Source organism: Bos mutus, chromosome 13 (assembly GCF_027580195.1).
Source record: "Bos mutus isolate GX-2022 chromosome 13, NWIPB_WYAK_1.1, whole genome shotgun sequence".
NCBI lineage: Eukaryota > Metazoa > Chordata > Mammalia > Artiodactyla > Bovidae > Bos > Bos mutus.
Genome location: NC_091629.1, coordinates 58,173,494 through 58,245,582, shown reverse-complemented (window position 1 = coordinate 58,245,582; position 72,089 = coordinate 58,173,494). Strand labels below are relative to the sequence as shown.

General features: G+C 42.9%; 1 protein-coding gene across 1 annotated transcript; it reads right to left on the bottom strand.

Annotated features, from left to right (window-relative positions):
* Nucleotides 1–30,413: 30,413 nt before the first annotated feature.
* On the bottom strand, nt 30,414–55,730 carry LOC102265130 (trophoblast Kunitz domain protein 1-like). The gene is given in 22 exon segments (XM_070382033.1): nt 30,414–30,845; nt 31,290–31,491; nt 32,840–32,938; nt 34,151–34,222; nt 35,565–35,648; nt 36,153–36,251; nt 37,501–37,572; nt 38,657–38,740; nt 39,232–39,330; nt 40,536–40,574; nt 40,577–40,607; nt 41,692–41,721; nt 41,723–41,775; nt 44,536–44,634; nt 45,838–45,909; nt 47,128–47,211; nt 47,717–47,815; nt 49,002–49,073; nt 50,157–50,240; nt 50,742–50,840; nt 51,880–51,951; nt 55,637–55,730. Coding segments are annotated over 22 exon segments (1,740 nt in total). The 3' UTR covers nt 30,414–30,844.
* Between the last annotated feature and the right edge of the window lie 16,359 nt (nt 55,731–72,089).

Below are 72,089 nucleotides of genomic sequence, written 5' to 3'. Positions count from 1 at the left end.
TGCTAATAGGACAGGAATAAAAGATACATATTAAGAATATTCTCCATATGTTGATCATGAATGGAGCTGGACATTGGTCCATGAGTTTATAATACTAATATCTGTACATGTATGTAGCTGAAAGCTTCCAGTATAAAAAAAGAAAGTGTGAAGGCATTATGATTTAATGGAAGAAGACTTGGAAGAAAATCCCCCACTGTGCTCACATAATGGGCACTGGAATTAAGGGATATTGAAGGTATATTGATACTTTGACTTATATAAGAAGTATTAATTGGTCTTTTAACCATTCTTGGAAACGAGCTTTAAAACGATCGGCTTTCCTAAGAGATGACAGAACCAAGGGAGTCTTTCATGATGTGAGGGAGGTCACTAGCAAAACCTCAATCTAACATTAGAATGGAGGTTTGTTGCCAGGGTAACTAACACCTGATTTGGTGGTTGAGTACTTTGCTTTTTTAAATTTATATACTTTTTTATTTGTAGGAAATTACTTCACAGAATTTTGTTATTCTCTGTCAATCATCAACATGAGTCAGTGATAGATAAAGGCTTTAATTCCCACCTTCTGCTTTTCCCTGACCCCAAACCTCATGGAGAGTTGAGAGTTTCAAGGGTGAATACATCACAAATGCCTGAAGATTTAATGAATCCTGATTTGTGATGAAGCTGCCCCAGAAGTCTCAATAGAGAAAGTTATTCATGTTATTCTAATGAACTGAGACCAATCCAGGCAACAATATGAATACACACTTCATCATGGCTCCCCTGGAAAATACAGCAGCCTGCCCAGGGGCCTCTGTCCCTGCCCATTGGCCCCTAGAGGCCACTCTCCATACTACAGCCACCAGAATCCTGTTTCAAAGTGAACCCTATCCCCTGGCAGAGAAGGCAATGGCACCCCACTCCAGTACTCTTGCCTGGAGAATCCCATGGATGGAGGAGCCTGGTGGGCTGCAGTCCATGGGGACGCTGGAGTCAGACACGACTGAGCGACTTCACTTTCACTTTTCACTTTCACGCATTGGAGAAGGAAATGGCAACCCACTCCAGTGTTCTTGCCTGGAGAATCCCAGGGACGGGGGAGCCTGGTGGGCTGCCGTCTATGGGGTCGCACAGAGTTGGACACGACTGAAGTGACTTAGCAGCATCCCCTGGCTCCCATGACCATTCCCTCAGTAAACCCCTAGCTTTCTAAGAGTTAAATTCTGATTTTTAAAATTCTACAAGCCTCTTCATGAATTATCCCCAGGCCCTCTCTATCTCATCCCGTCCACTCCCTGCCCCTCAACCTTCTCAGCCTCAGCCACTCTGTTCCTGGTTGCTGCTCTAACACTCAGACACTTTTTTGCACAGTTCTGTCCAAAGCTTCCTTATCACAGAGTATTTCCCTGACCCTTGCCACCCTCCTAATCCCCAAAACTCCCTCTTCACGGCACCCATCGTAGCTGGCATAGGATATTCCCCAGTCTTCATTGTGTGTTTCCCTCCTTAATATGTATATTATTTACTGTATTTTGTTTAGAGCTGTTTCCTTACTTTAAAAAACTATGCTCTCAAATCAGAAAGATCCATTTTGATAAATAATCCTCAAGTAAATAACTCTTATATTTCATACTCATGCCAAATGCATCATCATTGTAGAGAGTCAATAGAGTAATGTTCCTATTAGTCTCTATGATGATGAGGCCTATCTATATAATTATGAATGCAACTGTCAACAATAGTATTATAGAAAAATAAAATATAGTCTGATATGTGAGCAAAGGGAAGGGCATTGAGTCTTTACTAAGATCATACCAGCCTGGGAAAAACAGTCTCAGCCCCAAGAGCAAACTCAACAAAGTACTTCATTTCTTGCTCTGCCTACAATTGCCTCTGAACTGATGACTCTCCACTGGCACGCAACTCTCTGATTAATTTCATCACAAAGAAATGATCATTTTGTGACACTTTTTTTTTTGCACATGTCATGGAGAAGTAAATGTAGGTAGGTTGACAAGTCTTTCAGTTGAAAATGCTTTGGGGGAAAATGGAAACCACTGGCCACAAATGTGTAAATTCTTTGTCCTCATGACTAGTAATCCTTTCAAAAATCTCTAGGAACATGGTGACCCTGCTCTCATGAAAAAGCTGTAGGTGGGAATATCCCCAGAGGCACAGCATGTAGGTGGTAGGATGAGGACAAGACACAGTCTGTCACAACCCATTTTATCAAGTCCCTGATTCTGCTAGGAATTCTGAAAATGCAGAAAACTACTGAGGCGTTCTGAGTGCTCTGTTCAACATAATATAGTCAACTGTCCCTGAGCCTCACCCCAGACAGAAACGGAGGAAAAGTGTAAGTCTGGGTGTTGTCCCTGACACCAAACATGTGAGGTCTTTGCCGACAGCAGCCCGTTCCTCCACACCGACTGGACATCCAGGAGTCTATTCGCTTCTGACACTAAATCTGCAGAGGTGATCCAGACCCTATAGGGTGAGGGCTCCATCTGTGAACACAGCCCACCCTTCAAGTTTTGATCACAGGTCCTGGGATCATTTACACGTGTGACCAACTGGCTGTCAATTCAGAGATTCCTTGACCAAATTCCCATGTTGAACAAATATTCAGAACCACTCACAGAACTGGGGACCCTTTACTTATGGTTCCCAGTTATTATAAACTATAAAACTCTGAGACAGCAGAAGAGAGGAAAAGCATAAGGCAAAGAGGGAGTAGGAATTGCCGAGCATCTACACCATCTCCAGACACTCCTCCCTTACAAACTCTTGATGTTATCAACCCTCTGAAGCTTTCTGAATCCAGTGTTCTTAGATTTTAATTGATGGTTTGATGTGTTCAGTTTGAGTAAATCTTTGGCCATTATTGATGGAATTCAGACTCTATTCTCTTCTCCCCAGGGAGACTGATAATTCTAACCCTCTAAACATCTGATGGCATTTCTGGAGTCCAGCTGTACACAGATACTATCTAAGTTCTTTTCCTTCAGAGATTTCAGTGCTTAAAGTAAGACAATAAATTCCAAGAGTTTCCAGTGTCCTGGGGCATAAACCAGGATAAGGATCAAACTGGATCTTTTTACTATTCCAAAGTGGAGTTTAGGGAAAAGGAAGAAACCAGGAATGGACAGTCTCAGAGATGAAATTCATGATTTTGTAAAATGAGGTGGGATATTTTTATTAAAAGCAGAACACATAATGATACTTCTGAGAGTCAAGAAATGTCCTTGGAGTTCAACTGCTCACTTCCCAGAAGAAATCCTCAGAGGGCTGGCAGCATCCACCACACTCCTCTTCCTGCCCCTTCCATGCACTCCCCTCCTTTCCTTCCAGTCTGTAGAGGACAGGTGAGCTGGGACATACCCCAGACCCGGTTGCTTTTTTCACCCCCCAGAATGCCGGCCAGAAGGGTCCCCAGGAGGACGAGAAGGGCTGCAGAAAGTCAGAGTGTGCTCATGTTTTTGGCCTTTAAGAATGGCATTTATGGAGAGAAGGGTGCTGACAGATATGTTTACACCCCAGCTGATGGGTAAGAATAAACGCGAAGAGGGAGTGTGGAAATGGAGGATTTGGGGTCAGCTATGTGCAATGTGGCAACCCACTCCAGTGTTCTTGCCTGGAGAATCCCATGGACGGAGAAGCCTGGTGGGCTGCAGTCCATGGGGTCGCACAGAGTCGGACACGACTGAAGCAACTTAGCAGCAGCAGCAGCATGTGCAATGTGAAATCTCATCACCTTATTGTCCTGCTTCTGCTTGTATGTGTGTGTCTGCTCAGTAACTCAGTCTCATCTGACTCTTTGAGACCCCAAGGACTGTAGACCGCCAGGTTCCTCTGTCCTGCTTCTGTCTGCTTTGGCGAGGATGCCCAGGAAGTATGATTCTAAACTTGACTCTGTCTGTGGTCTTGTGAGAAAACAGAATGCAATTCTCCATGTGGAATTTTGTCCAGTATGGTCACTCAAGGGGCATTGCAGCACCTAGAGCACTGCATGGCACGTGATGGATGGTCCATGAGTGGATGAGAGCTGATCAAAACTGCTAGGTGACCAGCAGTGTGTTAGCCCAGATCCTCCTTTACATCCTCATGAGACTTCATATATACCTGTCAATGCTCCCCCTCTCACATTAGCTCCACCTACTTCAGAAGACAGGTATGACACAGGTAAGCTTCCTGCGACCATTGTGGCAGCATCTCTACTGGAACACACAAGCTGTTTACCTGGCACTATTCCAAAGAGATGTTGAGCTGGGGAAGAGCAGCTCCATCTGGGGCACAAACTCTGATATTCTGGGTTGAAATAAAGTAAATGGAGTGTGCAGAAGGGAAATAGAGACATAAACACATCTCCAGAGCATGACCACCCACTGCCCCTCACCTGGTTTCAACAAGAGGAGAGCTACCTGCCAGAGTGGACCTCAGGGACTTTGCAAGATTACCTACCACCCATATACCCCCTCCTCAACTCTGGACTCTCCTCTAGTGGGTTTTGAAACAGAAGACTTCAGTTTGAGTCTCAGTTCTGCCATTTCTTAACTATGTGATCTGGAGCTGGAAATTACACTCTTCTTCACTTGTGACATGATATCGTGTTGCTCATATCCTGGGGTTGCTCTAAATCATTAAAGGCAACAGACATATATTCTTCTCCCTGCAAAGTCAAAATCCTTTGAAATAATTATGATCAGTAATTATTATAACTAACATTTAACTAAGTTATGGCTTTATGGCGGTCATAGCAAACACCCTCTTCCAACAACACGAGAGAAAACTCTACACATGGACATCACCAGATGGTCAATACTGAAATCAGATCGATTATATCATTTGCAGCCGAAGATTGAGAAACTATATACAATGAGCAAAAACAAGACTGGGAGCTGACTGTGGCTCAGATCATGAACTCCTCATTGCCAAATTCAGACTTAAATTGAAGAAAGTAGGCAAAAGCACTAGACCATTCAGGTATATTCTACATCAAAGTCCTTATGATTATACAGTGGAAGTGACGAATAGATTCAAGAGATTAAATCTGGTAGACAGAGTGCCTGAAGAACTATTGTACAGGAGGCAGTGATCAAGATCATCCCCAAGAAAAAGAAATGCAAAAAGGCCAAATGGTTGTCTGAGGAGGCCTTATAAATAGCTAGAAATAAGAGAAGTGAAAGGCAAAGGAGAAAAGGAAGGATATACCCATTTCAATGCAAAGTTCTAAAGAATAACAAGGAGAGATAAGAAAGCCTTCCTCAGTGATCAATGCAAAGAAATAGAGGAAAACAATAGAAAGGGAAAGCCTAGAGATCTCTTCAAGAAAATTAGAGATATCAAGGGAACATTTCATGCAAAGATGGGCACAGTAAAGAACAGAAATGGTATGGATCTAAGAGAAGCAGAAGATATTAAGAAAAGGTGTCAAGAATATGCAGAAGAACTGTACAAAATAGATCTTCATGACACAGATAACCACAATGGTGTGGTCACTCACCTAGAGCAGACATCCTGGAATGCTAAGTCAAGTGGGCCTTAGGAAGCATCACTATAAACAAAGCTAGTAGACAGGATGGGACTCAGTTGAGCTATTTCAAACTCTAAGAGATAATGCTGTGAAAGTGCTGTCCTCAATATGCCAAAAATTTGGAAAACTCAGCAGTGGCCACAGGACTGGAAAAGGTCAGTTTTCATTCCAATCCCAAAGAAAGGCAATGCCAAAGAATGTTCATACTACCACACAATTGCACTCATCTCACACAAGCAAAGTAAGGCTCAAAATTCTGCAAGTCAGGCTTCAACAGTATGTGAACCGTGAACTTGCAGATGTTCAAGCTGGAATTAGAAAAGTCAGAGGAACCAGAGATCAAATGGCCAACATCCACTGGATTATGAAAAAGCAAGAGAGTTCCAGAAAAACATCTACTTCTTCTTTACTACTTCTTTACTTCTTCTTCTTTTCTACTTTTTCTTTTCTTTTCTAATGCCAAAGCCTTTGACTGTGTGGATCACAACAAACTGGAAAATTCTTCAAGAGATGGGAGTACCAGAACAACTTACTTGCCTCCTGAGAAATCTGTATGCAGGTTAAGAAGCAAAAGTTAGAACTGGACGTGGAACAACAGACTGGTTCCAAATCGGGAAAGGAATACTTAAGGCTGTATATTGTCGCCCTGCTTATCTAACTTACATGCAAAATACATCATGGGAAATGCCAGGCTCTATGAAACACAAGCTGGAATCAAGATTGCCAGGAGAAATATCAATAACCTCAGATATGCATATGACACCACCCTTATGGCAGAAAGCGAAGAAGTCTAAAGGGTCCCTGGCACCAGTCCCATCACTTCATGGCAAATAGATGGGGAAGCAATGTAAATGGTGAGAGACTGTATTTTGGGGGCTCCAAAATCACTGCAAATGGTGACTGCAGCCATGAAATTAAAAGGCGCTTGCTCCTTGGAAGAAAAGCTATGACCAACCTAGATAGCATATTAAAAAGCACAGACATTGCTTTGCCAACAAAATTCTGTCTAGTGAAAGCTATGGTTTTTCCAGTAGTCATGTATGGATTTGAGAGTTGGACTATAAAGAAGTATGGCACCGAAGAATTGATGCTTTGAACTGTGGTGTTGTAGAAGAATCTTGAGAGTCCCTTGGACTGCAAGGAGATCAAACCACTCAGTCCTAAAGGAAATCAGTCCTGAATATTCATTGGAAGAACTGATGCTGAAGCTGAAACTCCAATACTTTGGACACCTGATGCAAAGAACTGATTCCTTGGATTATACTCTGATGCTAGTTAAGAAAGGTGGAGGAGAATGAGTCAACAGAGGATGAGATGGTTGGATGGCATCACCGACTCAATGTACATGAGTTTGAATAAGCTCTGGGAGTTGGGATGGACAGGGAGGCCTGGTGTGGTGCAGTCCATGGGGTCACAAAATGTCAGAAATGACTGAGCAACTGAACTGAACTGAACACTTAACAACATTGTCAAGAGAGTCAAATAAACACAAGGAGGAGTGGGGAAACTGCTGGACCAAGGTGAGATCAATCACTGAAGCCTGAGGGCTTTTGGCTACTTCTGAGGAAGGAGACCTATTAGAAATTGAGACTGTGACTCCAATCTGGCACTGGGGCAGTTTCCCGAGGGTATCTAGAAGATGACACTAATAAGGTCAATGTTATTTCTTCCTTTCTTTACTCCAGTTGACAGCTCATTTAAGAGCAGTCAGGAACAGAGGAAAATAAAACTCTCTGCTTCTAGACAATTTGCCTTAGTCTGTGGTGTTCAAAGCACTTTAGCACTGAAATCATCGTGGTTCTCGGAGTACCCAAATCTGGGCATTTTTAATGTAGATATCACCTTTCTCTTTTTGCTAAAAAAGAACCTGTATTTCAGGGAGATAAAATGACTTGCCCAAGATCACAAAACACAGTGAGTTACTGAAGCCAAACTCTTTTCATTAATATCAAGTCATTTTCATTACACTGTTATAAACTAATAATGATTCAAAATTAAATAACATATAGTATTACTCCTCTTCATGGATCACTGCCTTGTTGTGGCAAAGGGGCTTGTGTAACTCAATGAATCTATGAGCCATGCCATGTAGGGCCACCCAAGTTGGACGGTTCATAGTGGGGAGTTCTGACAAAATGTGATCTACTGGGACAGGGACTGGCATACCACCCCAGTATATTTGCCATGAGGACCTCATGAACTGTATTAAAGGACAAAAAGATATGACCCTGAAAGATGAGTCCCCCAGCTCAGAAGCTGTCCAATATGCTACTGGGGAAGAGCAGAGGAGAACTACTAACAGCCTCAGAAGAATGAAGCAGCTGGACCTGATTGGAAATGATGCTCAGTTGTTTATGTGTCTGCTGATGAAAGTTAAATAAGATGCTGCAAAGAACAGTATTGCATAGGAACCTAGAATTTTGTGTCCATAATTCGAGGTTAAATTGGACATGGTCAAGCAGGATTGGTAACAATAGACATCAAGATCTTAGGAATCAGTGAACTGAAATGGGCAGGAATGGCAAATTTAATTCAGATGACCATTTATCTACTACGGTGGGTAAGGAACGTAGAGAAAAAATGGAGTAACCCTCATAATCAACAAAACAGTATGAATTGCAGTACTTGGGTGCAACCTCAAAAACAACAGCATGTACTCAGCTCATCTCCAAGGCAAGCCAGTCAACATCACAGTAATTCAAGTTTATTTCCCTACTACTGATGCTGAAGAAGCTGATGTTGATCATTTCTCTGAAAACCTAGAAGACCTCCTATAACTAACACCAGAAAAAAAAAAAAAAAATGGTCTACTCATCATTGAGGATTGGAATGCCAAAGTAAGAAATCAAGAGATACCTGGAGTAACAGACAAGTTTGGCCTTGGAGAACAATACAAAGCAAGGCAAAGATACACTGAATCCTACCAAGAATGCACTTTTCATAGCAAATACCCTTTATCCACAATACAAGTTCACACATGGACCTCACCAAATGGTCAATACCAAAATTATTTTGGTTGAATTCTTTGTAGCCGGAGATAGAGAAGCTGTGTACAGTCAGCAAAAACAATACCAGGAGCTACTCTGGCTCAGATCATCAGATTCTCATAACAAATATAAGGCTTAAACTAAAGAAAGCAGGGAAACTATTAGGCAAATGAGATATGACTTAAATCAAATGCACTATAAATATGTAATAGAGGTAGCAAATAGATTTAAGGGATTAGGACTTGTAAACAGTGTGCCTGAAGACCTATGGATGGAGGCCAATAATATTGTACAGGAGGCAGCAAACAAAACTATTCCCAAGAAAAAGAAAAGCAAGAAAGCAAAGTAGAGTATTTAAGTGGTCTCTGGCTGGAAATATTAACAATTACAAGCCTTATCTTCATTTTATACTAAAGAAAGTGAAGCTCAGAGATATTGAGAATTTGCCCAAGATTAGAAAGATATGAAAAACAGCACCAACACCTTGTCTGTTCTCATTTATTCAAATTCGACTTCTTGTTGTGGTCTCCATGCCAAACTTTATGAATCTGTGGTTAAACAGATACTGCCCATTTCCAAAGTTGCCTCCATTCTAAATCTTCCCAGATGCAGAGCAGGAAAGCATCATCAAAGTCCCTCTGCTTGGGAGAGTGAGGACCTGCCATGTTAGGCAATGAATAAAGCAGCTATGAATAAAGACAATGAATAAAGCCATCTCTATGATTCCATTTCCTCCCTTGAAAGATTCTTAGCATGATTAATAGAAACATGTAGGCAAAATGCTAACACAGAGCCAGGGATACTAAACGAGAGCTGTACTTTTTTAACTGAAGTAAGAAGCTCCCTCCCCATGTGTGGGAATCAGATTTCTGATAAAAGTAGGCAATTGAGTTTCCTACCCATTCCTCTTCTGAGATTCGGGAGGAAACCTGCCCCCGTGTTTGAATGAAATTAGAAGGAAGGAAGAAAAGTTGTCACCTTGATATGTGCATCTCCCAGGATTCTGTGTAATTTGTGTTGCTATTGAGAAGGCATTGATGATATAATGGGTTTGCTTCCTATGCCTGGTAGGGCACAGTTTGTGGAAAGGGAAAGGGGAGGGACCCACTGTCTGAAGAACAGAGAAGGACCACCAATTCCCTGGACTCCATTGGTTAAGGTTTGTAACTACAAACAACAGACTCCACTCCAGTCAGTTTAATTTTGAATATATATTTATTGAAATATAACCTATAGTGTTTGAAGCTACAGAAATAAATATTGCAACATCATTGTGCAGTTAAGGATCTTTCTTAAACTATTCTCCCATGACTGATGCTGAGAACTGGATGCTGGAAATTCCACCTTGGACACCCACAGGAGAGTAGAGGTGTTGGGAAGGGTGATGAAGGTGAGGACGCTGTGAGGATGGGGTAAAACAAAACCCCTGTGCTACACCGCAGCCTTGCAGTTAATCTGGTCATGAGGAATGTGCTCCTACATTCCTTCCTTCCAGCCTCAAATAATTATGAACTGTCTCATTGTTTTCAGGAGCTGGATTTTTATTGAGGTTTCACTCAATAAATATATATATTGACTCATCAGCCAGTGGTGTCTGATCTCAGTCGCAGTGGCCTCTTCTCTCCCCATAGGTGCAGAATGTTCTAACCTTTCAGGACTTTATTTATGGTTTCAGCCAATCCTTGTGTTATACTGGATTCAAAGATTTCAAAATTTTCAGGAATGTTGAACAATGCACCAAGACAAGTTTCAAATATGGATAATAAAATAATAGTCAAAAGTGGACAAAGGAAAAAGCCTGAAGAATTTGCTAATAACATACCAACCTTAGTCCCACAAGCCAACCATATAAGGCCTGGGTTTCATGCTTTCCTGGCAGTTCCGCTTCTCAGTGGTCCAGGTCTGTGTGATTAATTTTTAAATAGAAGGATAATCATTATTTGACAGATAAATGTTCTTTCTGGCCCCAAGCAAATAGGTAGAGAAATCTTTCAAGAACATATTATGGTGGAAAATGATTATACTTGGCCATTAAATGTGAATAAGCTGTTTATAATTGACTGATAATGTGTTCAAAGAACTCATGTACCACTTATCTGCTGTTCAGATGAGGACTACAGATGACTTGCCAGAGAACTAATGGCATGGGGATGATAGGGTCTGAACGAGATACTTCCCTGTCATAACCCACTTGCTATACTATCCTATTCTGCCAGGAACTCTGAAAATACCGATAAACTGGTAAGAGTTCCTGGGTGCAGAGTCCCACTTTCATTACTCCCCTGTCCTGTGACTCACCTGAGCTCCCAAAGCACAGGGAGAGTGAGTCAGGTTTTCCCGACACCAAATATGTGGTGTCCCTAGCAACAATATCAATTCCTCCAAACAGCCAATGGTGTCCAACAGGGTGGTTTAACTCTGACAGGGAATCCAGGGAGTTAGTATAAATTGTGCAAGTGGAGGGCTCAGAATTGTCCTCAGCTCAGATGCCAGCCATGTCGGCCTGAGTCACTCCTGATTTGAAAAAGTGTCTAAAACTGGGAAGTTCCATTACTCCACTCAATAAATCTGATGACCAAACTCAGGAAGACCACTCACAGAGGGATCTCACATTGTTATGAAGGATGGAAGGAGGAAGACGTGCAGGGAAAACGGAAATGGAGGTGTGGGGAGCCTCCATGCCCTAGAGAACACAGGACCCTCACATAACCATCGTATGTTACCACCCCAAATGCTCCCTTAATGCCCATATTCATGGATTCTTATTGAGGTTTCACAAAACAGGAATTCTGATCGAATCATGGGCCAGTGGCGCCTGTTCTCAATCTCAGTGCCCTCTCCTCTCCCCACAGGTGCAGAAAATTCAAACCTGTAATAACACTGTCAATGATATTTTTAACCACATCTATTACTGAATGCTTCTCAGGTCCCAGTTGATGGCTTGTCTCCAAGCCTATGAAAGACAGTAAATTCCAACAGTTTCAGGAAGCCTGGGACGTGAACCAAGCTAAGGATCAAATATGCAAATAAAATAGTAGTCAGCAGTGGACAAGGGAGGGTATAAATATGGATAATAAATTATAGTCAAAAGGGGACATATGAAAGAGCCTGGAGACTTTCCTAATATTGTCTCAACTTTGGTCCCAGGAGTCACCCTACATGGGACTGTGGTTTTTCCTTTCCCTGCAGCACATTCATCCCAGGTCTTTCTGGTTGTTTTTTATGATAGGAATAAATGAGGAATGCTCATTATTTGACACGTAAATATTCTTTCTTGCCCAAAGTAAGTAGTTAGAGAAATTTTTTTAGATTAACACATCTTGGTGGAAAATGTACAAAATTCAACTTGAAATGTAATTCACCTCCTTATAAATACGACTGGCAATCTGTTCAAAAACCCATGTAATATGTATCCCCTGTTCTGACAAGAAAATTGCAGATGACTTGCCCCAGGACACGGCAGGTGGGTGGCAGGGCCAGGAGAAGATACTAGCATGTTACCACCCATTTGATACACTCCCCGATTCTCCTAGGAACTCTGAAAATACGATAACTGAGAACAGTTTCTGGTTTCAATGTGTGCTTTCATTACTCCCCCTTTTTTTGGAGCATCGCGTGAGCCCCAAATCACAGGGGAGAGTTATTCTGGATTTATCCCTGACACCAAATATGTGGTGTCTTGACCAAGAGCAACTGATTTCCCAAACACCCACTGGGTGTCCAACAAGTCCTTTTATTTTTGATGGGAATAAATGGAGTTACTGCAGATTCTGCACATTGAGGGCTCAAGACTGTCCTCAGTTCAGATGCCAGCCATGAGGTCCCGAGTCAATCATGCTTGTGACCAAATAATTAAAATGGGCTTACCACACTTTGGGGTCCATGACCCCATCTTCAAATTCAACAATTCACTAGAACCAGTGGCTGACCTTCAGAAAACCATTGCTTACTATTACCAGATTAATATGCAAAATATAACTTGAGGCAGAAAAACGGAAGAGATGTGCAGGGCAAAGGGGGAGGGAGGTGTGCCCGGCCTTTGTGCCCGAGTGGGCCCAGCACCCTCACATCAGCTTCCTGTATTCACCAACCAACAAGCTCCCTGAGCCCAGTTTTTACGTCTTTCTTTCTAAGTTTCACTAAGCAGGCATATTGGTTGGATTATCAGCCACTGGTGACTAATCTCACTCTCAGTTTCCTCCCTTCTCCTCAGAGGTGCTAGAGTGACAGCTGTTGAAAACTGTAAACATTAAATGGGTGCTTGTGGTTTCTGGGATTCCAACCACACCTTAAGGTTACCTTGAGTCACCTTTTGTGACTCATCTATCAACATCTATAGGCAGGAAACTCCAAGTGTTTTGGAGACCTGGGCCATTAACTAAGAGACGTTTCAAATTTGAAGCCTTTTATTACTACACAGGGCTTTCCTGGTGGCTCAGCTGGTAAAGAATCCGCCTGCAATGCAGGAGACCTGGATTCGATCCCTGGGTTGGGAAGATCCCCTGGAGAAGGGAAAGGCTACCCACTCCAATATTCTTACTTGGAGAATTCCATGGACTATACAGTTCATGGGGTTCCAAAGAGTTGGACAGGACTTAGAGACTTTCACTTTACTTACTTTTATTACTACACTACAGTGAGTTTCAGGGAAATGGGAGGGAACAGGAATAGAGAGTCTCAGAAATGGGGTCCTGGATCAGGTAGAGTTATGAGATATATATATATATATATATAATTTTAATAAATATCCTCATGAGAGTCATGATGTCAGTGGAGTTAAAAGTTTGCAACTTAAGACTTCCCTTGTAGTCCAATAGAAAAGAATCCACAGCTAATGCAGGGGACATGGGTTCTATCCCTGGTTGGGAAGATTCCACATGCCTTGCGGCAACTAAGAAGGTGAACTGCAACCACTGAGCCCGGATGCCTAGAGTTCCTGCTCTGCAGCAACAGAAGCCACCCCAACAAGATTCCACACACTGCAACCAGAGAGAAGACCCCAGAGCTAGAGAATACCCTTGCATAGGGAGGAAGACCAATACTGCCCAAACCAAAGAAACAAACAAAAAACCTGTGCGGTGTGACAGGAGAAATCCAGAGAGGGTTGGCAACACCCACTTCACACCTGTAACTCTCCCTTCCTTGGACTTCTATCATTTTCCCAGAAGCTGTAGAGGAGAGATGAAGCTGGACCTACCTTGATCCTGGGTATGGTGTGTATACACCGGGGTGCTGTCCACCAGGATAACCAGGAGGAAGAGAAGGGCTGCAGAGAGGCAGAGCCGGCTCATCTTTGTGGCCTTGCAGGAGGACTCCTGAGGATGCTGGGGATGGACTGAGCTTTTAATATCCTGGCTGAGGGGTGAGATCAGGCAATGAGGAGGGGAGTGGGGAAGGGGTGGAGCTGAGTCAGTCTTGTTTATTGTGTAATCTCCATTCCTAACCATGCCCCTTGCTTCTGTTTTCAGGGGTCAAATGTCCAGTAAGAGCACTTCTCAGACTTGATGATGCCTGTGGGTCTCATGTAAACACAGATTGTTTTCAGACAGATGGAGTTTGTCCAACATTGACACTCGGGGAGCATCCCTGCACCTAGAACAGTGCCTGGCACGTGATGGATTATAGTAAGTGGATGTGAGTAGATCAGAGGACAGGTAAGTAAATAGCAGCGTGTTAGCCAAGGTCCTCCATTTTAGCCTCCTGCAGGTGACATCTCAGCTGGACCTCGATGCCCTGGCCCACATCACGTACCTCAGAGGACATGTGTGACACAGGTCACCTTCCTATAACCATTGCCACACCTCTTCCCATGGATGGACACTTGTACTTTACCAGGCATTGGTCCAGGCAGGGACTTAGCTGATGAAGGTGATGTCGTCCTGGGATCTAACCCTCTTTAGGCATCAAAAAGGGAGTAAGGGGAGAGGGCTGAGCGGAAGCAGGGAGCTGAACCTGTATCCACAACATGACCCACAGTCATCCCTCATCTGGTTTCAGTAACAGGAGAGCTTTCTTCATGAGTGGACATCAGGGGACCTCGGAAGACCACTGTAGCCACCCCCTTCTTCCTGCTCTCTCCCTCACCGGCGATGGAGCCATAGTTCCTTGGTTTGGGTACCAGCTGTGCATTTTCCTAACTGTGGGCCAGAGAATTTAAAACCCTCAAACCACATGTCTTCAGGTGCCACATGAGATCTGTGCTGCCCACATCATGTGGTTGCCACAGAAGCAATGGATACAACAGGCATATATTCCTTCTCCCCAGAAGTCAAATTCTTTATAGTAGTATTAATAACAGTAATGAGTAATTATTCCAGGTAAAATTTAAATTCTTCATTGTAGCAGGCATTATCCTGGACACATGAAACATATAATTCATCTAATTCTAAAGAATCTTTAAAGAAAGGGGGAGAAACTGTTGCTATATCCCCATGTAACACAAGAGGTCCCTGAAATAATAAGAAATAAAGTAATTTGCTTAGGTCATAGCTTGTAGGGAGAGGATTTGGACCCAGCGATCTGACTTAGAGTCTGTGCACATGCACTCTGCTGCACTGCAAGCTGGAAATTATAGTGCACACATGTCACACCCACCATCCCTTCACTCACTCTTGTTTACTTACTTGTAGTTACAAACATGTAGCACCGTTGAACAGGGTTTGAGCTCACAGTACCAAGCTCTCTTAGGACAGAAGGGCATCGGGAGTGGGTGACTCACAAAAGAAGCCACTGTGCATGGAGGGTCCCTCTCTCCTGAGACATTCCACATGCATGATTTCATTTAGCCTCATGTCAGTTCTACAATCGGGGAAGGCAATGGCACCCCACTCCAGTACTCTTGTCTGGAGAATCCCATGGACAGAGGAACCTGGTGGGCTGCAGTCTGTGGGGTCCCCAGGAGCCAGACACGACTGGGCAACTTCACTTTCACTTTTCATTTTCATGCATTGGAGATGGAAATGGCAATCCACTCCAGTGTTCTTGCCTGGAGAATCCCAGGGATGGGGGAGTCTGGTGGGCTGAGTTGGACACGACTGAGGTGACTTAGCAGCAGCAGCAGCAGTTCTACAATATCTGGGATTCTCATACCACAGTGTCAAGCAGAAAGCAGAGGCTCAGAAGTAAAGCCACTTGCTCAGGACACACAACCTGCAGATGGTAAAACAAGAATTCTCATTCAGGAGGCACTCTGGCCCTGCCCCTCTTCCTGCCTCAACCTCTGCATCTGATACCATGGAGTAGCTGAGACTCTCCCTAACAGAAACTGCTCTTTTCTCCCCTCTCCTCACTCATCTTTCTCTCCCAGTGTCCTCCTCTCCTGATCCTCCTTGCTGCTGCTGCTGCTAAGTCGCTTCAGTCGTGTCTGACTCTGTGTGACCCCATAGACAGCAGCCCACCAGGCTCCCCCGTCCCTGGGATTCTCCCAGGGACACTGGGAGTGGGTTGCCATTTCCTTCTCCAATGCATGAAAATGAAAAGTGAAAGGGAAGTCGCTCGGTCGTGTCCGACTCTTAGCGACCCCATGGACTGCAGCCTACCAGGCTCTTCTGTCCATGGGATTTTCCAGGCAAGGGTACTGGAGTGGGGTGCCATCGCCTTCTCCCTATGATGATGAGGCCTAATTATATAATTATGAGGGTAACTGTCATGTGTATCATAGGAAAATAAAATATAGTCTGATAGGTGATAGCAAGGTGAAGGGCATTGAGTCTTGACTAAGATGATATCAGCCTGGAAAAAGGTGTCTAGGCCCCACAAGGAAATTCAACAAAGTACTGTATTTCTTGCTGCCTGCAGTTGCCTCTGAGGAGAAGACTCTCAGCTGTCACTCAACTCTGATTAATTTCATCCCAGAGAAATGATCATTTGACACTTTTTAAATATATTTCAAGAAGAAACATACGTAGGTTGACAAGTCTTTCACACTAAAATGCTTTGGTTGAAAATGGACACCTCTGACCACAAAGGTGTAAATTCTTCATATTCATGACTGGTAATCCTTTCAAAAATCTCTAGAAACATGGTGCCCCAGCTCCCATGAAAGAGCTGCAGATGGGACTATCCCAGGACACACAGCATGCAGGTGGTTGGATGAGGACAAGACACATTCTGTCACAATCCATTTAATCAAGTCCCTGATTCTGCTAGAAATTCTGAAAATGCAGAGAACTACTGAGGGCTTCTGAGTGCTCTGTCCAACGTATTATAGCCCCCTGTCCTTGAGCCTCACCCCAGACACAAATGGAGGAGAAGAGTGAGTCTGGATTTTGTCCCTGACACCAAACATGTGGGGTCTCTGCCAACAGCAACCAGTTCCCTCAGAACCACTGGACATCCAAGAGTCAATTCATCTCATACTAAATCCCCAAAGGTTACCCAGAAACCACAGGGTGAGGGCTCCATCCCTGAGGATGGTCCGCACTTCAAATGTTGATCACAAGCCCTGGGGTCACTTACATGTGTGACCAACTGACTGTCAATTCAGAGATTCCTTGACCCAATTTCCAAGTTGAACATGTTATCAGAACCACTCACAGAACTGGGGAACTTTTACTTATGGTCCCCAGTTAATTAGAGGTTGAAACACTGAGACAGTGGATGGGAGAAGAAGCATAAGGCAAAGACAGAATAGGAAATGTCCAGCATCCACCCCATCTAAGGACATTCCCCCTTTATAAACCCTTGATGTTACCAACCCTCTAAAGCTCACTGAATCCAGTGTGCATGGGATTTAATTGAGGGTTTGAAGTAGTCAATTTGACTGAATCTTTGGCCATTGTTGATGGAATTCAATATCAGTTCTCTCTTCTCCCCAGAGGGACTGGGGACTGATAATTCTAACCCTCTAATCACCTGATGGCATATTCTGGAGTCCAGGTACATACAGATTCTATCTAACACCTGCTCCATCACAGATTTCATTACTTATAGAAAGACAATAAATTCCAAGAGTTTCTGGAGTCAAGGGGCATGAAATAGGATGAAGATCAAATATGGATCTTTTTACTGTTCTAAGGGGGGGATTATGGACAAGAAAGATACCAGGAATAAACAGTCTCAGAGAAGAAGTTCATGATTTTGTAAGATGAGGTGGGATATATTTATTAAAAGCAGAACACATAGTGATATTTTTTGAGAGTGAAGTAATGTCCCTGGAGTTCAATTGCTCACTTCCAAGGAGAAATCCAGAGAGGGCTGGCAGCATCCTCCACATCCCTCTTCCCACCTCTTCCATGCATTCACCTCCTTTCTCTCCAGTCTGCAGAGGAGAGGTAAGCTGGGACTTACTCTGGACCCAGTTGCTGGTTTTACAACCCAGAATGCTGGCCACCAGGGTGCCCAGGAGGAGGAGCAGGACTGCAGAAAGGCAGAGTCTGCTCACATTTGTAACCTTGCAGAAGGGCGTCTATGGAAAGACAGGTGTTGACAGATCTGTTTACAACCCAGCAGATGTGTAAGAACAGGCCAGAAGGAGGGGAGTGAGGAAATGGAGGATTTGAGGTCAGTCACGTACGTGTAATCTTCCCACCTTCCATTGTCCTGCTTCTGTCTGTCCGTGTGTGTCTGCTCAGTAACTTATCTGGTCTGACGCTTTGAATCCCCATGGACTGTAGCCCGCCAGGCTCCTCTGTCCTACTTCTGTTTGTTTGAGTGAAATGCCCAGGAAGTACGATTCTCAAACTTGATTCTGTCTGTGGTCTCGTGACAACACAGAATGTGATTCTATGTGTGGAATTCTGTCCAGTATGGTCACTCAAGGGGCATTCTGGCACCCAGAGACATGCATGGCACATGATGGATGGTCTGTGAGTGGATGAGAGCAGACTAAAGAACTCTTAGGTGACCAGCAATGTGTTAGCCCAGGTCCTCCTTTACATGCTCATCAGGAGACTTTTATCTACCTGTCAATGCTCCCCCTCTCACATTAGCTCCACTTACATCAGAAGACAGGTATGACACAGGTAAGCTTCCTGCAGCCACTGTGGCAGCATCTCTACTGGAACACACAAGCTCTTTTCTGGCACTGGTTCAAAGAGATGTTGAGCTGGGGAAGAGCAGCACCATCTGCAGCACAAACCCTGATATTCTGGGTAGAAATAAAGTAAATGGAGTGGACAGAAGGGAAGTAGACACATAAACACATCTCCAGAGCACAACCACCCACTGCTCCTCACCTGGTTTCACCAACAGGAGATTCTATCTGCCACAGTGAACCTCAGGGACTAGAGTGGATCTCGGGGAACTTGCAAGATTATCTACCACCCATATACACCCACTGCTGCTAAGTCACTTCAGTCGTGTCCGACTCTGTGTGACCCCATAGATGGCAGCCCACCAGGCTCCCCCGTCCCTGGGATTCTCCAGGCAAGAACACTGGAGTGGGTTGCCATTTCCTTCTTCAATGCATGAAGTGAAAAGTGAAAGTGAAGTCGCTCAGTTGTGTCCGACTCTGAGTGGCCCCATGAACTGCAGCCTACCAAGCTCCTCCGTCCATGGGATTTTCCAGGCAAGAGTACTGGAGTGGGGTGCCATCGCCTTCTCCGATACACCCACTAGGGCTCAGTTTAAGTCTCAGTTCTTCCTTCTCCTAACAATGTGACCTGGGGCTGGAAATTACCCTCTTCTTCACTTGTAACGTGATATCATGTTGCTCATATCCTGGGGCTGTTCTGAATCATTAGAGGCCCTAGATATATATTATTCTCCCAGCAAAATCAAAGTCCTTTGAAATAATAATAATGAGTAATTATGATAATTGACACTTAAATAAATAAAGTCAAATAAAGACAAGAAAGAGTGGGGAAAGGGCTGGACGTGGGTGAGATCAATCAGTGAAAGAAGAGGGCTTTTGCTTACCTCTGAGGAAGAAGGAGACCTAATTGGAATTGGGACAATGACTCCACTCTATGACTGGGGCACTTTCCTGAGGGTGAAATTCTAGAAGATGACACTACTACAGTCAATTTTATTTCCTACTGTCTTTATTACAGTTGACAGCACGTTTAAAGAACAGTCAGGAACAGAGGAAAATAAAATTCTGTGCTTCTAGAAATTTTGTTTTAGTCTGAGGTGTTCTAATACATTAGCAACAAAGTCACCATGGCTCTCGAAGTACCCAAACCTGGGCATTTCTTAATGCAGATAACCATCTTCATCTTTTTACTAAAAAAGAATCCGTGTCTCAGGGAGATGAAATGACTTGCCTAAGATCAGAAAACACAGTGAGTTACTGAAGCCAAACTCTTTTCATTGATATCAAATCATTTTCATTACACAGTTACAGAATAATAATTATTAAAAATTAAATAACATATAGTATGGCTGCTATTCTTGGATCACTGCCTTGATGTTGCAAAGGGGCTTTTGTAACTCAAAGAATCTATGAGCCATGCCATATAGGGCCACCCAAGATGGACGGGTCATAGTGGAGAGTTCTGACAAAATGTGATCCACTGGAGAAGGAAATGGCATACCACCCCAGTATATTTGCCACGGAACCTCATGAACTATATAAAAGGAGAAAAGCACATGACACTGAACGATGAGTCCCCCAGGCCGGAAGGTACCCAATATACTACTGGGAGAGCTACTAATAGCCCCAGAAAGAATGAAGTCATTGGGCCAAAGCGGAAATGACACTCAGTTGTGGATGTGTCTGTTGATGAAAGTAAATTCTGATGCTGCAAAGAACAGTACTGCATAGGAACCTGGAATGTTAGGTCCATGAAGCAAGGTAAATTGGACATGGTCAAGCAGGAGATGATAAGAATAAACTTTGACATCTTAGGAATCAGTGAATGAAAATGGATGGGAATGGGCGTAATTAATTCAGAAGACCAATTTATCTACTAGTATAAGCAAGAATTCCATAGAAAAAAATGGAGTGGCCCTCATAATCAACAAAAGAGTCTGAAATGCAGTAATTGGGTGCAACCTCAAAAGTGACAGCATGCTCTCAGTTTGTTTCCAAGGAAAGCCATTTAATGTCACAGTAATTCCAGTCTATGCCCCTTCCATCTATGCTGAAGAAGCTGAAGTTGATCAGTTCTATGAAGACCTTGAAGACCACCTAGATCAGTTCAGTTGCTCAGTCATGTCTGTCTCTTTGCAACCCTATGGACTGCCCCGTGCCAGGCTTTCCTGTCCATCACCAACTCCCGGAGCTTGCCCAAACTCATGTCCATTGAGTTGGTGATACCATCTAACCATCTCATCTTCTGTCACCTCCCTCTCTTCCTGCCTTCAATCTTTCCAGCATAAGGGTCTTTTCTAAGGTTCATCACATCAAGTGACCGAATTTGGAGTTTCAGCTTCAGCATCAGTCCTTCCAATGAATATTAGGACTGATTTCCTTTAGGATTGACTGGTTTGATCCCCTTGCAGTCCAAGGGACTCTAAAGAGTCTCCTCCAACACCACAGTTCAAAGCATCAGTACTTCAGTGATCAGTTTTTTTTTTTTATAGTCCAACTATCACATCCATACATGACTACTGGAAAAACCATAGCTATCACTAGATGGACTGTTGTTGGCAAAGTAATGTCTCTACCTTTTAATATGCTGTCTACGTTGGTCATAGATTTTCTTGCAAGAAGCAACCGTCTTTTAATTTCATGGCTTTTAATTTCACCATCTGCAGTGATTTTGGAGCCCCCCAAAATAAAATCTGTCACTGCTTCTGTTGTTTCCCCATCTATTTGCCATGAATGGTGGGACTGGATGCCATGACCTTAGTTTTCTGAATGTTGAGTGTAAGCCAACTTTGTCACTCTCCTCTTTCATCAAGAGGCTCTTTAGTTCTTCACTTTCTGCCATAAAGGTGATGTCATCTGCATATCTGAAGTTACTGATAATTCTCCTGGCAATCTTGATTCCAGCCTGTGCTTCATCCATCCTAGCATTTCACATCATGTACTCTGCATATAAGTTAAATAAGCACGGCAACAATATACAGCCTTGACTTCTCCTTTCCCAATTTGGAACCAGTCTGGTGTTTCATGTCTGGTTCTAACTGTTGCTTTTTTACCTGAATACAGATTTCTCAGGATGCAGCTCAGGTGGTCTGGTATTCCCATTCTCTTTAAGAATTTTACACTGTTCGTTGTGATCCACACAGTCAAAGGCTTTGACATAGTCAATAAAGCAGAAGTAGATGTTTTTTTCTGGAACTCTCTTTCTTTTTCAATGATCCAATGGATGTTGGCAATTTGATATCTGGTACCTCTGCCTTTTCTAAATTCATCTTGAATATCTGGAGGTTCTTGGTTCATGTATTGTTGAATCCTGGCTTGGAGAATTTTGAGCATTACTAGCTTGTGAAATGAGTGCAATTGTGTGGTAGTTTGAACATTTTTAGCATTGCCCTTCTTTGGGATTGGAATAAAAAGTGACCTGTTCCAGTCCTGTGGCCACTGCTGAGTTTTCCAAATTTGCTGGCATATTGAGTGCAGCACTTTCACAGCATTATCTTTAAGGATCTTAAATAGCTCAACTGGAATTCCATCGCCTCCTCTAGCTTTGTTCATAGTGATGCTTCCTAAGGCCCACTTGACTTCACATTACAGGATGTCTGGCTCTAAGTGAGTGATCACAGCATCATGGTTATCTAGGTCGTTAAGAGAGTTTTCCTATAGTTCTTCTGTGTATTCTTGCCATCTCTTCTTAATATCTTCTACTTCTGTTCGGTCCATACCATTTCTTCCCTTTACTGTGCCTATCTTTCCATGAAATGTTCCCTTGGTAACTCTGATTTTCTTGAAGATATCTCAGGCCTTTCCCATTCTGTTGTTTTCCTCTATTTATTTGCATTGATCACTGAAGAAGACTTTCGTATATCTCCTTGCTATCTGGAATTCTGCATGGATATATCTTTCTTTTTCTCCTTCACCTTTAGATTCTCCTCTTTTCTCAGCTATTTGTAAAGCCTCCTCAGAAAACCACTGTGCCCCATTTGCACTTCTTTTTCTTGGGGGTGGTCTTGATCACTGCCTCCTGTACAATGTCACAAACTTCTGTCCATAGTTCTTGAAACACTCTATCATATCTAATCCCTTGAATATATTTTTTCACTTCCACTGTATAATCATAAGGGATTTGATTTAAGTCATAACTTAATGGTCTAGTAGATGGCACCCCACTCCAGTAATCTTGCCTAGAAAATGCCATGGACAGAGGAGCCTGGTGGGCTGCAGTCCATGGGGTCGCAAAGAGTCGGACACGACTGAGCGACTTCACTTTCATTTTCACTTTCATGCATTGGAGAAGGAAATGGCAACCCACTCCAGTGGTCTTGCCTGGAGAATCCCAGGGACGGGGGAGCCTGGTGGGCTGCCGTCTATGGGGTCGCACAGAGTCGGACACAACTGAAGCAACTTGGCAACAGCAGCAGCAGTTCTGCCTACTTTCTTCAATGTAAATCTGAATTTGGCAATAAGGAGTTCATGATCTGAGCCACAGTCAGCTCCCAGTGTTGTTTTTGCTGACTGTAAATAGCTTCTCCATCTTTGGTTGCAAGGAATACAATCAATCTGATTCTGGTATTGACATCTGGTGATGTCCATGTGTACAGTCTTCTCTTGTGTTGTTGGAAGAGGCTGTTTGCTATGACCAGTGCATTCTCTTGGCAAAACTCTGTTAGCCTTTTCCCTGCTTCATTTTGTACTCCAAGGCCAAACTTGCCTGTTACTCCAGGTATCTCTTGACTTTCTACTTTTGCATTCCAGTCCCCTGTGATGAAAAGGACATCTTTTTGGTGTTAGTTCTAGAAGGTTTTGAAGGTCTTCACATAACCATTCAACTTCAGCTACTTTGGCATCAGTGCTTGGGGCATAGACTTAGATTACTGTGATATTGAACGATCTGTCGTGGAAACAAACAGATCATTCTGTCATTTTTGAGATTGTACCCAAGTACTGAATATCACACTTTTTTGTTGGCTATGAGGGCTACTTCATTTCTTCTAGGGATTCTTGCCCACAGAAGTAGATATAATGGCCATGTGAATTAAATTCACCCTTTCCAATCCACTTTAGTTCACTGATTCCTAAAATGTCAATGTTCACTCTTGCCATATCCTGTTTGACCACTTCCAATTTACCATGTTTAGTTCACTGATTCCTAAAATATCGATGTTCACTCTTGACATCTCCTGTTTGACCACTTCCAGTTCACCTTGATTCATGGACCTGACATTTCAGGTTCCAAAGCAATACTGTTCTTTACGTCATCGGACATTACTTCCATCACCAGTCACATCCACAGCCGAGCATTGTTTTTGCTTTGGTTCTGTCTCTTCATTCTTTCTGGAAATATTTCTCCACTCTTCTCCAGTAGCATATTGGGCACCTAACAACCTGGGGAGTTCATCTTTCAGTGTCATATCTTTTTGCATTTTCCTACTGCTCGTGGGGTTTTCAAGGCAAGAATACTTAAGTGGTTTGCCATTCCCTTCTCCAGTGGACCATGTTTTGTCAGAACTCTCCACTATGACCTGTCTGTCTTGGGTGACCCTACACAGCATGACTCATAGTTTCATTGAGTTAGACAAGGCTGTGGTCCATGTGATCAGTTTGATTAGTTTTCCGTGATTGTGGTTTTCTGTGATTCAGGAGAATGTTGGATACCACCAAGAAAAGATACCCCAAATCCAAGAGCAAAGGAAAAGCCCCAGCAAGATGATAGGAGGGGCAAAATCACATTTATAATCAGATTTCATACCCACCAGAGATACTTGGAGGGTTCAAACAAAACCTTGTGCGCACCAGAACCCAGAGACTCCACAGAGAATGTGCCAGGCCTCTTTGAGTGTTTGAGTGTCTCCTGTGGTGGCACAGGTCAACAGTGGCCTGTTTCAGGGGCAAGGGCTCTGCGTGCAGCAGACCTGGGTCACACAGCTTGTGGCATAAGCCCTCCTGGAGGAGGTCACCATTAACCCCACCATACAGCTGCCGAACAGATGACCCACAAACTGCAAAACAATTATACCAAATAAATTCTTATACTATTAAGAAAGTTCTAGGACCCACAACAGAATTCCCAATCTGGGGATCTGACAAATGGACTGAGAAGCCCCAGGGAAGGGGGCTTTGGAGGCCAGTGGGATTTGATTATAGAACTTACACAGGACTGGGGAAAGAGACTCTTGGAGGGCACAGACAAAACCCTGCATGCACCAAGACCCAGGAGAAAGGAGCAGTGACCCCACAAGAGACTGACCCAGACTTGCCTGGGAGTGTCCAGGAGTCTAAGGTGGAGGTATGGGTTGACAGGGACCTGTTGCGGGGTCAGGGGCACTGAATGCAACAGTGTGTGCACAACCTTTTGAAGGAGGTCGCCATTATCTTTATCACCCCTATTACAGTTTAGTCTCAGGTTGAAAAGAGGGAGGGCACACAGCCCTTCCCATCAACAGAAAATTGAGTTAAAGATTTACTGAGAATGGCCCCGCCCATCAGAACAAGACCCAGTTTCCCCCACAGTCAGTCTCTCCCATCAGGAAGCTTCCAGAAGCCTCTTATCCTTATCCATCAGAGGGCAGACAGAATGAAAACCACAATCACAGACCTCCTAGAACTAACACACACACACACACACACACACACAAATGTTCTATTCATCTTTGGGTATAGGAATGCAAATATAGGAAGTCAAGAGATACCTGGAGTAACAGGCAAGTTTGGCCTTGGAGAACAAAATGAAGCAAGGCAAAGTCTAACTGAACTCTGCCAAGAGAATGCACTGGTCATAGCAAACATCCTCTTTTAACAGCACAAGAGACAACTTTACACATGAACATCATCAAATGGTCAGTACTGAAATCAAATCGGTTGCATTCTTTGTAGCTGAAGATGGAGAAGCTGTGTATAGTCAGCAAAAACAAGACCTGGAGCTGACTGTGGCTCAGATCATCAGGTTCTCATAGAAAAATTCAGGCTTAAACTAAAAAAAGCAGGGGAAACTACTAGGCCAACCAGGTCTGACTAAATCAAATCCATTATGAATATGTAGTAGAGGTAACAAATAGATTCAAGGGATTAGTACTTGTGAACAGTGTGCCTGAAGAACTGTGAACAGAGCTCCCTATTATTGTACAGGAAGAAGCAAACAAAACTATTCCAAAGAAAAAGAAAAACAAGAAGGCAAAGTGGTTATCTGAGGAGGCTTTACAAGTAGCTGAAGAAAGAAGAGAAGCAAAAAACAAGGGAGAAAGGGAAAGGTATATCCAGCTAAAGACACAGTTCCAAAAAACAGCACAGAGAGACAAGAAGCCCTTCTTCAACGAGCAGTGCATAAAACTAGAAGACAACAAAAGAAGGAGAAAGACCAGAGATCTCTGCAGTAAAAGTGGAAATATCAAGGGAACATTTCACCCAAAGATGGGCACAATAAAAGACGGAAAGGTGGAGACCTAGTAGATGCTGAAGAGATCAAGAAAAGATGGAAAGAATACATGGAAGAACTGTACAAAAAAGATCTTAATGAACCAGATTAATATGATGGTGTGGTGGTCGGACACCCAGAGCCAGACATTTTGGACTGCCAAGTCAAGTGGGCCTTAGGAAGCACTGCTGTTAATGAAGTTAGTGGATGCGATGGAATTCCAGGAGTTACGCAAAACCCTAAAGGATGATGCAATCAAGGTGTTGCATTCAATATGGCAGCAAATCTGGAACACTCAGCAGTGGTCACAGGATAGGAAAAGGTTGATCCTCATCCCAATTCCCAAAAAGGATAGTACTAAAGAATGTGCTAACTGTTGGACAGTTGCACCTACCTCCCATGCTGGTAAAGTCATGCTTGAAATCTTGCATGCTGGGTTTCAGTGTTATGTGAACCAATAACTTCCAGATGTCCAAGCTGGGTTTAAAAAAGGCAGAGGAACCAGAGGCCAAATTGCCAACATTCACTGAATAACAGAGAATGCAAGGGAATTTCATAAAAATATGTACCTCTGTTTCATCAACTATGTCGGTGTAACCCTGTTTGTTTAACCTATACGCTGAGCACATCATGAGAAATGCCAGGCTGGGTGAGTTACAAGCTGGAATCAAGATAGATGAGAGAAACATCAACAACCTCAGATATGTGAATGATACCAGCCTAATGGTAGAAAGCAAAGAGTAACTAAAGAGCTGCTTGATGAGGGTGAAGGAGAAGAGTGAAAGAGCTGGCTCAAACTAAATATTTAAAGAACTAAGATCATGGCATCTGGCCCCATTACTTCATGGCAAATAGAAGGGGAAAATGCAGAAGTAGTGACAGATTTCCTCTAATTTGTCTCTAAAACCACTATGGATGGTGACTGCAGCCATGTAATCAGAAGATGATTGCTTCTTATTAGGAAAACTATGACAAACCTAAACAGTGTGTTGAAAAGCAGAGACATTACTCTGCCAAAAAAGGTCCATATACTCAAGTCTAAGGTCTTCTCAGTGGTCATGTATGGTTCTGAGACCTGGACCAGAAAGAAGGAGGAGCCTGAAGAATTGATACTTACAAACTGTGATGCTGGAGAACACTCCTGCAGGTCCCTTGGACAGCAAAGAGATCAAACTAGTCAATCTTAAGGGAAATCATCCCTGAATACTCATTGGAAGGGTAAGGCTGAAGCTGAAGTTCCAGAATTTTGATTATCTGATGTGAACAGCCAACTCATTGGAAAAATCCCTGATACTAGGACAGACTGAGGGCAGAAAGAGAAGAGAGTGTCAGAGGATGAGATGGCTGGATGGCAAAACTGATGCAATTGACGTGAACTTGGGCAAACTTTGGGAGAGGGACAGGGAGGCCTGGCGTGCTGCAGTCCATGGGGTCGCAAAGAGTGGGACACACCTGGTGACTGAACAATAACAGCAACAGCATAGGACTACTATCACTATTATCGTGTCTGACATTCATCGGATGGTTACTCTGCTAACACTTGAACAAAGCATTTAACAAATACATCTCTTTCACTCTCGTCACAACCGTTTGAGATTGATAGAGAAAGAGAAAAGCAACCTCTGAGTTCCAAGACCTGAGCTGGTACCACAATGGCCCTTCTGTTCTCCTGCTCAGCATAAACATTTTACAATGCTTCCACGTCAATGAGACCATTCTGGGTTGGTGAAAGATCTACACAAAAATAGGACATTGGATAATCATGTTTGAGCACTGAGCAAAGGAAACATTATGCAAACCATCGATATGACCAAACACCTTCCTGTCTTGAGTGACTGTTAGTTTTTGGCCAAGTACAACTCTAACCCCTATCTAGTCTTTGCCTCTTAGAGTTAAGATTAAGATACTCAGAGAACTATCACACTTCCTAAATATCATCCATCCAGACAAAGCCAGCTATCTGAAATCTTCCCCAAATTCAACTCAGAAGCCCACATCTTATAAGTTCTTTTTAAAATTGTCTGAAGAGGACTGACTATTGTTTTCCAAGATAATACCACTTCCTTGGTGCAGTGAGTAATAAACCCAACAAGTTCAACTAGAAATGGGAGTATTTTCGTGTTCTCTGGTTAGAAACATTGACAAGTACAAGCCTTCTCGTTATTTTTATAAAGAAAGCAAAGCTCAGAGATGTTGACAATTTTCCCAGGACTGGGAAGATATGAAAAAGACCACCAACAGGCTCTACTACAAAGCCACAGTTATCAAGACAGTATGGTACTGGCACAAAGACAGAAATATAGATCAATGGAACAAAATAGAAAGCCCAGAGATAAATCCACGCACATATGGACACCTTATCTTTGACAAAGGAGGCAAGAATATACAGTGGATTAAAGACAACTCTTTAACAAGTGGTGCTGGAAATCTGGTCAACCACTTGTAAAAGAAATGAAACTAGAACACTTTCTAACACCATATACAAAAATAAACTCAAAATGGATTAAAGATCTCAACATAAGACCAGAAACTATAAAACTCTAGAGGAGAACATAGGCAAAACACTCTCTGACATACATCACAGCAGGATCCTCTATGACCCACCTCCCAGAATATTGGAAATAAAAGCAAAAATAAACAAATGGGACCTAATTAAACTTAAAAGCTTCTGCACATCAAAGGAAACTATTAGCAAGGTGAAAAGACAGCCTTCAGAATGGGAGAAAATAATAGCAAATGAAGCAACCGACAAACAACTAATCTCAAAAATATACAAGCAACTCCTGCAGCTCAACTCCAGAAAAATAAATGACCCAATCAAAAAATGGGCCAAAGATCTAAATAGACATTTCTCCAAAGAAGACATACAGATGGCTAACAAACACTTGAAAAGATGTTCAACATCACTCTTTATCAGAGAAATGCAAATCAAAACCACTATGAGGTACCATTTCACACCAGTCAGAATGGCTGCATCCAAAAGTCTACAAATAATAAATGCTGGAGAGGGTGTGGAGAAAAGGGAACCCTCTTACACTGTTGGTGGGAATGCAAATTAGTACAGCCACTATGGAGAACAGTGTGGAGATTCCTTAAAAACTGGAAATAGAACTGCCTTATGATCCAGCAATCCCACTGCTGGGCATACACACTGAGGAAACCAGAAGGGAAAGAGACACGTGTACCCCAATGTTCATCGCAGCACTGTTTATAATAGCCAGGACATGGAAGCAACCTAGATGTCCATCAGCAGATGAATGGATAAGAAAGCTGTGGTACACATACACAATGGAGTATTACTCAGCCATTAAAAAGAATACATTTGAATCAGTTCTAATGAGGTGGATGAAACTGGAGACTATTATACAGAGTGAAGTAAGCCAGAAGGAAAAACATAAATACAGTATACTAACGCATGTATATGGAATTTAGAAAGATGGTAACGATAACCCTGTATGCGAGACAGCAAAAGAGACACTGATGTATAGAACAGTCTTATGGACTCTGTGGGAGAGGGTGGGAAGATTTGGGAGAATGTCATTGAAACATGTGAAATGTCATGTATGAAACGAGATGCCAGTCCAGGTTCAGTGCACGATGCTGGATGCTTGGGGCTGGTGCGCTGGGAAGGCCCAGGGGATGGTATGGGGAGGTTGGGAGGAGGAGGGTTCAGGATGGGGGGCATGTGATTTTTTTTAAAAATAAAATTAAAAAAAAAAAAATCAAAAACTAATACTAATACTTGCTCTGTCCTCTGTGACATAGTGAAACAGATATTGTCTGTTTCCAAAGTTGCCTCCATTCTAAATCTCCCAAGATGCTGAGAAAGAAAGCATCATCAAAGACCCTCTGCTTGGGAGAGTGGGATTCCCTGCCATGTTAGGAAATGAATACAGCAGCTAAGTGCCATCACTATGTCTCCATCTCCTGCCTTGAAGGATTCTTAGCATGATGAATAGAAAAATGCAGGCAAAATGCTAACACAGAGCCAGGGATACTAAACAGTAGTTGCCCTTTCTTTACCTGAAGTTAGAAGCCCCCTCCCCACACGTGACCTCAAGGAATCGGATTTCTTAGAAAAGTGGACAACTGAACCTCATGCCCATTCTCTTCTGAAAGTCAGAAGGACAACCTGCCCCCCAGTTTGACTGAACTTAGAAGTAAGGAAGAAAAGCTGTCATGTTGACATGTGTATCTCCCAGGATTCTGTGCAGTTATTAAAAAGTTGTTTAATGAGTTTGCTTCCTATGCCCAGTAGGGCACAGTCTGTGGAAAGGGAAAGGGGAGGTGCCCACTGTCTGCAGAACAGTGAAAAGGACCACCATTTCCATGGACCCTATTGGGTGAGGTTTGTAGTTACAAACAACAGACTCCACCCCAGTCAGTTTAATTTTGAATGTGCATTTATTAAAATATAACCCATAGTGCTTGAGGCTACAGAAATGAAAATTGCAAATCATTGTACAATCAAGAAACATTTTTAAATGAAACTCTTCTCTCATGACTGATGTTCAGGACTGGATGCTGGAAATACCATCTTGGACACCCACAAGGAGAGCAGTGATGGTGGGGACAGGGATGTAGGTGAGGATGCCGTGAGGATGGGGGTGAAAACAAAAATCCTGTGTTACACTGCAGGCTCTGAATTAATGTCATGAGGAATGTGTTCCTTCCTTACTCCTTCCTTACTCAAATAATTATAAACAGCCTCTTTGGTGTCAGGAACTGTGTGAAGTGCTAGGGGTAAAAGGAAGACATGCTCTCACCGTGATGAGAGTCACCTGGATAGAACAGAATTAGACATGTTGACCAATAGAGGAAAGGAAATAGGCACGCTCTGCTGAGGAGGGTAGGGAGAGAAGGACTGTGAGGAGACTGAAGAGGTTCAGATGTAGACACAGCCCACCCTGCAGGAGTCCTCCTCGGACATCAGAGTTTCAGGGACTACTCTTCACATGTCATCTGCAGAAAGAAAGGAACTTGTTGAGCCATCAGTGTAGCCCCAGACCTAGACAATGGTCAACTTAATAGATCCCATATTTTCAAAACAATATGGAACCACATTCCCGAATCACGAACAAAAAGGAAGTGAATTTTCCAAGCCTAGGTGGGGCACTCAGGAGCACTGCAGACCTGCCCCTGGAGGGTGGCTGAGTCAGTGTTCCCAAATGAGAAAGAGGAGCATGTGATCAGGCTCAGATGATCACAAAGAGATATCTGGGGTTGACCTTCTGCCATCCTCTCCCTGGAGAACTCGCTCAGTGTGGGTTTCACAGGACACTGCAGCCTCTTCTCCTGGCAGCAGCGAGGAGGAAGACACTGTGCAGGGGGAATGGTGTGTGGCCCCCTGAGCTCCACCCATTTCCCCAGCCCTTCCCTCCTCCTGTGCCCTGGCCCCTGTCTTACCACAGGGACTGTGCCTTTGGATAGCAGGTCTTCATGCACTCCTCCAATGTTGGGAAGTTGTTTTCGTTTCCTCCGCAACCGCTATATACAAACAGCTCACAGTGCCCGGTCTGGGCATTGTAGAAGTACCTGGTCATCGAGGCGTTGCAGACACCAACAAATTTAGGCTCCACGCAGAAAGCAGGCATAAAAGCTGGGGAAACTAGAGGGGCAATGGCTCAGTTATGAGGATGGTCATCACTGCTCCGTACAAGGACAACAACTAGAACCACCGGTTTGTTTGCAAGAGAGAATGTTAGGGTTGTGGAGTGTGGTCAAATTGAAATGCCCATTTGAAAACACCCCTTCTGGGACAGAATATGAATGTTGCTAGGGATGACATGATATAGTAATCATATACAAATGTATATCTCCTCATGAAGTCTTCTAAGAAAGATAGGTATAATGCCTTTGATAAGCTGAAGAATATCTGTAAGACTTCTGAGGTGGTCCAGTGGTTAAGAATCTGTATTCCAATTAAGTAGTCCTAGGTTCAGTTCCTTGTCAGGAAACTAAACTTTCAAACGCTGTAGACACTAAGGAGGCAGGGCATAAATTCTTTATATTCATGACTGGAACTCTGTTCAAAGGATGTATGTAATATATTTCCCCTCTTCAGATGAGGAAATTGAAGATAACTTTTCCCATGAAACAGAGCATGTGGATGGTAGAGTCAGGACAAGTTACTATGGTGTCACAATGCATCTGATATAATATATGATTCTACCAGGAATTGGGAAACACAGTTTACTTGTAAGAGTTTCTGGAGCTGGCGACCTACTTTCATTACTTCCTTGTAAGTAAGGTAACCTAAGCCCCCAAATCAAACGGGCAGACTGAGCCTGGATTTATCCTATCACAAATATGTGGTGTCTTTACCAACACTAAGCAATTCTCCAGACACCCACTGGGTGTCCCCCAGTCAATTGATGTCTGGTATGAAATCTATACAGTTACCCCCACAGGTTAAGCACCCAAGATTGTCCTCACTTTAGTGCAAGCAACGTGGTCCCCACTTAGTTTTGCTTATGACCAAATGGTTAAAATGGAGAGGTCCATGATCCCAACTCCATGTTCAATAACTGAGTGTTAATGATGACTAAACTTTGGACAACACTTACCTACTGTTCCCAGATGAATATACATGAAACATCACAGTGAAATGGAGGAGAGGAGTAGGGCCAAGGGGCAGTGGAGGTGTGTGGAGCCTCCATTCCCCAATTAGTACAGCACCTTGCAATGGTATTGACCACCCAGAAAACTCTCTGAACCCAAATACTTATGCACTGTTCAGGTTTCAATAGAAAGGCTTATGGAAGGAATCATTGGTCATTGATCTGAATCTCAGTGCCCTTCCCTCTTCCCCAAGGTGCAGACACTACTGCTGCTGCTAAATCGCTTCAGTCATGTCCGACTCTGTGCAACCCCATAGACAGCAGCTCATCAGGCTCCCCTGTCCCTGGGATTCTCCAGGCAAGAACACTGGAGTGGGTGGTGCAGACACTACAAACCTTTATTCTCCTCATTGAGTGTTGAGTATTCCATATTGAGTGTTGGCAATTCCTCTTGCGTATGGTTATCGAACTGTATTCTGGAAATCATCACCTGACCTATGAAGGAGAGTAAATTTCAAGAATTTCAGGAGGCCTGGTCCGTGAAACAGGAAAAGGATCAAACATGGATAAGATAATACCAGTCAAAAGACAACAAGGGAAGGGGCCTGGAGACTTTCGTTATATTTTATCAGCCTTGCTCCCACAGGCTACCCCACAAGGGCTGTTTCTTGCTTTCCCTGCAGTTGCCCTCCTCCATGGTTCAACATCTTTTGATTACTCTTAACACAGGAATAAACATTATTTGATAGAGAAATACTTTTACTTGGCCAAACTATGTAGGCAGACATCTTCTTTCAGATTAAAACATTCTGATGGAAAATGGACAAATCTGTTCATGACGTGTGAATAAAGTCTTTCTATTCGTAACTCATCATCCCTTCTAAGAACTAATGTAACATGTTTCCTCATGTTGATGATTTGCCTCAGGAAACAAGCATGTGGCTGGCCTGGTCAGGACAAGATACTGTCATGTCACGTCACATTTGATACACTATTGATTGGCTAGGAACTCAACAATACAAATGACCAGTGAGCGTTTCCAGGTCCAGGGTCTTACTTTCACTACTCACCTCTCCCCAAGCCTCACCTGAGCCCTCACATCACAGGGAAGGGTGAACCTGGCTGAGTCTATTTTTCTGACACCAAATACATGGTTTTTCCACCAACCATCCAGTTCCCAGCACCCAACAGGCCTCCCATTGTCCATTGACTTCTGATATCATATCTGTGGAGTCAGGGCCGATGCCACAGGTTGAGGTATCAGGAATGCCCTGACCTCAGATGCCAGATCTGAGGTCAGGGCATTGAGTGTTCTCGAGTTATCATGCTTCTGACCAAGTGACTGAAACTGAAATTTCCATGACTCCACCTCCATGCTCAAAAAGTCAATAGAACCAGCGACCAAACTCAGGAAAACTCAATCACTGTTCTCGGACTAACATACAGGAAATAACTCAGAAACCATGAAATGGAGGAGATCCTTCGGACATGGGAGGAGTGGAGGTGGACGGAGCCTCCATGCCTTCCTGAGCAGAGCACCCTCACCTCATGACCATTTCTTCCCACATCATAAGCTCTCTGAGCCAATATTTATGGATTTTTATTGAGGTTTCACTCAATAGGCATATGTGTTGAATCATCAGCCAGTGGTGACTGACCTCAGGCTCAGTGCCCTCCTCTCTCCCCAGAGGTGCAGAAAGTTCTAACCTTTAAGTGCTTTCTTGACTATCTCAGCCAATCCTGTTAGTATACTGGCTCCCTTTCCGAAAATCTTGGTACCTAAGAAAGACAAACATTTCAAAATTTTCACAACTATTGGACCATGAACAAGGACAACATTCAAATATGAAAAATAAAATCATAGGAAAAAGTGGAGAAAGGAAAAGGCCTGGACAATTTGCTAATATTGTTCAAGCCTTGGTCCCATGAGCCTAGGGCTGGTTTTCATCCTTTCCCAGCAGTTCCATTTCTGAGTGGTCAGGGTCCGTGTGATTAATTTTTAAATAGAAGGATGATCATTATTTGACCCATAAACATTCTTTCTTTTGGCCCCAAGTAAGTAGGTAGAGAAATATTTCATGAACATATCCTTGTGGAAAATGACCAAACATGGCCATGAAATGTGAATAAACTGCTTATATTTATGACTGATAATACGTTCAGTGGAGAAGGAAATGGCAACCCACTCCAGGATTCTTGCCTTGAAAATCCCATGGACAGAGGAATCTAGCAGGCTATAGTCCATGGGTCGCAAAGAGTCGGACATGACTGAAGAAACTTTGCTCCATGTTCAAAGAACTCATGCAGCACTTATCTGCTGATCACATGAGAACTATAGATGACTTGCCAGAGGACACATGGCATGAGGGTGACAGGGTCCAAACAAGATACACCTTGTCACAACCCACTTGATACACTATCCTATTCTGCCCTGAACTCTGAAAATACCAACACCTGGTAACAGCTTCTGGGTGCAGTGTCCCACTTTCATTACTCCCCTGGCCCAGCACTCACCTGAGCTCCCAAAGCACAAGGGAGAGTGAGTTGAGTTTCCTTGACACCAAATACGTGGTGTCTCTAGAAACAACATCCAATTCCCCAAACACCCACTGGGTGTGCAACAACGCAATTTAATTTGGATAGGAAATTGGGGGAGTTAATATACATTCTTCATGCTGAGGTCTCAGAACTGTCCTCGCTTCAGATACCAACCATGTGGGCACATCCCTCATGATTTGACAAAGTGTCTAAAACTGGGAAGTTCCATTACTTCACATCCATGTTCAGTAATTCAGTTAATCTGATGACCAACCTCAGGAAGACAACTCACATGCGGATCTCACAGTAATATTAAGGATAAATCTAGACACACCAAAATGAGTGAGATGTGCAAGGCAAAGTGGAAGTGAAGTTGTGGGGAGACTCAATTTCCTAGAGAACACAGGACCCTCATATCACCAACCTCCCTAATTTAACAGCCCAAAAGCTTTCTGAATGCCAACTTTTATGGATTCTTCTTCAGGTTTCATTCAACAGGTATTTTGATTGAATCATTGGCCAGTGGTTACTGTTCCCAAAATCAGGGCCCTCTCCTCTCCCCAGAAATACAAGAAGATCAAACCTTTAATCACACCACCTAGGATACTTTTGACCACATGTACTACTGAACGCTTCTCAAGTACCCGCTTCTGGCTTGTCTCCACACCTGTGAAAGACAGAAAATTCCAGATTTCAGGAGGCCTGGTCCATGAACTAAAACAAGGATCAAATATGCATAATAAAATGGTAGTGAAGAGTGGACGAAGGAGGGAACAAATATGGATAATAAACAGCTGTCAAAACAGGACATGGGAAAGGGACTGGAGACTTTCCTAATAATGTCTCAGCTTTGATGTCAAGAGTCAACCTACAGAGGACTGTTTCACACATTCCCTGCAGAACACTCATACCAGGTTTTTCTAATTTCTTTTCATGATAGCAGAATACTCATTATTTGACACCTAAATATTTTTCCTTGCCCAAACTAAGAAGGTAAAGAAATTTTCTGAGAATTATACATCTTGGTGGAACATGCACAAAACTCACCATGAAACATTTATGCAATGTTGAGGTCTCAAGATATAGGTTTATTGATTGAATCATTGGTAATTGGTCATTGATCTGAATCTCAGTACCCTTCCCTCTTCTGCAAGGTCCAGAAAATACAAACCTTTATTCTCCTCACTGAGTGTTGAGTATTCAATCTTGAGTGTTGGCAATTCCTCTTGTGTATGGTTGTCAAATTGTATTCCGGAAATCATCACCTGACCTATGAAAGAGAGTAAATTTCAAGAGTTTCAGGAGGCCTTGGAATGGAAATAGGAAAAGGATCAAGCATGAATGAGATAATAACAATCAAAAGACAACAAGGGTAAGGGCCTGGTCACTTTCATTATACTGCATCAGCCTTGCTCCCACAGGCTACCCTACAAGGGCTGAGCTTCTTTCTTTCCCTGCAGTTGCCCTCCTACATGGCTCAACATCTTTTGATTACTCTTAATACAGGAATGGACATTATTTGATAAAGAAATATTTTACCTGGCCAAGGCATGCAGGTAGAGAATCTTTTTTCACAATAACACATCATGTTGGAAAATGGACAAATCTGTTCTTGACATGTGAATAAAGTCTTTCTATTCGTAACTTGTCATCTGTTCTAAGAACTAATGTAGCCCTGTTCCATTCTTTTGGAATCCTGTTCCAAAACTAATGTTTCCCTTGTTCAGATGAGGAAACAGCAGATGACTTGGTCAGGACAAAAGCATGTGGGTGGCCTGGTCAGGACAATATACTATCACGTCGCAACTAATTTGATACACTATATATTGGCTAGGAACTCGACAATACAGAGAACTGGTGAGAGTTTCCAGGTCCAGGGTCTTACTATCACTACACACCTCTCCCAAGACTCACCTGAACCCTCACATCACAGGGGAGGCTGAGTCTGGGTGAGCCTATTTCTCCTGACACCAAATGCGTGGTCTTTCCACCAACCATCCAATTCCCAACACCCAACGGGCCACCCACTGTCCTTTGATTTCTGATACCGTGTCTGTGGAGTCAGGGCCGATGCCGCAGGTTGAGGTATCAAGAGTGCCCTGACTATAGATGCCAGCCATGTGTTCTCGAGTTATCATGTTTCTGAACAAGTGACTGAAAATGGAACTTTCCACCCTACCTCCATTCTCAAAAACTCAATCAAACCAGTAAACAAACTCAGGAAAACTCTGAATCCCTGTTCTGAGAGTAACGTACAGGAAAAAAACTCAGAAACTGTGAAATGGAGGAGATCTTTAGGACATGAGTGTAGTAGAGTTGGATGGAGCCTCCATGCCTTCCTGAGCAGAGCACCCTCACCTCATGACCGTTTAGCCCCACCTGATAAGCTCTCTGAGCCAATATTTATGGATTTTATTGAGGTTTCACTCAAGACTCATATGTATTGAATCATCAGCCAGTGGTGACTGACCACAGGCTCAGTGCCCTCCTCTCTCCCCAGAGGAGCAGAAAGTCCTAACCTTTAAGTGCTTTCTTGATGATTTCAGCCAATCCTGTTAGTACACTGGCTCCCTGTCCAAAAATCTTGACACCTAGGAAAGACAAACATTTCAAGAATATTGCACCATGATCCAGGACAATGTTCACGTATGAAAATAAAACGATAGGAAAATGTAAGACAGAGGAAAGGCACAGAAAATTTTCTAATATTGTACAAGCCTTGGTCCATGAACCCACCACAAGGCCTGGGTTTCATGCTTTCCTGGCAGTTGCTGTTCTCAGTGGTCCAGGTCTGTGTGATTAATTTTTATATAGAGGGATAATTATTACTTATCCCATAAATATTCATTCTTTCTGGCCCTAAGTGAGTAGGTACAGAACTGTTTCATGAAGATTTACTGGCATAAAATGACCAAACATAGCCATGAAATGTGAATAAGCTGTTTATATTTATGACTCGTAGTATTTTCCCAGAACTCATGCAGCACTTATTAGCTGTTCAGATGAGGACTATACATGACTTGCTGGAGGACACATGGTTTGAGGGTGACAGGATCCAAACAAGATACACCCTGTCACAACCAACTTGATATACTCTCCTATTCTGCCTGGAACTCTGAAAATACCGATAACTGGTGACAGCTTCTGGGTGCAGTGTCCCACATTCATTACTCTCCTGGCCCAGCACTCACCTGAGCTCCCAAAGCACAAGGGAGAGTGAGTTGGGTTTCCTTGACACCAAATATGTGGTGTCTCTCAAAACAATATCCAGTTACCCAAACACCCATGGGGTGTGCAACAATGCAATTTAATTTGGAGAGGAAATCAGGGGAGGTAACATGCATTCAGCATGTTGAGTCTCAGAATTATCCCGAGTTCAGGGGCCAGCCATGTGCACCCCTTGGTCATTATTTGTCAAAGTGTCTAAAACTGGGAAGTTCCATTAACCCACCTCCATGTTCAATAACTCAGTTAATCTCATGACCAAACTCAGGAAGATGCTCACATCACCACCCTCCCTGTTTTAACAGCCCAGAGGCTCTCTGAATGCCCACAATTGTGGATTCTTCTTGCGGTTTCACTAAACAGGAATTTTGATTGACTCGTGAGCCAGTGAGGACTGTTCCCAGTCTCAGTGCCCTCTCCTCTCCCCAGAGCTACAGGAAGAACACCAACCTTTAAGCACGCCGCCGAGGATACCTTTAACCACAGGTAGCACTGCACGCTTCTCAAGTCTCTGTTTATGGCTAGTCTCCACACCTAGGAAAGACAGTAAATCCAAGAGTTGCAGGAGGCCTGGTCCATGGACTAAAACAATGATCAAATATGGATAAAAATAGTCATCAACAGTACAAATGAGGGGAAAAAATATGGGTAATATGCAATAGTCAAAATAGAACATGGGAATGGGCCTGGAGACTTTCCTAATAATGTCTCAGCTTTGGTTCAGGAGTCAACCTACACAGGGCTCTTTCTTATATTCCCTGCAGAACATTCATCCCAGCTTGCCTTAATTATTTCTCGTGATAGCAGAAGACTCATTATTTGACACCCAAATATTCTTTGTGGCACAAAGTAAGTAGGTAAAGAATTTTTTTTGATGAATGCATATTGGCAGAACATGCACTAATTCACCATGAAATATTTATGCGCTGTTGAGATTTCACGAAATAGGTGTATTGACTGAATCATTGATCATGGATCTGATCTCAGTGCCCATCCCTCTTCCCCGAGGTCCAGAAAATACAAACCTTTGATCTCCTCAATGAGTGTTGAGTATTCAATCTGGAGTGTTGGCATTTCCTCTTGAGTACTGTTATCAAACTGTATCCCAGAAATCATCACCTGACCTATGAAAGAGAGTAAATTTCAAGAGTTTCAGAAGACATGGTCCAAGAAACTAGAAAAGGAACACAGATGCATAATATAATACCAGTCAAAAGACAACAGGGGAAAGGGCATGGAGACTCTCCTAATATTTTATCAGCCTTGCTCCCACAGGCTACCCCACAAGGGCTGTGTTTCTTGCTTTCCCAGCAGCTGTTCCCCTCATGGCTGGATCTTTTCATTACTCTTAATTATATGGGAATAAACATTGTTTGATAAAGAAATACTTTTACTGGCCACAGCAAGTAGGTAGAAAATCATTTTTCCCCTTAACACACTGTGTTGGAAAATAGACAAATCAGGTCATGACACATGAATAAAGTCTTTCCTTTCATAACTCTTCATCTGTTCTAAGAACTAATGTAACGTGTTTCCCCTGTTCAGATGAGGAAACTCCAGATGACTTCCCCAGGAATAAGCATGTGGGTTGCCTGGTCAAGACAATATATGATGATGTCACAAACCATATGATACACTATTGATTGGCTAGGAACTCAATAATACAAAGAACGGGTGAGAGTTTCCAGGTCCAGGGGATTACTTTTACTACTCACCGCTCCCCAATCCTCACCTGAGCCATCAAATCACAGGGGAGGGTGAGTCTGGGCTTTTTCCTGACACCAAATATGTGGTTTGTCCAACAACCATCCAATTCCCAACACCCAACAGGCCGCCCAGTGTCCATTGACCTTGGATACCATATCTGGGGAGTTAGTGCTGATGCCACAGGTTGAGGTATGGAGTCTGCCCAGACTTCAGATGCCAGCCATTTGTTCTTGAGTTATCAAGTTTCTGAACAAGTGATTGAACCTTGAAATTTCCTCTCTACCTCCATGCTCAAAAACTCAGTCAAACCAGTTAATAAACTCAGGAAAAGTCTTATTCACTGTTCTCAGAGTAACGTACAGGAAAAAACTCAGAAACACTGAAATGCAGGGAATGTTTTGGCATTGGTGTAGTGGAGTTGGATGGAGCCTCCATGCCTTCCTGAGCAGAGCACCCTCACCTCATGACCGTTTAGCCCCACCTGATAAGCTCTCTGAGCCAATATTTATGGATTTTTATTGAGGTTTAACTCAAGACTTATATGTATTGAATCGTCAGCCAGTGGTGACTGACCTCAGGCTCAGTGCCCTCCTCTCTCCCCAGAGGAGCAGAAAGTCCTAACCTTTAAGTGCTTTCTTGATGATTTCAGCCAATCCTGTTAGTACACTGGCTCCCTTTCCGAAAATCTTGACACCTAGGAAAGACAAACATTTCAGAAATATTGCACCATGGTCCAGGACAATGTTCACATATGAAAATAAAACGATAGGAAAATGTAAGACAGAGGAAAGGCACAGAAAATTTTCTAATATTGTACAAGCCTTGGTCCATGAACCAACCACAAGGCCTGGGTTTCATGCTTTCCTGGCAGTTGCTGTTCTCAGTGGTCCAGGTCTGTGTGATTAATTTTTATATAGAAGGATAATTATTACTTATCCCATAAATATTCATTCTTTCTGGCCCTAAGTGAGTAGGTACAGAACTGTTTCATGAAGATTTACTGGCATAAAATGACCAAACATAGCCATGAAATGTGAATAAGCTGTTTATATTTATGACTCGTAATATGTTCCCAGAACTCAGGCAGCACTTATCTGCTGTTCAGATGAGGACTATACATGACTTGCTGGAGGACACAGGGTTTGAGGGTGACAGGGTCCGAACAAGATACACCCTGTCACAACCAACTTGATATACTCTCCTATTCTGCCCTGAACTCTGAAAACACTGATATTGGTAACAGCTTCTGGATGCAGTTTCTCACTTTCATTACTCTCCTGGCCCAGCACTCACCTGAGTTCCCAAAGCACAAGGGAGAGTGAGTTGGGTTTCCTTGACACCAAATATGTGGTGTCTCTCAAAACATCATCCAATTCCCCAAACACCCGTGGGGTATGCAAGAATGCAATTTAATTTGGAGAGGAAATCAGGGGAGGTAACATGCATTCAGCATGTTGAGTCTCAGAATTATCCCGAGTTCAGGAGCCAGCCAATGTGCGCCCATTTGTCATTATTTGGCAAAGTGTCTAAAACTGGGAAGTTCCATTAACCCACCTCCATGTTCAATAACTCAGTTAATCTCATGACCAAACTCAGGAAGATGCTCACATCACCACCCTCCCTGTTTTAACAGCCCAGAGGCTCTCTGAATGCCCACAATTGTGGATTCTTCTTGCGGTTTCACTAAACAGGAATTTTGATCGACTCATGGGCCAGTGAGGACTGTTCCCAGTCTCAGTGCCCTTTCCTCTCCCCAGAGCTACAGGAAGAACACAAACCTTTAAGCACGCCGCCGAGGATACCTTTAACCACGGGCAGTACTGCACGCTTCTCAATGCCTCGTTTATGGATTGTCTCCACACCTAGGAAAGACAATAAATCCAAGAGTTACAGGAGGCCTGGTCCATGGACTAAAACAACGATCAAGTATGCATAATAAAATAGTCGTCAACAGTGGACAAATGAGGGATAAAACATAGATAATACGCAATAGTCAAAACAGAACGTGGGATGGGGCCTGGAGACTTTCCTAACAATGTCTCAGCTTTGCATCATGAGTCAACCTACACAGGGTTGTTTCTTACATTCCCTGCAGACATTCATTCCAGCTTGCTCTAATTATTTTTCATGATAGCAGAATATTCATTATTTGACACCTAAATATTCTTTGTGGCCCAAAGTAAATAGGTAAAGAAATTTTTTTAATTTAAATTTATTTTTTACATGAATGCATATTGGTGTAACATGCACTAAATTCACCATGAAATATTTATGTGCTGTTGAGGTTTCAAGAAACAGACGTTTTGACTGAATCATTGATCATTGGTCATGGATCTGAATCTCAGTGCCCTTCCCTCTTCCTTATGGTCCAGAAAATACAAACCTTCATTCTCCTCAATGAGTGTTGAGTATTCAATCTGGAGTGTTGGAATTTCCTCTTGAGTACTGTTATCAAACTGTATCCCGGAAATCATCACCTGACCTATGAAAGACAGTAAATTTCAGGAGTTCAGTAGACATGGTCCGTGAAACAAGAAAAGGAACACAGATGCATGATATAATACCAGTCAAAAGACAATAGGGGAAAGAGCCTGGAGACTTTCTTTATATTGTATCAGCCTTGCTCCCACAGGCTACCCCACAAGGTCTGTGTTTCTTGCTTTCCCTGCAGCTGCTCCCCACCTGGCTCAGATCTTTTGATTACTCTTAATAATATGGGAATAAACATTGTTTGATAAAGAAATATTTTTACTTGGCCACAGAAAGTATGTAGAGAATGATTTTTTCAGGTTAACACACTGTGTTGGAAAATAGACAAATCAGGTCATGACACATGAATAAAGTCTTTCCTTTCATAACTCTTCATCTGTTCTAAGAACTAATGTAACTTGTTTCCCTGTTCAGATGAGGAAACCCAGATGACATCCCCAGGAATAAGCATGTGGGTTGCCTGGTCAAGACAATATATGATGACGTCACAACCCATTTGATGCACTATTGATTGGCTAGGAACTCGACAACACAGAGAACGGGTGAGAGTTTCCAGGTCCAGGGATTACTTTTACTACTCACCACTCCCCAAGCCTCACCTGAGCCATCAAATCACAGGGAGGGTGAGTCTGGGTTTTTTCCTGACACCAAATATATGGTTTTTCCAACAACCATCCAATTCCCAACACCCAACAGGCCGCCCAGTGTCCATTGACCTTGGATACCATATCTGTGGAGTTAGTGCCAATGCCACAGGTTGAGGTATCGAGACTGCCCAGACTTCAGATGCCAGCCATGTGTTCTCGAGTTGTCACATTTCTGAACAAGTGACTGAAACTCGAAATTTCCACTCTATCTCCATGCTCAGAAACTCAATCAAACCAGGAACAAACTCAGGAAAACTCTTAATCACTGTTCTCAGAGTAACATACAGGAAAAAACTCAGAAACACTGAAATGGAGGAGATCTGTAGGGCGTAGGTGTAGTGGAGTTAGATAGGCCTCCATGACCTTCTGAGTAGAGCACCCTCAACTCATGACCATTTAGCCCCACCTGATAAGCTCTCTGAGCCAATATTTATGGATTTGTATTGAGGTTTCACTCAAGAGTCATATGTATTGAATCGTCAGCCAGTGGTGACTGACCTCAGGCTCAGTGCCCTCCTCTCTCCCCAGAGGAGCAGAAAGTCCTAACCTTTAAGTGCTTTCTTGACTATTTCAGCCAATCCTGTTAGTATACTGGCTCCCTTTCCGACAATCTTGACACCTATGAAAGACAAACATTTCAGGAATATTGTACCATGAACCAAGACAATATTCACATATGAAAAATAAAACATTAGGAAAAAGTAAGACAAAGTAAAGGCCTGGAGAATTTTCTAATATTGTACAAGCCTTGGTCCCATGAACCAACCACCCAACAGCTGGGTTTCATGCCTTCCCAGCATTTGCTCTTCTCAGTGGTTTAGGTCTGTGTGATTAATTTTTAAACAGAGGGATAATTCTCATTTGATCCATAAATATTCTTTCTTTCTTGCACCAAGTAAGCAGGTATAGAATTTTTTCATGAACATTTCCTGGTATAAAATGACCAAACATGGCCATGAAATGTGAATAAGCTCTTTATATTTATGACTCGTAATAAGTTCCCAGAATTCATCCAGCACTTATCTGCTGTTCAGATGAGGACTATGGATGACTTGCCAGAGGACACATGGCATGAGGGTGACATGATCTAAACAAGATATATCATGACACAACCCACTTGATACACTATCCTATTCTGCCTGGAATGCTGAAAATACCAATAATTGTCAGAGCTTCTGGGTACAGTGCCCCACTTTCATTACTCCCCTGGACCAGCAATCTCCTGAACTCCCAAAGCACAAGGGAGAGTGAGTTGGGTTTCCTTGACACCAAATATGTGGTGTCCTTTGAAACAACATCCAATTCTCCAAACACCCACTGGATGTGCAACAACACAATTTAATTCGGATAGGAAATCAGGGGAGTTAATATACATTCTGCATTTTGATGTCTCAGAACTATCCTCAGTTCAAATGCGAACCATGTGGGTCATTGATCTGAATCTCAGCGCCCATCCTTCTTCCCCGAGGTGCCCAAACTACAAACCTTTATTCTCCTCACTGAGTATTGCATATTCAATCTCAAGTGTTGGCAATTCCTCTTGTGTATGGTTATAGAATTGTATTCTCGAAATCATCACCTCATCTATGAAAGAGTAAATTTCAAGAGTTTCAGGAAGTTTGGTATATGAAACAGGAAAAGGATCAAACGTGGATAAGATAATACCAGTCAAAAGACAACAAGGGAAAGGGCCTGGAGACATTCATTATATTGTGAAGCCTTGTTCTCACAGGCTACCCTACAAAGGCTGTGATTTTTGCTTTCCCTGCAGCTGCCCTCCTCCGTGACTCTACATCTTTTTATTACTCTTAATAATATAGGAATAAACCTTTTCCAATGAGAAATATTTTTACTTGGCCACAGCAAGTAGGTAGAGAATATTTTTTCAGATTAACGCATTGTGGTGGGAAGTGGACAAATCTGGTCGTGACACGTGGATAAACTGTTTCTATTCATAACTCATCATCTGTTCTAAGAACTCATGTAACATGATTCCCTGTTCAGATGAGAAAACTGCAGATTACTTGCACCAAGACACACATTCAGGAGGCTTGGTCAGGACATGATACTGTCACATTGATACGCATTTGATACACTATTGCTTGGCTAGGAACTTGACAATACTGACAACTGGTGAGAGTTTCCAGGTCCAGGGTCTTGCTTTCCTAACTCACCTACCCTCAAGCCTCACCTGAGCCATCACGTCACCATCGTGGGTGACTCTGGGATTTTTCCTAACACCAAATACACGGTTTTTCCAACAACCATCCAATTCCCAACACCCAACATGCCAAAGTCCACTGACTTCTGATACCATCTGTGAAGTTCGGGCCAATGCCACAGGTTGATGTAGGGAGATGGCCCTAACTTCAGATGCTAGCCATGCCCTCTTGAGTTATCATGTTTCTGACCAAGTAACTGAGACTTTAAATTTCCACAACTCTACCTCCATGCTCAAAAACTCAATCAAACCAGCAACCAAACTCAGGAAAACTCTTAATCACTGCTGTCAGTGTACATTACAGGAAAAATCTCAGAAACAGTGACTACGAGGAGATCTTTAGTACATGGGAGGAGTGGAGATGGATGGAGCCTCCATGCCTTTCTGAGCAGAGCACCTTCAACTCACGACTGCTTCTTCCCCCCTCATAAGTTCTCTGAGCCAATATATATTGAGTTTCATTGAGGCTTCACTAAGAGTTCAATATGTATTCAATCGTAAGCCAGTGGTGACTGATCTCAGTCTCAGTGCCCTCCTCTCTCCCCAGGGGTTCAGAAAGTCCTAACCTTTCATTGTTTCGTTCAGTATTTTAGCCAATCCTCCTAGTATACTGGCTCCCTTTCCGACAATCTTGGAACCTATGGGAGACAAAAATTTCAAACATTTCAGAATATTGGAACATGAACCAGGACAACATTCACATATGAAAAATAAAATGATAGGAAAAAGTGAGAAAAGGGAAGGCCAGCAGAATTTTCTAATATTGTAAAGTCCTTGGTCCCATGAACCAACCACACAAGGCCTGGGTTTCATGCTTTCCTGGCAGCTGCTCTTCTCAGTGTTCTAGGTCTCTGTGATTAATTTTTAAACAGAGGGATAATCATCACTTGAGCCATAAATATTCTTTCTTTCTGGCCCAAGTAAGTAGGTACAGAAATGTTTCATGAACATTTACTGGTGTAAAATGACCAAAAATGGCCATGCAATGTGAATAAGCTGTTTATATTTATGACTGGTATTATATTCCAAGAATTCATGCAGCACTTATCTGCTGTTCAGATGAGGACTGTGGATGACTTGCCAGAGGACACATGGCATGAGGGTGACAGAGTTCGAACAAGATACACCCTGTCACAACCCACTTGATACACTATCCTATTCTGCCCTGAACTCTGAAAATACCAACACCTGGTAACAGCTTCTGGGTGCAGTGTCCCACTTTCATTACTCCCCTGGCCCAGCACTCACCTGAGCTCCCAAAGCACAAGGGAGAGTGAGTTGGGTTTCCTTGACACCAAATATGTGGTGTCTCTAGAAACAACATCCAATTCCCCGAACACCCACTGGGTGTGCAACAACGCAATTTAATTCAGATAGAAACTCAAGGAGTTAATATACATTCTGCATGTTGAGGTCTCAGAAGTGTCCTCACTTCAGATGCCAGCCATGTGGGCCCATCCCTCATGATTTGACAAAGTGTCTAAAACTGGGAAGTTCCATTACCCCACCTCCGTGTTCAATAACTCAGTTAATCTGATGACCAAACTCAGGAAGACCACTCATATAGGGATTGCACCTTGTTATTAAGGATAATTCTAGGCACACCAAAATGAGTAGATGCGCAAGGCAAAGTGGAAATGGAGTTGTGGGGAGCCTCCTTGTCTTAGAGAACACAAGACCCTGACATCACCACCCTCCCTGTTTTAACAGCCCAGAAGCTCTATGAATGTTCTCTGAATGCCTGAATTCTTCTTGAAGTTTCACTAAACGGGTGTTTTGATTGAATCATTGGCCAGTGAGGACTGTTCCCAGTCTCAGTGCCTTCTCCTCTCACCAGAGGTACAGGAAGAACAAACCTTTAATCACACCACCGAGGATCTTTTTAAACACTTCTCTTACTGAACGCTTCTCAAGGCCATGTTTGTGGCTTGTCTTCATACCTATGAGAGACAGTAAATTCCAAGAGTTTCAGGAGGCCTAGCCATGAACTAAAACAATGATCAAATATGGATAATAAAATAGTCATCAACAGTGGACAAATGAGGGAATAACTATGGATAATACACAATAGTCAAAAGGGAACATGGGAAAGGGCCTGGAGACTTTCCTAACAATGTCTCAGCTTTGGTATCAGGAGTCAACCTACTCAGGGCTGTTTCTTTCATTCCCTGCAGAACATTCATCCCAGCTTGTTCTAATTATTTTTCATGATAGAGAAATACTCATTATTTGACACCCAAATATTCTTTGTGGCCCACAGTAAGTAGGTAAAGAAATCTTTTGAGATGAATGCATATTGGCAGAACATGCACTAAATTCACCATGGAATATTTATGCACTGTTGAGGTTTCAACAAACAGGCTTATTGATTGAATCATTGGTCATTGATCATTGATCTGAATCTCAGTGCCCTTCCCTCTTTCGCGAGGTTCAGAAACTACAAACCTTCATTCTCCTCACTGAGTGTTGAGTATTCAATCTCGAGTGTTGGCAATTCCTCTGGCGTGTGGTTATCGAACTGTATCCCGGAAATCATCACCTGACCTATGAAAGAGAGTAAATTTCAAGAGTTTCAGGAGGCCTGGTCCGTGAAACAAGAAAAGGAACAAACATGGATAAGAAAATACCAATCAAAAGACAACAAGAAAAGGGCCTGGAGACTTTCTTATATTGTATCAACCTTGTTCCCACAGGCTACCCCACAAGGGCTATGTTACTTGCTTTCCCTGGAGCTGCTCCCCTCATGGTTCAGATCTTTGATTACTCTTAATAATACAAGAATAACATTATTTGATAAAGAAATATTTTTACTTGGCCACAGCAGGTAGGTAGAGAATTTCTTTTTCAGTTCAACACATTGTGTTGGAAAATGAACAAATCAGGTCATGACACATGAATAAAGTCTTTTCTTTCATAACTCTTCATCTGTTCTAAGAACTAATGTAACATGTTTCCCCTGTCAGATGAGGAAACTCCAGATGACTTCCCCAGGAATAAGCATGTGGGTTGCCTGGTCAAGACAATATATGATGACGTCACAACACATATGATACACTATTGATTGGCTAGGAACTCGACAACACAGAGAACGGGTGAGAGTTTCCAGGTCTAGGGGATTACTTTCACTACTCACCACTCCCCAAGCCTCACCTGAGCCATCAAATCACAGGGAAGGGTGAGTCTGGGTTTTTTCCTGACACCAAATATATGGTTTTTCCACAATCATCCATTCCTAACACCCAACAGGCCACCCAGTGTCCATTGACCTTGGATACCATAGCTGTGGAGTTAGTGCCAATGCCACAGGTTGAGGTATCAAGACTGCCCAGACTTCGGTGCCAGCCATGTGTTCTTGAGTTATCATCTTTCTGAACAACTGACTGAAACTCGAAATTTCCACTCTACTTCCATGCTCAGAAACTCAATCAAACTGTGAACAAACTCAGGAAAACTCTTAATCACTGTTCTCAGAGTAACTCAGAAACAGTGAAATGGAGGAGATCTTTAGGGTACGGGTGTAGTGGAGTTGGATGGAGCCTCCATGCCCTTCTGAGCAGAACACCCTCAACTCATGACCGTTTAGCCCCACCTGATAAGCTCTCTGAGCCAATATTTATGGATTTTTATTGAGGTTTCACTCAAGACTCATATGTATTGAATCATCAGCCAGTGGTGACTGACCTCAGGCTCAGTGCCCTCTTCTCTCCCCAGAGGAGCAGAAAGTCCTAACCTTTAAGTGCTTTCTTGATGATTTCAGCCAATCCTGTTAGTATACTGGCTCCCTGTTCGAAAATCTTGACACCTAGGAAAGACAAACATTTCAGGGATATTGTACCATGATCCAGGACAATGTTCACATATGAGAAATAAAACGATAGGAAAATGTAAGACAGAAGAAAGGCACAGAAAATTTTCTAATATTGTACAAGCCTTGGTCCATGAACCAACCACACAAGGCCTGGGTTTCATGCTTTCCTGGCAGTTGTTGTTCTCAGTGGTCCAGGTTTGTGTGCTTAATTTTTAAATACAGGGATAATCATTACTTGTCCCATAAATATTCATTCTTTCTGGCCTAAAGTAAGTAGGTAGAGAACTGTTTCAGGAACATTTCCTGGTGTAAAATGACCAAACATGGCCATGAAATGTGAATAAGCTCTTCATATTTATGACTCAAAATATGTTCCCAGAACTCATGCAGCACTTATTAGCTGTTCAGATGAGGACTATACATGACTTGCCGGAGGACACATGGTTTGAGGGTGAGAGGGTCCGAACAAGATACACCCTGTCACAACCCACTTGATATACTCTCCTATTCTGCCCTGAACTCTGAAAACACTGATATTGGTAACAGCTTCTGCGGGCAGTGTCCCACTTTCATTACTCCCCTGGCCCAGCACTCACCTGAGCTCCCAAAGCACAAGGGAGAGTGAGTTGGGTTTCCTTGACACCAAATATGTGGTGTCTCTCGAAACAACATCCAGTTATCCAAACACCCACAGGGTGTGCAACAAGGCAATTTAATTCAGAGAAGAAATCGGGGGAGTTAACATACATTCTGCATGTTGAGTCTCAGTATTGTCCCGAGTTCAGGAGCCAACCATGTGCACCCATTCGTCATTATTTGTCAAAGTGTCTAAAACTGGGAAGTTCCATTAACCCACCTCCATGTTCAATAACTCAGTTAATCTCATGACCAAACTCAGTAAGACATTCACATCACCACCCTCCCTGTTTTAACAGCCCAGAGGCTCTCTGAATGCCCACATTTATGGATTCTTCTTGCAGTTTCACTAAACAGGAATTTTGATTGACTCATGGGCCAGTGAGGACTGTTCCCAGTCTCATGCCCTCTCCTCTCCCCAGAGGTACAGGAAGAACAAACCTTTAAGCACACCACCGAGGATACCTTTAACCACAGGTAGTACTGCACGCTTCTCAATGCCCTGTTTATGGATTGTCTCCACACCTAGGAAAGACAATAAATCCAAGAGTTGCAGGAGGCCTCGTCCATGGACTAAAAACAACGATCAAATATGGATGATAAAATAGTTGTCAACACTGGACAAATGAGGGAACAACTATGGATAATATGCAATAGTCAAAACAGAATGTGGGAATGGGCCTGGAGACTTTCCTAATAATGTCTCAGCTTTGGTATCCAGAGTCAACCTACACAGGGCTGTTTCTTATATTCCCTGCAGGACATTCATCCCAGCTTGCTCTAATTATATTTCATGATAGAATAATGCTCATTATTTGACACCCAAATACTCTTTGTGACCCAAATTCTAGGTAAAGAAATTTAAGATTAATACATCTTGGTGGAACATGCACGAGATTCACCATGAAATATTTATGCACTGTTGAGGTTTCAAGAAAGATACTTATTGAGTGAATCATTGGTCTTTGATCATTGATCTGAATCTCAGTGCCCTTCCCTCTTCCCCAAGGTGCAGACACTACAAACCTTTGATCTCCTCACTGAGTGTTGAGTATTCAATCTCGAGTGTTGGCAGTTCCTCTTGTGTATGGTTATCGAATTGTATTCCCGAAATCATCACCTGACCTATGAAAGAGAGTAAGTTTCAGAAGTAAATTTTCAGCCTGGTCCAGTATTATCTTAATAATACTGGAATAAACATTATTTGACAGAGGAATATAATTATTTGGCCACAGCAAGTATGTAGAGAACTTTTTTTTCAGATTAACACATTGTGGTGGGAAATGGACAAATCTGTTCGTGACACATGAATAAAGTCTTTCCTTTCATAACTCGTCATCTGTTCTAAGAACTCATGTAACATGTTTCCCCTGTCAGGTGAGGAAACTGCTGATGACTTGCCCAGGAATAAGCATGTGGGTTGCCTGGTCAAGACATTATACGATAATGTCACAACCCATATAGTACACTATTGATTGGCTAGGAACTCGACAATACAGAGAACTCGGGAGAGTTTCCAGGTCCTGGGTCTTACTTTCACTACTCACCTCTCCCCCAGCCTCACCTGAGCCCTCACATCATAGGAGAGGGTGAGTCTGGGTTTTTTCCTGACACCAAATACATGTTTTTTCCACCAACCACCCAATTCCCAACACCCAGTTGGCTGCCCACTCTCAATTGATTTCTGATACCACATCTGTGGAGTTAGTGCCGATGACACAGTTTGGGATAGGAAGACTGCCTTAACTTCAGATGCCCACCATGTCTTCTCAAATTATCATCTTCCTGAACAAGTGACTTAAACCTGAAATTTCCATGATTTCACCTCTATGCTTAAAAACTCAATCGAACCAGTCCCCATTCTCAGGAAAACTCTTAATCACCTTTCTCAGATTAATGTCCAGGAAAAATCTCAGAAACAGTGAAATGGAGGAGATCTTTATGGCACAGGAGGAATGGGGTTGGACAGAGTGTCTGTGTCCTCCTGAGCAGAGCACCGTCACCTCACAACCATTTCCTCCCACCTCATAAGCTCACTGAGCCAATATTTATGGCTTTATATGAAGTTCCAGTCAATAGTCATATGTGTTGAATCGTCAGCCAGTGGTGACTGACCTCAGGCTCAGTGCCCTCCTCTCTCCCCAGAGGAGCAGAAAGTCCTAACCTTTAAGTGCTTTCTTGACTATTTCAGCCAATCCTGTCAGTATACTGGCTCCATTTCCAATAATCTTAGTACCTGTGAAAGACGGAGATTTCAAAATTTTCAGGAATATTGGACTATGAACCAGGACAACATTCAAATATGAACAATAAAACGATATTCAAATGGGACAAAGAAAAAGGCCTGGAGAATTGTCTAATATTGTACAAGCCTTGGCCCCATGAGCCAACCACACAAAGGGTGGGTTTTATGCTTTCCCAACATTTCCTCGTCTGGGTGGTCCAGGTCTGTGTGATTAAATTTTAAATAGAGGGATAATTATTACTTGGCCCATAAATATTTTTTCTTTCGGCCCCTAGTAAGCAGGTATAGAAATCATTCATGAACATATCCTAGTGTAAAATGACCAAGCATGGTCATGAAATGTGAATAAGCTGTTTATATTTATGACTTGTAATATTTTCCAAGAACTCATGCAGCACTTATCTGCTGTTCAGATGAGGACTATGGCTGACCTGCTGGAGGACACATGGCATGAGGGTGACAGGGTCTGAACAAGATACAACCCAACTGATACACTATCCTATTCTGCCAGGAACTCTGAAAATACCGGTAACGGTGACAGCTTCTGGGTGCAGTGTCCCACTTTCATTACTCCCCTGGCCCAGCACTCACCTGAGCTCCCAAAGCACAAGGGAGAGTGAGTTGGGTTTCCTTGACACCAAATATGTGGTGTCTCTAGAAACAATATCCAATTCCCCGAACACCCACTGGGTGTGCAACAATGCAATTTAATTCGGATAGGAAATCAGGGGAGTTAACGTACATTCTGCATGTTGAGGTCTCAGAAGTGTCCTCACTTCAGATACCAGCCATGTGGGCCCATCCCTCATGATTTGACAAAGTGTCTAAAACTGGGAAGTTCCGTTACCCCACCTCCAAGTTCAATAACTCAGTTAATCTGATGACCAAACTCAGGAAGACTATTCACATAGTGGTCACACCTTGTTATTAAGGATAATTCTAGGCACACCAAAATGAGTAGATGTGCAAGGCAAAGTGGAAGTGGAGTTGTGGGGAGCCTCCATGTCCTAGAGAATACAGGGCCCTCACATCACCACCCTCCCTGTTTTAACACCCCAGAAGCTCTCTGAATACCCGCATTTATGGATTCTTCTTGAGGTTTCATCAAACAGGTATTTTGCTTAAATCATTGGCCAGTGGGGACTGTTCCCAATCTCAGTGCCCTGTCCTTTCCCCAGAAGTGCAGAAAGCTCAAACCTGTAATCACACTGCCAAGGACACTTTTAACCACATTTACTACTGAACGCTTCTCAAGTTCCCGTGTGTGGTTTGTCTCCAGACCTATGAAAGACAGTAAATTCCAAGAGTTTTAGGATGCCTGGTTTATGAACTAAAACAAGGATCAAATATGGATAATAAAATAGTAGTCAACAATGTACAAAGGAGGGAAAACATATGGATAATACACAATAGTCAAAAGGGAACATGGGAAAGGGCCTGGAGACTTTCCTAATAATGTCTCAGCTTTAGTATCAGGAGTCAACCTTCAACTGGTTGTTTCTTACATTTCCTGCAGACAATTCATCCCAGATCTTTCTGATTATTTTTCAGATAGAGGAATACTCATTATCTGACACATAAATATTCTTTGTTTCCCAAACTAAATAGTTAAAGAAATTTTTTTAGAGTAATACATCTTGGCAGAGCATGCACAAAATTCACCATGAAATGTAATTCAATTTTTATTTTAATTAATTAAAATAAATAATTTAATGAATTAAATGTAATTCAATTTATTTTAATTAAATATTTAATTTAATTAATTAATTTAATTAATTGTTTTAATAAATTAATTATTTAATTAAATTAAAATTAATTAAATTTTAATTTAACCTTTTCAAAAAGCCATGTAACATGTATCCCCTGTTCTGGTGAGAAAATTGCAGATGACTTGCCCCAGGACATGGCATGTGTGTTTCAGGGCCAGGACAAGATTCTGGCATGTTACAACCTATTTGATACAGTCCTTGATTATCCCAGGAACTCTGAAAATACAGATAACTGGAAACAATTTATGGGTGCAATATGTACTTCCATTGCTCCCCCTCTTTGAAGCATCACCTGAACCGCCAGTCACAGGGGAGAGTGATTCTGGGTTTTTCCCTCACACCAAATATGCGGTGTGTCTACCAACAGCAGCCAATTCCCCAAACACCCACTGGGTGTTCAACAAGTCCATTTACTTCTGATGGGAATCGATGGAGTTACTGCAGATTCTGAAGGCTGGGGGCTCAAGACTGTCCTCAGTTCAGATGCCAGCCATGAGATCCTGAGTCAATCATGCTTGTGACCAAATAACTAAAATGGAGGGGCAGGCAAGTCTATGACCCCAACTTCAAATTCAACAACTCAACAGAACCGGTGGCTGAACTTCGGGAAACCATTGCTTACTATTCACAGATTAATGTACAAAATATAACTTGAAGCAGCAAAATGGAAGAGATGTGCAGGGCAAAGGGAGAGGGAGATGTCCCCAGCCTCTGTGCCCTAGTGAGCACAGCACCCTCACTTCAACTTCCTATATTCGCCAACCCACAAGCTCTCTGAGCCCAGTTCTTATGTATTTCTCCCTAGGGTTCACTAAGCAGGCATGTTGGTTGGATTATCAGCCACTGTGATTGATCTCACTCTCAGTTTCCTCCCTTCTCCTCAGAGGTGCTGGAGTGGCAGCTGTTGAAAACTGTAAACATTAAATGGGTGCTTGTGGTTTCTTGGACACAAACCACACCTCAAGGTTACCTTGAGCTGCCTTTTGTTACTCATCTCATAACATCTAAAGTAAGGAAACCTCAAGAGTTTTAGGAGACCTGGGCCATTAGCTAAGAGATGGTTCAAATTTTAAGCTTTTTATTACTATACAGGGTTTCCCTGGTGGCTCAGCTGGTAAAGAATCCACCAGCAATGCGGGAGACCTGGGTTCAATCCCTGTGTTTGAAAGATCCCCTGTAGAAGGCAAAGGGATCCCATTCCAGTATTCTGGCCTGGAGAATTCCATGGATGATAGAGTTCATGGGGTCTCAAAGAGTTGGACACGGCTGAACAACTTTCACTTTACTTACTTTTATTACTGCACTACAGCGAGGTTCACAGACATAGCAGGGAACAAGAATAGAGATTCTCAGAAATGGGGCCCCTGATCTGGCAGAATTTTGGGACACATATATAGACATAGATATAGATAGATAGATGGATATAAAATTCTAATAAATACAAAAGTTTAATAAATATCCTCATGAGAGTCATGATGTCAGTGGAGTTAAAAGTCTGCAACTAAAGACTTCCCTGGTAGTCCAATAGGAAAGAATCCACATGCTAATGCACAGGGCTTGGGTTCTATCCCTTGTTGTGAAGATTCCATTTGCCTTGCGGCAACTAAGAAGGTGAACTGCAACTACTGAGCCCAGATGCCTAGAGCCCCTGATCTGCAACAAGAGAAGCCACCCCAGTGAGATTCCACACTCTGCAACCAGAGGGAAGACTCCGGAACTAGAGAATACTCTTGAATAGGGAGGAAGACCAGTGCTGCCAAAACCAAAGAAACAAACAAAAATCCTGGCCAGCATGACAGAGAAATCCGAAGACGGCTTGGCAACACCCAATCCACACCTGCCCCACCCACTTTCATGGACTTCCATTGTTTTCCCAAGCTGTAGAAGAGAGGTGAGGCCGGACCTACCTTCATCCTGGATATGGTGTATATTCAGTGGGGTGCTGTCCACCAGGATAACCAGGAGGACGAGGAGGGCTGCGGAGAGGCAGAGCTGTCTCATCTTGGTAGCCTTCCAGGAGGGCTCCTGAGGATGCTGAGGACAGACTGAGCTTTTAATATGCTGGCTGAGGGGTGGGATCAGGTGATGAGGAGGGGGTGGGCAAGGGGAGGAGCTGTTTATTGCGTAATCTCCCTACCTAACCATGCCTCCTGCTTCTGTCTGCAGGGGTCAAATATCCAGTAAGAACAATTCTCAGACTTGATGATGCCTGTGGGTCTCATGTAAACACAGATTGTGATCAGACAGATGGAGGGATCATCCCAGCCCCTAGAGCAGTGCCTGGCATGTGATGGATGATAAGTAAGTGGTTGAGAGTAGATCAGAAGACAGATAAGTGACTAGCAATGTGTTAGCCCAGGTTCTCCATTTCAGCCTTCTGCATGAGTCATCTCACCTGGATCTCAATGCCCTGACCCCCATCACCTACCTCAGATGACAGGTGTGATACAGGTCACCTTCCTACAACCATTGCCACAACTTCTCCCGTGAATGGACACATGCACTTTACCAGGCATTTGTCCAGGCAGGAACTTAGCTGGTGAAGGTGAAGTCAACCTGGGCTCTAACCCTGTTTATGCATCAAAAAACGAATAAGGGGAGAGACTGAGGAGAAGCAGGGAGCTGATCATGTATTCACAGCATGACCCACAGTTGTCCCTCATCTGGTTTCATCAACTAAATAGTTAAAAAGCTAAGATCATGGAATCTGCTATTATTTCATGGCAAATAGAAGGGGAAAATGTGTAAGTAGTGACAGATTTACCCTAATTAGGCTCTAAAATCACTGTGGTTGGTGACTGCAGGTGTGAAATCAGAAGAAGATTCTCTTTTTTTAGCAAAGCTATGACAAACCTAGACAGTGTGTTGAAAAGTAGAGACATCACTCTGCCAAAAAGTTCCATATAGTCAAGTCTATGGTCTTCTCATTGGTCACATATGCTTGTGAGATCTGGACCAGAAAGAAGGCAGAGTGCCAAAGAATTGATGCTTTGGAACTGTGGTGCTGGAGAACACTCCTGAAGTCCCTTAGACAGCAACAAGATCAAACTAGTCAATCTTAAGGGAAATGAACCCTGAATACTCATTGGAAGGTCTGATGGTGAAGCTGAAGCTCCAGTATTTTGATCATCTGATGTGAACAGCCAACTCATTGGAAAAGTCCTTGATGCTGGAAAAGATTGAGGGCAGAAGGAGAAGAGGGTGTCAGAGGAAGAGATTACTGGATGGCATCACCGATGCAATGGACATGAACTTGGGCAAACTTGGGTGGTGGTGAGAGACAGGGAGGCCTGGTGTGCTGCTCTCCATGGGGTCGCAAAGAGTGGGACACACCTGCGTGACTGAACAACAGCAATAATGTGGTATTACTATCACTATTATCATATCTGACATTCAGTAAATGGTTACTCTGCTAACATTTGAACAAAGCATTTAACAAATACATCTCTTTCACTCTCATCACGATCCTTTGAGATTGATAGAGAAAGAGAAAAGCAACCTCTGAGTTCCAAGACCTGAGCTGGTACCACCAACAGCCCTTCTGTTCTCCTGCTCAACATAAACATTTTACGAAGCTTCAACATCAGATGAGACCATACTGGATTGGTGAAAGTTGGATAATCATGCTTGAGCACTGAGCAAAAGAGCTACATTACACAAATCACCAATATGATCAAACATCTTATCTTGTGTGAGTGTTATTTCTTGGCCAGGTACAGATCAAACCTCTATCTAGTCTTTCCTTCTTGAAGTTAAGATTAAGATACTCAGAGAACTACTCCATTTCCTAAACATCATCCATCCAGACAAAGCCAGCTTTCTGAAACCCTCCCCAAATTCAACTCACAGAAGCCCATGTCTTTTAATTTCTGTGGACGAGGGAAAGCAGGGAGCTGAACCTGTACCAACAGTCACCCCTCATCTGGTTTCACCAACAGGAAAGAGCTGTCTGCCTGAGTGGACATCAGGGGACCTCGGAAGACCACCAGTAGCCACCCCCTTCCTCCTGCTCTCTCCCTCAGTGGTAACGGGGACATAGGACCTCGGTTTGGGTACCAGCTCTGCATTTTCCTAACATTGTGCCTGAGGGTTTAAGCCTCTCAGAACCCCGTGTCTTCAGGTGTTACCTGAGATCCATGTGGCATACTCATGTGGTTGCCATGGAAGCAATGGATGCAACAGACATATATTCCTTCTCCCTAGAAGTCAAAATCTTTGTAGTAGTAACAATAACAGTAATGAGTAATTACTCTAATTAAAATTTAAATTCTTCATTGTAGCAGGCATTATCCTAGACACATGAAACATAAAATTCATCTAATCCTAAGAAATCTTTAAAGAAAAGGGGAGAAACTGTTGACATATCTGCGTGTTACTGAGGAGGTACCTGAGATAACAAGAAATAAAGTAATTTGCTTAGATCATAGCTTGTAGAGAGAGGATTTGGGCCCAGCGATCTGACTTAGAGTCTGTGCACATGCATTCTGCTGCAATGCAAGCTGTAAATTAGAATGCACACATGTCACACCCACCATCCCTTCACTCACTCTAGTTTATTACTTGTAGTTACAAACATAGAGCACCATTGAGAATGGCAGGAGCTCTCAATACCAAGCTGGCTTAGTACACATGTGCACCAGGAGTGGGCGACTCACAAAAGAAGCCGCTGTGAATGGAGAGTCCCTCTCTCCTGAGACATTCCATGTGCATGATTTCATTTAGCCTCATGTCAATCCTACAATATCTGGGATTCTCATACCACAGTGTCAAGCAGAAAGGAGAGGCTCAGATAGGTAAAGCCACTTGCTCAGGACACACAACCCGCGGATGGTACAACTAGGATTCACATTCAGGAGGCGCTCTGGCCCTGCCCCTCTTCCTGCCTCAATGTCTGCATCTGAGACCACAGAGTGGCTGAGACTCTCCCCAAAAGAAACTCCTCTTTTGTCTCCTCTCCTCTCTCATTGGTATGTCTTTTTCTCCCATTGTCCTCCTTACTCTGGTCAAAATTAGACGCCCCCAGTTCTGCAAGCCCCCTGATGGGCCAGTTCTGACTCCACCTCCATGCTCCTTGCTCATGTAAGTGTAGTCTCTAATTAGAAACCTGCAGGCAGGCCTCTTTAGAGAAATTGCAGGACAGGAACAAACAGTGGATGTACACTGGATGAAGACAAGTGATGCCAACCCTCTGGGACCCCAAGTCATATCTCTGCTTCTGTTCCTCAGTATCTCCATCTGAATAATGGGAATCTTCAATTCCATGCTATCTAAGGCCACATCTTCAAATGGATGGAATGCACCGGGGCAGAGATAAGATTTTAGATATTTCAGATGCTGTGCCGTCGGAGAGGTACTTTCACATCTGAGTTATGGGTGATTGTTTTCTTGCTACATGACACAGAGGACCTGACTTTTTAAGCCCCATGGTATATTTTTTTGAAATTATGTCTGAGATTAAAAGGGAGCGTAAACTAGAGGTTACACGTCTGGCTAGACTATATGTAATATAAGTTCACAGAGGTGATTTTACAATTTTAGGCATTTATAAGACTTCACAATGGGAGATTTAATTTAAAAAATTTCTATCAGTGCAGGACAAGTAACCCAATTGGCATTACAGTCCTGGTATTTAATAAGGACTGTGGGTCTCGATGTGAGTGAGCATCAGAATCCCTTAACCATTTGGCTAAACACAGATTTGAGATCTTCACCCCCAGACTTTGGATTCAGTAGCACATGGTGGGACCTGAGTAGCTGCATCAACAAGGTTTCCAAGGCACTGAGGGTGCTGCTTAAGGGACCACACTTTCAAAACCCTGAACTAAGCTAACAAGAGTGGCTCTCTTTTCAGGAGGGGCACATTCTCTCCAGTTTCAATCATCCCCAGCGTTCCTTATGGTCCACCTGCCTCCACCCGACTCCAAATACTTAAATGCACATTACTCACTTGTCCTGGAGGGCATTTAAAATTGTGACCTGTGAGGTGGGTTCATGTAAGTGTTGATAAAAAGATAGCTTGCTCTTCTTTAACAATCTTATCAATTAACTATCATTATTCCTTTTTCAGAGATGAAGATACCGAACTACAGCTATGGAAAAATAACTTTCTGGAAGACAAACAGCTGAAAATCAGGAGAAAGACATTTGGCTGTTTGTCAAGTGTCACTAGATATTTTAAAATCACTAACAAACAAACATATGAACACCACCCAGGCAAATCTATTTGGTATTAACACAGATGATGCATCAAAGATTTTGGGCATGACTTCATGAATGTCACATCATACTCGCAAGAATATCAGGTGGTCCCAGCCTCTCTGGCAGCATCCAGGCAGCCACGTTCCCAAGGCTTTCAAAGTGCTGGTGGGGTGGAGGATGAAGGTGAGGATGCAGTGATGGAGAAGATTACAGCAAGAATCAGGAATTCAGATTTCAGGCTCCACGTTCACTCCAGACTGGAGGAGCTTTTCTCCTGCATTGTTTCCATCTGTACTTTAATATTCATGGACTGTACCCTTTGTGCCTGGAGCCGTGCAAAGTTCTAGGGATAAAGGGAAGACTTGCTCTCATGGTGCTTAGAGCCAACTAATTGAGACAGAAGTAAAGCAAGTACTCATATGGGAGAGAGGAAAGAGGCAGATTTCAGCCGAGGAAGGTTTAGTTGAGAAGCAAGAAGGAAAGGTTGAATAATGTCACAAGCAGTCAGAGCTCAGCCCTGACCGGGTGCTCCTTGGACTTCAGTTTCTCAGGGTAGACCAGTTTCCATGACCTCTGCAAAAGAGAGGAACTTGCAGATTGAATCTCTGAAGCCCCAAACCTGGACCCTGTGTACCTGGATAGGACCTAGGCCTTCCTAAAAATGAGCAACAACAGTCCTCTAAGGATCACAATGACCACCAAGAAGGAAGTGAATTTTTGAAGCCAAGGCGGGGGACTCAGTAGCACTACTGACCTGCTCTGGAGGTAGCTGACTTACCATGACAGTGCTTCTAGGGCTGACTTTTGCCAAGCTGGTCCCTGGAGGACTTGCTCAGCCCATAACTTCTGAGGACACTGCATCCACTTCTCCTGGGAGGTAGCAAAGAAAATAGTCGCTGTGGGCAGTTGTGAGGAGTGTGTACCCTCCTGAGCTCCACCTTTTCCCCTAGCCCTTGCCCTCTCCCCATGCCCTGCCTGCTGTCTTACTCAGGATAGGATATCACCTTCTGGGGCCTTAACACAGCCTGGCCCCCATTGTAGTCTTTGATTTTAACAGTTTAGCTACCATATACAAAGGTCTCTTAAAACCTGGACTTGGCAATGTAGAAGTGTCTGCTTATTTTGGCCTTGTAGGGACCTATGTACAGTAGTTCCAGACAGATGTCAGGCCACGGGGCTGTAGGAATGGGAGGATCTCCATGAAATAGGACAATGTTCATTATAGCTGGGTCTAAAAGGCGAACAACAGAAAATATCAGTTTGTTTGCACTGAGAGTGGTAGGGATGCAGGGGTGTGAAAACTCAGAGGGATGGGTTGAGGAGGGAGATGGGAGTGGGTTCAGGATGGTGGCAGGGGGGACACATGCACATTCATGGCTGATTCTTGTCAATGTATGGCAAAAGTTACCACAATATTGTAAAGTTAATTAGCCTCCAATTAAAATAAATTAATTTTAAAAATTAAAGAAAATACCAGTTTGCTTCCAATAGAGAGTGGTAGGGGTGCAGGGCTGTGAATGTGAAAAGGCCCTTTCATATCCTGCTTTGTAGGACATTATTACTAATGTTGTTAGGATTCAGATAAACAGGGTAATATTGTAAATATTTACATATCATTACTGAATAGTTATATATGAATTGGCATGTTGCCAATGATTAGCTGCAAATAGAACAAGAATAAAGGATACATATTAAGGATATTCTCCATATGTTGATCAAGACTGGAGCTAGACAATGGTCCACGAGTTTATAACCACTCATGAGTTTACTGGTCACTCTCCACACTACAGTCACAAGCATCCTGTTTCAAAGTGAATCATATTCCATGGCTCCAATGACCAGTCCCTCAGTGACCCCCTAGCTTTCTGAGAGTCATATTCTGATTCTTAAAATTCTACACGCCTCTTCATGACTTGTCCCCAGGCCCTCTGTTTCATCTCGTCCACTCCCCTGCCCCTCAACCCTCTCAGCCTCAGCCACTCTGGTCCTGGCTGCTGCTCAAACTTTCAGGCACTTTTTTGGAAGGAGCTGATCAAAACCTCCTTATCACAGAGCCTTTCTCTGGTGCTTGCCAGCCACCTTTACCCCCATCACTCTCTTTCTTCACAACACTCATCATAACCTGGCATAGGATTTTCCCCATTCTTTACTGTGTGTTTCCCTCCATTATTGTGTGCATATTATTTTCCTATATTTTGTTTAGAGTTGTTTCCCTACTGAAAAAACTATGGTCTCAGAATCAAAAAGATACATTTTGATAAGTATTTCTCAAGTAAATGACTCTCCTGTTTTGGACTCATGCCAAGTGTATCATCATTGAAGAGAGTGGATAGAGTAAAAATCCTATTAATCTCTATGATAATGAGGCATATATATATATATATATATATGTACGAGTGCAACAGTCATGTATATCATTATAGAAAATTAAAATATACTCTGATAGAACAGCAAGGGGAAGGGCATTCGGCCTTGACTAACATCCTATCAGCCTGGGGAAAGCAATTTTGGCCCCAAGAGCAAACTCAACAAAGTATGGCATTTCTTGCTCTGCCTGCAGTTGCCTCTGAAGAGAAGACCCTCAGCTGTCATGCAACTCTCTGATTAATTTCATCACAGGGATATGATCATTATTTGACACATATGGCTTTTTTTTTTTTTTTCGATATGTCATGGAGAAAAATAGGTCGACAAGACTTTCAGATGAAAATTTTTGCTGGAAAATGGACACAACTGATCACAAAGGTGTAAATTCTTTGTCCTCATGACTGGTAATCCTTCTAAAAATCTGTAAAACATGGTGCCCCTGCTCTCATGAAAGAGCTGCAGATGGGACTATCCCAGGACATACAGCATGTAGGTGGCAGGATGAGGACAAGACGCAATCTGTTAAAACCCATTTAATCAAGCCCCTGATTCTGTCGGCAATTCTGAAAATGCAGAGAACTACTGAGGGGTTCTAAATGCTCTGTTCAGCACATTACAGTCCCCTTACCCCGGATCTCACCTGAGACACATATGGAAGAAAACAGCGAGTCTGGGTTTTGTCCCTGACAACAAACATGTGGGGTCTCTGCCAACAGAACCCAGTTCCCCCACACCCACTGGGCATCCAGCAGTCTATTCACTTTTGACACTAAATCTGCAGAGGTGACCCAGACCCCACATGGTGAGGGCTCCACCCTTGAGGACAGCCCACACTTCCAAGTATTGATCACAAGCCTTGGGGTCACTTACACGTGTGGCCAACTGACTGTTAATTCAGATATTGTTTGACCCAACTCCCATGCTGAACAAGTTATCAGGATCGCTCACAGAAATGGGGACCTTTACTTATGGTCCCCTCTTATATAAAGTCCGCACTGAATAAAATAAAACTCCAAGACAGCAAAAGTGATGAGAAGCATAAGGCAAAGAGGAAGAAGGAAATTCTGAGCATCCATTCCATCTCAAGACACTCCTCCCTTAAACCATTGATGTTATTACCCCTCTTAAAGTCTCTGAATGCAGTGTTCAAGGGTTTTAATTGACAGTTTGAAGTGGTCAGTTTGACTAAATCTTTGGCCATTTCTCGATGGAACTCAGTATCCATTCTCTCTCCCCCAGAAGACCGGGGACTGAAAATTCAAACCTTCTAATCATATGATGGCATATTCTGGAGTCCAGGTGTGCATAGATACTATCTAAGGTCTGATCCTTCACAGATTTCAGTACTTAGAGAAAGACAATAAATTTCAAGAGTTTCCGGATTCCTGGGGCATAAACCAGGATAAGGATCCTGGATATTTTAACTATCCTAAATGGCATTTAGAGACAAGGTAGAGACTAGGAATAGACAGTCTCAGAGATGAAATTCATGATTTTGTAAAATGAGGTGGGATAATTTTATTAAAAGCAGAACACATATTGATACTTTTTGAGAGTCAAGAAATGTACTGGAGTTCAACTGCTCACTTCCCAGAAGAAATCCAGAGAGGGCTGGCAGCATCCTCCATACCTGTATTCCCACCCCTTCCATGCACTCACCTTCTTTCCCTCCAGTCTGTAGAGGAGAGGTGACCTGGGACATACCCCAGACCTGGTTGCTAGTTTCATTCCCTGGAATGCTGGCCAGAATGGTGCCCAGGGAAAATGAGCAAGGCTTCAGAGAAGCAGATTCTGCTCATGTTTGTGACCTTGCAGAAGGGCATCTATGGAAAGACAGATGTTCACAGATCTGTTTACACCCCAGCAGATGGGTAAGAACAGATGAGAAGGAGGGAAGTGAAGAAATAGAGGATTTGGGGTCAGTCATGTACAACATGTAATCTCTCCACATTCCATTGTCCTGTTTCTCCCTATGCTTGTGTGTTTGCTCAATCACTTCATCTTGTCTGACTCTTTGACACCCCATGGACTGCAGCTCACCAGGCTCCTCTGTCCTGCTTGTCTGCTCAGGGCAAATGAACAGTGACTTCAGTCTTCAAATTTGACTCTCTCTGTGGTCTCATGAAAACACAGAATGTGAATCTACAGGTGAAATTTTGTCCAATATGGTCCTCAAGAAGCATCCCAGCACCTAGAGCACTGCATGGCCCGTGAAAGATGGTCTGTGGGTGAATGAGAGCAAATCAAAGGACTGCTAGGTGATCAGCAGTGTGTTAGGCCAGGTCCTCCTTTACAGCCTCAGGCAGCCGTCTTCATATCTACATGTCAGTGCTCTCACATTAACCCCATTTATTTCAGAGGACTGGTATGACACGGGTAAGTTTCCTGCAACTGTTGTGACAGCACCTCTACTGGACACACAAGTTATTTACTTTGAACTGGTTCAAAGAGATGTTGAGCCAAGGAAAAACATCTCTATCTGGGCCACAAACCCTGACATTCTGGATAGAAATAAAGGAAAGGGCATGGGCAGAATGGAAATGGAAGAATAATGTGTCTCCAGAGCATGACACCCACTGCCCCTTGCCTGGTTTCACATAACAGGAGAGCTATGTGCCAGAATGGACCTCAGAAGCTAGAGTAAATCTCAGGAACTGGAAGATTGCCTACCACCAATACCCCAACCCACAACTCAGACTCTACACTGTAGTTTTTGGAACCGAGGAACCCTGGCCCTGACATTGGTCCAGGCAGGAACTTAGCTGGTGAAGGCGATGTCATCCTGGGCTATAACTGTTCATGCATCAAAAAGCAAGGGGAGGGAGCAGAGGGGAAGAAGGGAACTGAACCTGTATCCACAGCATGACCAACAGTCATCTATCATCTGGTTTCACCAACAGGAGAGCTGTATGCCTGAGTGGACATCAGGGGAACTTGGAAACACTGGTAGCCACCCATTCCTCCTGCTCTCTCTGTCACTGATGATGGGGCCATGGGATCTTGGTTTGGGTACCAGCTCTGCATTTTCCTAACTTTGTGCCTGAGGATTTAAAACTCTCAGAACCCTGTGTCTTCAGGTGTCACATGAGACCGATGATGCCCACATGATGTGGTTGCTGTGGAAGCAATGGATGCAACAGGCTTTCCTTCCCCCTAGAAGGCAAAGTCTTTTGTAGTAGTATTACTCTAGGTAAAACTTAAATTCTTCATTGTATCAGGCAATATCCTAGATACATGAAACATATAATTCATCTAATCCTAAAAATCCTTAAAGAAAGGGGGAAAGTGTTGACATATCCTCATGCGGCTCTCTTCTCAGGAGGGGAGCATTCTCTCAAACTTCCACAAGCCCCACCATTTTGCATGGTCCACCTGCCTCCACCTCACACAAAATACTTCCATTCACATTACTCACTTGTCCTGGAGGCATTTAAAATTGTGACCTGTCATGTGGGCTCACAGGAAATGTTGATTAAAAGATAGCTTGCTCTTTAACAATCTTATCAATCAACTATCATTATTCCTGTATTAGAGATGAAGATACCAAACTACAGCTACAGAAAAGTGACTTGCTGCAAGACAAACAACTGAAAATCAGGAGGAAAACACTTGCCTATTTTTCAAGTATTCCCAGATATTTCCGTTTCACTAACACACAAACAAACACCACCCAGGCAAATCTTGATACTAACACAGATGACGCATGAAAGATTTTGGATGTGATTTCATGACTGGCAATCACATTTACAAGGAAACGAGGTGGTCCCAGCCTCTCTGGCAGCATCCAGGCAGCCACGTACCCAAGGCTCTCGAGGTGCTGTTGGCGTGGAAGATGAAGGTGAGGATGTATTGACAAAAAAGATTACAACAAGAGTCAGGAATTCACATCCAGGTTCTTCTTCTCCTGCAGTCATGAAGAGCTTTTCTCCTGCATTATTTCCATCCTTACTTCAATATTAATGGACTGTATCCTATGTGCCTGGAGCTGTGCAAAGTTCTAGGGATAAAGAGAAGACTTGATCTCATGGTGCTTAGAGCCAACTGGATGAGACAGGAGTAAAGCAAGTAGTCCTATGGAAGAGAGAAAAGAGGCAGATTTCTGCCGAGGAAGGTAGGGTTGAGAAGCAAGAGGGAAAGGCTGAATATTCTCACAAGCCATGACTGGCTGCTCGTTAGACTTCAGCATCTCAGGGGAGCCCAGTTCCCATGGTCTTTGCAAAAGTAGAGGAATTTGCTGATTGAATCTCTGAAGCCCCACACCTGGACACTGTGTACCTGGTCAGTACCTAGGCCATCCTAAAAATGAGCAATAACAAGTCCTCCCAGGATCACAGTGACCACCAGAAAGAAGTGAATTTTTGAAGCCGATGTGGGGAACTCAGTAGCACTACCAACCTGTCTCTTGCATGGCTGAATTACTCTTCCCATCTAAGAAAGGGGAGCATGAGAATGAGCTTCAGATCACCAGGATGGTGCTTCTAGGGCTAACCTTTTGCCAAGCTGGCCCCTGGAGGACATGCTTAGCCCATGATTTCTTTTTTAAAATATAAATTTATTTATTTTGATTGGAGGCTAATTACTTAACAATATTGTATTGGTTTTGAAATACATCAACATGAATCCGCCATGGGTGTACCCGTGTTCCCCATCCTGAACCCTCCTCCCACATCCCTCCCCATACCATCCCTCTGGGTTATCTCAGTGCACCAGCCCATGCATTCTGTATCATGCATTGAACCTGGACTCAAAATTAGTTTCACATATGATATTATACATGTTTCAATGCCATGCTCCCAAATCATCCCACTCTCGCCCTCTCCCACAGAGTCCAAAAGACTGTTCTATAACTTGTGTCTCTTTTGCTATCTCGCATACAGGGTTATCGTTACTTTCTAAATTCCATATATATGCGTTAGTATACTGTATTGGTGTTTTTCTTTCTGGCTTCAGATCAGATCAGTCGCTCAGTCGTGTCCGACTCTTTGCGACCCCATGAATTGCAGCACGCCAGGCCTCCCTGTCCATCACCAACTCCCGGAGTTCACTGAGACTCACGTCCATCGAGTCAGTGATGCCATCCAGCCATCTCATCCTCTGTCGTCCCCTTCTCCTCCTGCCCCCAATCCCTCCCAGCATCAGAGTCTTTTCCAATGAGTCAACTCTTCGCATGAGGTGGCCAAAGTACTGGAATTTCAGCTTTAGCATCGTTCCTTCCAAAGAAATCCCAGGGCTGATCTCCTTCAAAATGGACTGGTTGGATCTCCTTGCAGTCCAAGGGACTTTCAAGAATCTTCTCCAACACCACAGTTCAAAAGCATCAATTCTTTTGCGCTCAGCCTTCTTCACAGTCCAACTCTCACATCCATACATGACCACAGGAAAAACCATAGCCTTGGCTAGATGAACCTTTGTTGGCAAAGTAATGTCTCTGCTTTTCAATATGCTATCTAGGTTGCTCGTAACTTTCCTTCCAAGGAGTAAGCGTCTTTTAATTTCATGGCTGCAGTCACCATCTGTAGTGATTTTGGAGCCCAGAAAAATAAAGTCTGACACTGTTTCCACTGTTTCCCCATCTATTTCCCATGAAGTGATGGGACCGAATGCCATGATCTTCGTTTTCTGAATGCTGAGTTTTAAGCCAACTTTTTCACTCTCCTCTTTCACTTTCATCAAGAGGCTTTTTAGTTCCTCTTCACTTTCTGCCATAAGGGTGGTGTCATCTGCATATCTGAGGTTATTGATATTTCTCCCGGCAATCTTGATTCCAGCTTGTGTTTCTTCTAGTCCAGCGTTTCTCATGATGTACTCTGCACATAAGGTAAATAAACAGGGTGACAATATACAGACTTGATGAACTCCTTTTCCTATTTGGAACCAGTCTGTTGTTCCATGTCCAGTTCTAACTGTTGCTTCCTGACCTGCATAAAATTTCTCAAGAGGCAGATCAGGTGGTCTGGTATTCCCATCTCTTGAAGATTTTTCCACAGTTTATTGCGATCCACACTCTGTATAATAGGCTCCAGTTTTATCCACCTCATTAGAACTGATTCAAATGTATTCTTTTTAATGACTGAGTAATACTCCATTGTGTATATGTACCACAGCTTTCTTATCCATTTGTCTGCTGATGGACATCTTGGTTGCTTCCATGTCCTGGCTATTATAAACAGTGCTGCAATGAACATTGGGGTACACGTGTCTCTTTCAATTCTGGTTTCCTCAGTGTGTATGCCCAGCAGTGGGATTGCTGGGTCATACGGCAGTTCTATTTCCAGTTTTTTAAGGAATCTCCACACTGTTCTCCATAGTGGCTGTACTAGTTTGCATTCCCACCAACAGTGTAAGAGGGTTCCCTTTTCTCCACACTCTCTCCAGCATTTATTTCTTGTAGACTTTTGGATACCCGCCATTCTGACTGGCATGAAGTGGTACTTCATTGTGGTTTTGATTTGCATTTCTCTGATAATGAGTGATGTTGAGCATCTTTTCATGTGTTTGTTAGCCATCTGTATGTCTTCTTTGGAGAACTGTCTGTTTAGTTCTTTGGCCCATTTTTTGATTGGGTCGTTTATTTTTCTGGAGTTGAGCTGCAGGAGTTGCTTGTATATTTTTGAGATTAGTTCTTTGTCAGTTGCTTCATTTGCTATTATTTTCTCCCATTCTGAAGGCTGTCTTTTCACCTTGCTTATAGTTTCCTTTGTTGTGCAGAAGCTTTTAATTTTAATCAGGTCCCATTTGTTTATTTTTGCTTTTATTTCCAATATTCTGGGGGCTGGGTCATAGAGGATCCTGCTGTGGTTTATGTTGGAGAGTGTTTTGCCTATGTTCTCCTCTAGGAGTTTTATAGTTTCTGGTCTTACGTTTAGATCTTTAATCCATTTTGAGTTTATTTTTGTGTATGGTGTTAGAAAGTGTTCTAGTTTCATTCTTTTACAAGTGGTTGATGAGTTTGTCCAGCACAACTTGTTAAAGAAATTGTCTTTAATCCATTGTATATTCTTGCCTCCTTTGCCAAAGATAGGTGTCCATAGGTGCGTGGATTTACCTCTGGGCTTTCTATTTTGTTCCATTGATCTATATTTCTGACTTTGTGCAAGTACCATACTGTCTTGATGACTGTGGCTTTGTAGTAGAGCCTGAAGTCAGGTAGGTTGATTCCTCCAGTTCCATTCTTCTTTCTCAAGATTGCTTTGGTTATTTGAGTTTTTTTGTATTTCCATACAAATTGTGAGGTTATTTGTTCCAGCTCTGTGAAGAATACCGTTGGTAGCTTGATAGGGATTGCATTGAATCTATAAATTGCTTTGGGTAGTATACTTATTTTCACTACATTGATTCTTCCAATCCATGAACACAATATATTTCTCCATCTATTAGTGTCCTTTTTGATTTCTTTCACCAGTGTTTTATAGTTTTCTATATATAGGTCTTTAGTTTCTTTAGGTAGATACATTCCTAAGTATTTTATTCTTTTCGTTGCAATGGTGAATGGAATTGTTTCCTTAATTTCTCTTTATATTTTCTCATTATATAGGAATGCAATGGATTTCTGTGTGTTGATTTTATATCCTGCAACTTTACTATAATCATTGATTAGTTCTAGTAATTTTCTGGTGGAGTCTTTAGGGTTTTCTATGTAGAGGATCATGTCATCTGCAAACAGTGAGAGTTTTACTTCTTCTTTTCCAATTTGGATTCCTTTTATTTCTTTTTCTGCTCTGATTGCTGTGGCCAAAACTTCCAAAACTATGTTGAATAGTAGTGGTGAGAGTGGGCACCCTTGTCTTGTTCCTGACTTTAGGGGAAATGCTTTCAATTTTTCACCATTGAGGATAATGTTTGCTGTGGGTTTTTCATATATAGCTTTTATTATGTTGATCAGCCCATGATTTCTAAGGACGCTGCAGCCACTTCTCCCAGGAATCAGCGAGGAAAATAGTCTCTGTGTGCAGTTTTGAGGAGTGTGTACCCTCCTGAGTTCCACTTCTTTCCCCAGCCCTTCCCCTATCCCATGCCCTGCCTACTGTCTTACCCAGGATAGGACAGCACCAGCAGGGGTCTTAAAACAGCAAGGCCACCACTGTAGTCTTTGTTCTTAATATTTTAGCTACCATATCCAAAAATCTGCCAGAACCTGGACGTGGCATTATAACTGTGTCTGCTTAGTTTGGCCTTGCAGGGACCCGTGAATGGAGGCTACAGACAGATGTGAGGCCACAAGGCTGTAGGAATGTGAGAATCTCAGTGAAATAGGAAAATGGTCATTACAGCTGGGTCTAAAAGGTGAAATACAGAAAATACCAGTTTGTTTGCAATAGAGAATGGTATGGGTGTGAATGTGAAAAGACCATTTCATATCCTGCTTTGTAGTACATTATTATTAATGTTGTTAGGCTTCAGATTGACAGAGTAATATTGTAAATAATTACATATCATTACTGACATTTATACATGATTTGGCATTTTCCCACTGCTTAGCTACAAATAGAACAAGAAAAAGGTACATATTAAGAATATTCTCCATATAATACAGTGATCTGTAGATGTATATAGTTGTAAGATTCCAGTATAAAAAAGAAACTGTGGAGGCATCATGATTTAATGGAGGAATGACTGGAAGAAAACCTCCCACTGTGTTCACTTCGTTTACATCATGGGCACTAGAATTAAGGAATATTGAGGGAATATTGATCTTCTGGTTTATATAAGAAGTATTAGTTTGATCTTCTAACTGGTCCTGGAACTGAACACCAAAAACTACTGGATTTTCTTAGAGGTGACAGCACCAAGGGAGTCTTTTATGATGTGAGAGAGGTAATCAGCAAAGCCTCAACATAACCTTAGAAAGGAGGTTGTTTGCTTGGGTAACTAACAGCTGATTTGGTGGTTGATTTGTTTTTATTTTTATATATTTTTTAATTGAAGGAAAATTGCTTTACAGAATGTTGTTGCTTTCTGTCAAACATCAACATGAATCAGCCATAGGTATAGGTTTTAATTTCAGCCTCTGCTTTTCCTTCCCCCAAAACTCAGAGAGACAAGGGTTAGAATGGTGAATACATCACAAATGGCTAAAGACTGAATGAATCCTGATTTGTGATGAAGCCGCCACAGAAATCTCAACAGAGCAAGTGATTCATGTAGTTCTAATGTACTGAATTCAATCCAGGCAACAAAATGGATACACACTTCATCATGGCTCACCTGGAAAATGCAGCAGCCCACCCAGGGGCCTCTGCCTTGGCCCTTTGCCCCCTAGAAGCCACTTTCCATTCTACAGCAACAAAGATCCTGTTTCAAAGTGAATCCTATCCCATGGCTCCCATGACCCGTCCCTCATTGACCCCCTTGCTTTCTGAGAGTCAAATTCTGATTCTTAAAGTTCTACAAGCCTCTTCATTACTTGCCCTCAGGCCCTCTCTGTCTCATCTCCTCCACTTCCCTGTCCCTCAACCCTCTCAGCCTCAGCCACTCTGGTCGTGGCTGCTGCTCAAACATTCAGACACTTTTTTGGAAGCATCTGTCCAAAATCTCCTTATCACAGAGCATTTCCCTGACCCTTGCCAGCCTCTTTTATCCCCATCTGTCTCTCTCTTCACAACACTCATCATAACCTGGCATAGGATTTTCCCCAACTTTATTGTGTGTTCCCCTCCTTTATTGTGTGTATATTATTTTACTATATTTTGTTTATAGCTGTTTCCTACTTAAAGACTATGCTCTCAGAATCAAAAATACACATTTGGGTAAATATTTCTCAAGTAAATGACTCTCCTGTTTTGTACTCATGCCAAG